This window comes from Lytechinus variegatus, chromosome 16, assembly GCF_018143015.1.
Source record: "Lytechinus variegatus isolate NC3 chromosome 16, Lvar_3.0, whole genome shotgun sequence".
NCBI classification, from domain to species: Eukaryota; Metazoa; Echinodermata; class Echinoidea; order Temnopleuroida; family Toxopneustidae; genus Lytechinus; species Lytechinus variegatus.
The window spans coordinates 31,079,365-31,151,453 of record NC_054755.1 but is presented as its reverse complement, the minus strand read 5'-3'; the positions used below and the strand labels follow the sequence as shown (position 1 = coordinate 31,151,453).

Genomic DNA, 72,089 nt, shown 5'->3' with positions numbered 1-72,089 from the left:
TAAGAGTCGAACAGGGGTAATAGATGTGAAGAAGAAGAAGTAGGGGGAGGAGGAGGAGGAGAAGAAGAAGGAGGAGGAAGAGGAGGAAAAGAAGAAGAAGAAGGAGGAGGAGAGGAAGGAGAAGAATGAGAAGGAGGAGGAGATTGAGGAAACAAACTTAAGAAGATGAAGGGGAACGGTAAGGAGTAAGTCAATCTAAAAAGTGTGGGGATATACATGAAGATTAAGATTAAAAGGGGTATGAAATAAGTGGACCAAGAAAGCAGTGGGTAAACAGAGATGAAGATGAAGATGAGGAGGTAAGGGTTAGTTGGATCTAGGAATCAAGCAGGGGTAATAGAGGAAGGTAATCCAGTGAGGAGGCGAAGAGGAGGAGGGATAAGAAGTAAGTAGATCTAGTGAGCAAGGGGTAGTCGCGAAAAAGGGGGAAGAGGAGGAGGGGTAAGTGGTAAGGGGTAATTAGTGGATATAATGAGCATGGGTTATAGAGATGAGGGTGTGGCTATAGAGAGAGAAGAGGGGAGGTGAGGGAAGCAGAGTGGAGTTTTGGCAATGGCAAGACAGGGAGGAAATGCGAGGGAGAGAAGAGAGAGAGAGATAACGTGGCATAAATGGTAAATCAATTAGATGCAACTGGTTAAACGAGGATCAACAGATATTATTGAATGATATATGAACACTAGAATTATTCGAAAACATTGCGTTAACCACATTCAGTTTTGCGAAAGGGGCATGACGATGTTTTAAAAAATGTGCAATGTAAAAATCAGGCAAAATGGAAAGGGCAACTTTTAAAATATAACATATTTATTGTTCATTACATCGGTTAGGGAGATTTTAATGTGTTATCATTATTATTAGAGTACAAATAGTGTGGGCGATCTCCCGGTGCGATACAGGGATCCTCCCCCGAAGCAGCAGAGAAGTACAAAGCCTCCTCGTAACTTTGCAGTGACATTTCAATCGGGTTAAAAAAAAAGAGCCTCTAAAAATACGTCATGATTTGCTATGCGCGGAGCACAAGTGAGGATGCTCGAGATGAGGTATCGCCGCGTTCAACTCTCCTCGGGCTAGTCTCGATGTGCAAGTTCGTTCGTTTGGTCAGAAGTTCTTGGGGGTTTTGAGGGCAACATATTTTTTCTTAACCTTGTATATGATTGTATTTGGTGCTTGTTACGACCAGAGAAGCATGGCTTTGAGAGGTACGCCGAGTCCCTCATGGGAGACTGCCACTTCATGAATTAAACACAAGGGGAACATAAGACAGTGATGGGGTATTCATAGGGCGAGAAACCACGTGTGATATTATGCATTCGCATATCCAGAGAAATGGATCAGGCAAAAGGAAATCTAGGTCCTGAGTCCGAGTAATTCAAGGAGCTGAGTTAAAACCCTGAAAAAAGGGAGAAAAGGGACTTCTTGTCGATTCGATTAAACATAAAATCTTGATGATATTTTATGAATATTATTCAGACTGCCCCCCTGCACGAGTTGTGACTCGTCAGGGGACGTATCCCTGCCCCCCCCCGACGAGTCACAGCTGATCCAGGGGACGCCCCCCCCCCTTGAGAAGCCAAAACAGACGTATTATGCCCCCTCTTTTGAACCTGATGACTTTTTTTTTGCTTGTCAAATTTGTTTCTGGTGAGAAATCTTTGATTTTTGGTAGAATACCCTTTTTTTCTGACAAGAAATTTTTTTTTTTTTTTTTTTGGGGGGGTTGGAGACCTCTTTTTAAATGTTCCCCCTTTTGAAAAACCCTAGGTACGCCAGTGATTGGGATTAAATTATAATTGGTCTGTTATTGTGTATTCTCAGTTGGTTTTGTCAGAGTAAAACCGGAACTGCAGATGCAGATCCTGGTTGGAAATCATTTCATTTCTTCGTTAACAATAAACGCAAGCCTATATCGCCCTTTTAGACAGAGGTATGGCCCCTGTGGTATGGACGAGCAGTCCTGCGATGAATTTCCATTTACCATGTTCACCAGCATCCACTTCTGTGAAACAGCCGATGTTTGCCATGTAATATCGCGAAGCTGACATGACGAGTCAAGTTTTGCTTATAATAATAATAATAATAATAATGTTTTATTTACCCAGGGTAGCCACTTCAGTTAGGAAACTGCTCTACCAGCGGACCCTGCATAATAATGTTATTATTCCCCTTCTCCATCTAAATGCTGAGCGTCTAGCAAGAAGGCAGAAGGTCACTTTTTTTTATAAGTCTTTGGTATGACTCGGCCGAGGATCGAACCCACGACCTCCCGTTCACGAGACGGACGCTCTACCACTGAGCCACCATGATATAGCACAACAACGAAACTATGAGTTCAAAACTTATTATGAACAGATTGTGTCTTTAAAGGGTGTAAATAGAGCATTCCTCCAAAATATTGTTTATTCCTTCATTTTGTGTTTCTTGTTAAACATTTTAAGATGATATTTCAATCCAACACGGACATGGGCGGATGGGGGGGAGGTCCGCCTTGGGGGCATATAAGTCCCCTCCCCTATTCTTGTTTATATAGAAGGGCCTATAATATACACGAAATAAAATTTCGCAAACTAATTTATAACGGAAATTTGACATTGATCACTTCCATGACTGATTGCACGGATTAGGAAGCATAATCAGAGAATTTTCAACTTTGCAAAGAATTTCTATTGGCAATACTCCTTGACATGTATAATTTTATGGAAATAAAATAAGACGTCGTGCCCTCCGTGGAATTCTGGGTCGTATTGCAGTTAGCTATCTCTAGGATTACCTCGAATCTAAGAATAACAAAACCTCAAAATGCTCAATTCAAGAAATGGAGGGACGATACAGAAGGGGATTTGCATTTACTTCACACATTTGGCATAAATAAATATAAAAGAAATCTTTTATACCAAAAGTGAAAATGAGAGTGGTATGTTTTCCATTTTTTATTCTTGCTCCACATCCTCCTTATTTTTTCTCCTTGTTTGAATTTATTTTCATTTCCACGTACTAATACCTCTCCTCCCTTTTTCCTTCTTATTTCGCTTAAAAAGTCATTCATCATGTATATGCCTTGCTAATAATCTATTACTTACATATTGATTTATTTACATATTTGTTGTAATTATCATGATTACAGGCCTATATGTTTTACATATCCAACCATGTTATAATTTTTCATTTAATTTTCTTGCGCAAACCTTCGTCATCTTATTTTCTGGAACGTTTTTATTAGGTTCACTGTTCGCTGTTGGCATATTATCTTGTCTTTTTCTCTGATGATGTGATGATGGTGAAAAGTAGATGAAGTGAAAATGAGAGACAAATACAGCCGGTTGCTTACATAGGTTCAGGGGCTTTCCCAGGATTTTCCAAAGGAGGACGACCTTATACTCCCAGTTTCTAATCCTCCCCACAAAAAAAAGTTCTTGATTTCAGGGGGGGGGGGCACACATGGGTAAAAATGACACATTTACAAAATTTTGATTATGACTCTCAAAAGGGAGGGGGGCATGAGCCGTATGTGCCTCCTCCCCTGGATCCGCCAGTGCTTAGGTTACACTTTCTACTTCTCTTCTTCGCTTACATCTCTTATTCTTATGACATTTCCATCTATTAACTCTTGTCTTCATTTTCGTCATCGAAGAGGAAGGTATGAACGGTCGATTTATGTACTACATTCCCTCCATTTTCCTCTTCCCTGTTTTTCCATTCCCTTCTTCTATTCATCCTCAACTTCTCCTTCCTCCTCTTGTTTTTTCTTTGGCTTGTCATTTTGAAGACGGGAAGGTATGAACGATATACGCTACAGCTCTACGTTTCCATATTTTCCTTTTTCTGTTTTCCCATCTCCTCCTCTTTCATCGTCACCTCCTTCCTCCTCGCGATTTTGTTGTGCTGGTCATTTTGAAGAACGGGGAAGAATAATGAGAGGAATGTTTGAGTGGCAATGAGAGGAACGAATTACAGTTCAAGAGCTAGATCTCAGGCATCGGCAGACAAAATATTCATGAAGTATAGATGATGCTTGGGGGCATGAGAGCAAGAAGGAGGAATAGATTGATCTAGCATTCACCCAAGACGGACGGCCACGGGTTCTACGAAAAGCGATATGTCAAAACTCGGACGATCACCACATTCATTTATGAATTTATAATCAAATGAACCTTTTGAATTAGTTAACAAATGGATTGAAATGGTCAAGATAGAGTCGAGATGTGATTTGTTTTCATTCGAGCGTAAGATGCATCGCTCATAAATGTTCATGTCCGATAATGTCTGTATTAGAAAGTGCACTGTTCGACTTAATTTCTTCGTATTTTAACAATATTCTGTTTTGAATAAAACATTACATGTACAGCGTTTACACAATAACATTAGAGTGCATTTGTTATATGAGTTTTAGCTTGTTATTAAGCACTGCCCGAAGCAATCATGACAAGGCAGCTTACCATATGACACATCTGATATATACTGAAAAATTCTTGAGAATTCGTTAAAAGATTAATCTTTTAAATAAATGTCTCATCTTGTTATGGATTGCGTTTATGCCCTCAACATTATTTTATTTTAATCATTTTTTATTGTATTTTTTAAAACAAGTGCACCCATAGTTACCAATAATGAACATACATGTAGCATTTCCATATATTTGAAACTAGGAAAAAAGAGCACAGGTGCCGCGGCTGGGGATCGAACCCCAGACTTTACATTATAGCCATGCGCCTTAGACCACTCTGCCACGGCACCTCCATATTCATTGACAGAGTGAAACGATCTTAATTCATCATCAAAAATTAATATTAATAGCTGTTTATAGTGTTTGTGGAGACGCCCGAAAACCGAATATCGGGATAGTATGTGGTTGTGGAGGGGGGGGGGGACAACCTTATACTCCCAGTTTCCAATCCAAATTACTATTTAAGACGCCGGTGCACTCCGAAAGACCTATCCCAATCCATTTCCCGATATAGCGATTTCCCGATATAGCATCATTTCGGAATGATCCACAATGTTCATAATGAATAGTGTTTCTCTTACACATGATAGAACATATCAGGGGCCCGTTTCATATAAAGGCCTTGCAACTGTTGTAACTTTGACATTATGGCAACTACCATGGTAACCTCGATTTTGATTGGCTGCTGAGCGCTGTTTCCATGGTAGTTACCAACATGGCAAAGTTACAACAGTTGCAGGACCTTTATGAAACGGGGCCCCAGGTCTGTGAGTGTCATTTCTGTTCCTCCATGAGTGTGGGTACATAATCCAATCCATCTTTAAAATCTCATTTGAATCCCGGATATTCTCCCGTGCTATGAATAACCTTTCAAGTTTGAAGAATATATACGCCTTCGGCATTCAATTTTCTCGATACAGGGGTTCGTGTCTGCTCGTTCACTGTGCGGAAGGTATTAACTCCTAACATGTTGGATAGATTACTTTGTATGTGTTGACGGCTTCGGCATGTTATAGTCTAAATAAACAGAAAGGACATGGGGCGCCAACCCAATGAAATATCGTGCGAGATAGAGAAAAAGAGGGGGGGGGGGATAAGAGAGGGTATATAGGGGGAGAGGGTGTGGGGTCCCTATACCAACTTCATATTTACTCTCGTCCTTTAAACAACCTGAAGAATTCTTCTAGTCCATTTCCATGTTTACCCCAAGATAATAAATACCTTAAGAACTGAATGAACATTAGATAAATACAAACATACATAAACGAATAAATAAATATACATGCATTTATAAATAAATGTATACCAAAATAAATTTAAAAAAATGGATAAATAAATATATACAAATAGTGAATAGATAAATAACTAGATAAATAAATATATAAATGAAAGAAGTAAAGAAGTAACTAAATAAATAAATATACACAAATAGTAACCAAATAAATAAACAAATGCTCAAGAAATAAAAATACAAATGAAAATAAGTTTCCCGTGCACTCATGCGCACCAAACATTATAAATTGATATGCCGAATATTGATAAAACGTCGCTCAAAAAGGAATTTCGTGCATAAATCAAAGAAGATTCAAGATCTCACCCACTTGTTACCAATTAGCTGGCACCGAGTGTATCATCAAACGTGCCAAAATACAAGTCTAACATTTTGACTAAAGTTGATTTGCTTCTTTTATTTTGCCAGTTAGTGATGTTAAACAGTGATGTTGCACAGGTTGACGTTTTCATTGCCTCATCCAAGAGAACCGAGTCATTATTGTACAAATTAAAGTCATCAATTGGTTTTGGAGAACCCCCCCCCCCCCTATCTCCCCAGAGTATTAGATGTAAGCAGTCCTATCTCTGCTCGTGGTGGAACAATCACGTAATACATTCTCATTGGGGCACACATGAGTAATACAGACCCCCATTCACTCACGTGTTATATCATAGCTCATCAAAAAATCATTAAAAATCAATCCCTCGATAGATTTTGCTTTAATTCACTGACATTAGTCACAATTAACAGTGCATTAAGACTTGATATGTTAATCAGGTACTTGACCAGCTCAATCAAAAGTTAAATGGCCTGAAATAAGACTAACCATAATTTCGGCCAGTTCATCGCCAGAAAAACCAGAACTGCATTGTGGGTAATAATGATTAAAATGAAATACAAAAATGCAGTCTAGCCTTCCCAAACGCCTTGATTATGAAAGAGTATGAACATAGCATTATGTCTATTGTTTTTCTTTTGATATACAAACATTTGATCTATTTTTAATGAATTATTTTAATCAACAAAGTCATGTGATCTTTACTTACGCCTGTCCGGCATGCATTGCGCGCAGATAAATTACACTCGTGTGCCCTATACTGTGGGTCAAATGACGAAAAGTTGAAAATTTTGGTCTCAAAAGAAAGAGTGAGTTCTCCTGAAGAGATTGATACCTTGCATTCAATACCTAATCTGACTAAACGCGTAAAAGAAAAGAAAACGTCTCATTAGACACCCCTCAATTTAATGTAAAAATGCAGTGTTCCATTCATATATTTTGTGTGCGCTTCCTATGGTATTGCAGCTACAAGTTCTACTTGCTTGATGTCCATCAATTGGCTAAATATGTGTTGTGTGGATTTACAACTTCTTGTTTACATGTTTAATTTCGTTCGAGGTGATTTATTACCTATGTATTCGCATAAGAATAAACAAAGTAAATAAAAGAAAATTGATAACAAACAAAGATTGTAAGCATTTCTTTTGCTCATTCGCCACTCTTCCCTATTATAACCGTTAATTTGGAGGAAGAAGGGGGGGGTGTTATAGGCATCAACCCCGCCCTGCTTTCAAGCCAGGAGGATGGGGGTATGTACCCCGACTCAGCACCCCCCCCCCCCTCTCCTGTAGCTTTCAACGAAGTGAATAGTATTCAAGTGCGCAATCTATGATGTATCTGACTGAGACAAGTTTATGTATTTTAATGTTTTGTTCATCTTTCTTTCTCTGCGTGCTCTAAATATTGAAAATAGGAATCCTGATGATAATTAGAAGTTATTCATCATTTTGAAGTTCCTACTAGTACTTGTTTCATTTCACACTCTCAAACCAACCAGATCTCCTATTGGCAGTAGAAACTCGCATTTCTGCATGATAAATGATAAGCATTGAATATACATTTGAAAGCGTCATTCCAGCATAGTAAGCGATAAATGCACTAAATGCCGAGTAATATACTTATCATCTGTTGTTAAACATAACCTATATCACTTTACATAAAACTGTTTGAAGCATTCTCACCACCGATTTCTAGCAGACGACGCCCAGCCATAGCAACGACAGTGTAGAAGTGTAGTCGCGATATAGGGCACACATGAGTAATACAGACCCCCATTCACTCACGTGTTATATCATAGCTCATCAAAAAATCATTAAAAATCAATCCCTCGATAGATTTTGCTTTAATTCACTGACATTAGTCACAATTAACAGTGCATTAAGACTTGATATGTTAATCAGGTACTTGACCAGCTCAATCAAAAGTTAAATGGCCTGAAATAAGACTAACCATAATTTCGGCCAGTTCATCGCCAGAAAAACCAGAACTGCATTGTGGGTAATAATGATTAAAATGAAATACAAAAATGCAGTCTAGCCTTCCCAAACGCATTGATTATGAAAGAGTATGAACATAGCATTATGTCTATCGTTTTTCTTTTGATATACAAACATTTGATCTATTTTTAATGAATTATTTTAATCAACAAAGTCATGTGATCTTTACTTACGCCTGTCCGGCATGCATTGCGCGCAGATGAATTACACTCGTGTGCCCATTGTCGATGCCTGTAAAGTTGGATGGCGCCCTCCTAAAATTATAGTTTTGCGAGCTCTTTGAATTTGAGATTTACGTTATTCATTCCATAAGTATTTAGGGGTTATGGGGTTACGAAACTATATCATAATACCTACGAGCGAGGGAGCGAAGCAGCCGAGCTGGTTAAAACAGAAATATTTATTTGAATTGAAATTGAAGGATATGATGCACATATTGTTTATGAGTTAATCCAAAGATTTCCATAGGCTTTAAATCGTGTTTTTTTAAGGGGGGGGGGGTGACCCTTGTCACGAACGCTTATAGTTTAAACATATATTTGCTAATCTTTTTTTATTTTAAAAGCAATCTTACCATTCCTAATGTTTTTCCCAAAACAATCACGAGTTCTGCTCGTTACTGCAGTCAAAATATCCAATAATAGCATCACACATATCATAGGTCAATCCTAAATAGCTGAAGAGTTCTCAAACAATCTAAAACATATTTAAGGTAGGAAGGAAAATTACCCCAGAACATCTTGATTGTTCTGTGATGCAAAATCATTTGTAGATCATGTAGATATAATGCTTTATACAATCATGTACAAAATTTAACCAGTTAATCATATAAACGACTCATAATATAATACAAGTGGTTGATTACAAGAGCAGGTGCCGTCCTTCCCGACTTGTTCCCTCAGATCGAATTATCAAAAATTAACCTAATTCCATTTTATTTTACCTTCAGGCATCCCCGACTATTCAGTTTAATTGAGTTAGATACGGAATATTGACGGAGCGGATGATATGTTGTCTACAACATGTAGATCCCCTTCACCTGCATTGAATAAAGGCGTACGGTTGACTGAGCAACTGAAGATTTGACGAGAAAAAAGAATTAGGTGAAAATATGAAAGTGAGAACTTGAAGAAAAATTATTGAGCAACATATAATAACCCCCCCCCCACAAAAAAAAATCTGTGATTGTGATTAACAACCCGACTTGTTTAATTTTGTTCTTCTCACAAATCTAATCGATATTAAATACTATATATTAGATAACCCTGTTCTATTTATGCCCCAACTGGATTTATTTTCTCTTAATGGCATAAATAGGGGATTTCTCCAACATCCCCCCCCCCACAAAAAAAGGGCCGGTCAAACACGGAAAAAAAAGAAAGAAAAAAACCTATATGAAGTACGACAAAATGGAATAGTATGTCAAACTCAATAGTTTTAAAAAATGCTTCTTACGTTTGGTTCGCTCGTTCGGTCAACAGCAACTTTTAAGGTAGCTTGTCACATATAGGCCATATTCCCGGGGGGGGGGGCACTTACATTGGCGAGTGGATACCATGCGCGACCAAAAAAACACGTAAAAAGGATGTCTTTTTCACGATAGGGCACGTTACGTACGTAACGTGATAAGGGTGTCTAAAACACGAAAATAATGAAAAAAGGGTATCTATTTCGCTAGGAAAATTACGTGTTTAGGGTCGAATTTGCGGGGATGATAAAACAAAATTAAAATGTTTTAAAAAGGATGTCCTTTTTGCCCCAAAACTTCGTGTTTAGAGGTGGGGGTGGGGTGGGGTCGTATACTAAACCAAATAAGGTTAAGCCGACGACCGAAGGACCCGTAACAATAAAACATTCCTGTACTTGTTTAGGGGTTCATTTCGGGGAATATTTGCCAAGAGTATCGTTTTGTTTCCAATACTTGTTAAGGGTAGGGTTTCACACGCCAATACTTGTTAAGGGGTGCATTTTCAGAATATGGAAATTACGTGTTTAGGGTGCTTTTCGAGACCCCATGGTCGCGCATGGTATCCACTCGTGAATGGAAGTGCCCCCCCCCCGGGGCCATATTGTGGCACCAGTAATTTGGAGGCCATTGGATGTAATGATATTCAGTCATGTTTTTATTTTTATTGTCAGGATTTACGGAAGTTTTAGGTATTGTTGAATGTGTCGAAACTCAGAAGCAAGAGTTAAATCATCTCTTTAAGATTCGGAAAGACAAATGAATGTGATTCGTTTCATGGATGGAAGCGTTCGTTCGACATCTAATATCCCAGAGGTATCGGAGGAACACGACATGGAAATTAGTTGACGGGACTGAAGGCGAGATGGGCAGACACTTGAAAGCGCTTGTCGTTCCTTTTGAGTGATGATAGATCTGTACGGAGAGATCGATCGAAATGATTAATGGGGAAACATTCGGGGGAACGATCGGGAGAGGAGAATGCATTTCGGAGGGCTCAAGCCCAAGTTTTTATTTCATCGCAATGCGCTTTCTCCCGTGATAGCAATTTGATTAATAATTGGCGGGAGCTGGGATTATCAAAAGTCGTCTGACAGACGGATGCTCCGGTGGAGGCTGGCCTTGATGTTGGAAGAAAAGAAGTAAATGCACGAGACAATTTAAGAGAGGATAAAGTAATTTGGTGCAGTCACACCAATGGATCCGATTCTACCGATCAAAGCTATTCGTATTGTTTCGAATATTAACAGTGTCGCCGGTCTGTTAGTTCCTTCCATGTGACAGAACATTACTGGGCGTGATGTGCGAAAAGTGGGGACAAAAAAGGGTGGAGTTAAGGAGGAGAAACGAGGAGAACGAAGGATGTAGGTTTCACGGGCCTAATTACAACTGGCAGGCAAAAGATATTCATTCGAGCCAACCCATTCTCAATTTTTAAATTTGATATTGCTGCGTTGACAAAAATGAATGAATATGACTGACGATCTAACACTGATTCTAGGGAGGGTACCTACTGAACTTTTCTTTTCCCACATTGGAAAGATATATCACTACTATGGAACTATTCCTTTTTTACTGGCGGAAGAATTAGGGCCATTTTACTCTCTGAAGTGACGAATTTGATCCCGTCAGGTGTAGTCTTCATAAATGCCGATTAATCTTTTATATCTTATGAGCCGGTCGAGATACCCTTTTCTGGTCATATATGGAATGTCAGACCTGTATCCTATCCACTGGTAGTTAACATTCAACCCTCGAATTTCCTCCTTATTTTTTATGAATTTGTTTAAAGTGCCACTTTAACACACAATATAGGAAATGAATCAGGCCTGTGAAACCTGTGGGAAAGAAAGTGGGAAGTAGACATGGTAGAGAAAGAGAGTAATATATCCAGGAAGGGTACGTCAATGGAAAGATCATACGCTGTAAAAACTGTGGTGTTAAAACTGACACCAATCGGTGTTAATAGAGGACCACACCCTGATGTGTTAAAATCACACCCTAGAGATTGAACATAACACCAAAGAGTGTAAATGTAACAACCAAATGTGTTGTAATAACACCTATAGGTGTAAAGCTAACACCACCAATTTAACACCGGTGTAAAATATCTGGTGCGGTCCTCTATGTACACCGGTTAACACCACAGGTTTTGCTGTGTAATAAAAACAGAATATTTTTAGAATGCAGAACGAATTGCAGCATTAGCATCAAGAGCTAAAAATGATACTCTATTTTGGGGAAGTAAATCCATTTAACATGCATTTTGAAGGGCTCGGGTGTGGTTTCGGTTCTAGACTTTTGTCAACACTTGAATGCAACAGTCTTAATTTGCCTATATATCCTAAAGGACTTGTAACACTAATCCATCGATAAAACAACGTATACGGCAAAATCTGTCTTTGCCACAATGAGTCGAATTAGCTGATATTCATTCAAAAGAGGTCAAGTGCAATAAAAAAAACTGCACAATTTTATCATAACAGGTACTCTTATAAGTGATACTTAGCCATTTTTTTTTAGATATATGGAATAAAAGAAAATGAGTAAAAGGCGGCTTTCAATAAAAAGTAAAATCTGCGTCATTGCAAGACACTGTAATATGTGACGTCAGAGTGTGGAAGCAACCTTGACCTGGGACGTCGTAAGGTTCGGTCTTTATCTGGAGCAAACATACTTGTTACAAAGGTCAAAAATACAGTCGGTGATCGCGTACACAGTCCAGACATATAACAGGTAGCTAGACACCATCGCTTTCGATCTACACAAACAATAATCATTCAGCAATAACGACCACTGGCGAACATTATGAGGAGAGGGGGAGGGGGCGGTGCTTGGAACCCAGAGTCACCGGAACCCCCCCCCCCCCTCCCCCGCCCATGGGTGGCGGGGCAGAGGGTTATCTTTTGTATTTGGGGGAGGGTACAACAATAGATGACCCCACATGAATAAAGAATAATCCTCGGCTCTGCCACCAATGCCCCCCCCCGAAGAAAAAAATATCCGTGACCTGATACATGGGGGGGGGGTAATTTTCGGATAGATGAAAAGACATGCTCACTGATGGTACTGGCTTTGAGGCCGACGATATCCACATTGCATTAACAGTTATTGTACGCATTTTACTTACGGTGGGGGGGGGGTAGACTTGTACTTTGAGGAATAGGCGGGGGCAGTTATCCTTTGACCCCCCCCCCCTCCTGTAGATCTGATACTTTTCTGCTTGCGAAACCCTATTCAGCAGGAAAAGGGGTTTTGATACCCACTTCCTTTATAGGGAGATCGACCAGTGTGGTAGAAATCAAATCATTTCTCAAAGCGGAGAAAACATTCGATCAATGGAAAAGTAGGGCATGTTGTGAAATCCAGAACTAAAGAAAGGACTTTCAGTGACAATTTCGGACTGCAAGTAGGGCATGTTGTGAAATCCAGAACTAAAGAAAGGACTTTCATTGACAAATTCGGACTGCACATAATACAATTACGTAATACTCACGTGTAGGGGCTATTGTGTTTCACTGATAAACACACCTTTCCGCACGCACATACCGTGCGCAAAATTCCCGCACATATTTCTCCGAGCAACAAAAAGGGGTTGCAAACAACTTCTGTGGAGAATTCCACTGCACTCCGCACGGATCGCAGACGGCAAAGGAAAGCATTTGCATGCATTTTAAATACGTTGGTGCTACTGCAGTTAACAAAAACTGATAGGCCAGGGGAATCGAAAATGCTAAATGTTATATGGACCCTAATTTGTGCTGGAAATCAAAAAGATTATGGTATAGTTTTACCTCGCGACAACTACCAAATGTATTTCAGCATAGGTAAGTTTGCAAAGCAAAGTAATGTTTTTTTAATTGATCACGAGTTGACCTCGGATGTATTATTGATATGGGGGAGTTCAGCTGCTCTCCTTTTTTCACAATAGATTTATACAAACATCGGGTGATGTACATGTATTAACGTACAATTCAGGAAATATGTGTACAATGAATTAATGGTTAATGCTAACGACTTATTGCTTATAATGTTAGCGTAAAGGCACCGGTGGGGAAAGGGATTTAAACTCCTTTGCATTTTGAAGCTAACCCCAAAATTGCATGCCTTCAATGTATAGTGCTTTTTTTTTCTTGTCAAATTTCTCGGTACCAAAGGACCTTATTTTTTTTGTCGTTTGTAGTGAAGCCCTTTTTGGGGGAGCTTAATTGTCAAATCGACTGGAATAAACTCCCCGCAGACATAGTTAACTCTGAAAACTTAGTTTCCCGGACGATATATATATATATATATATATATATATATATATATATATATATATATATATATATATATATATAAATATCTTAAAGTTTCACGTATTGGCTTCTCTAATAGTAACAAAATATGCTGAAGATAAATGGTAATGCTTTCAAAGCCAATATAGTTATATATATATATAGTTTTATATATATATAGTTTTATATATATATATAAATATATATATATATACAAAGATTTACTTTAGAGGAAATTAGTAAGTATCATCAATTACTTTACGAAATATTATATATATTATAAATATTATAAATATATTATAAATATATATATTATAAATATTATAAATATTATTATATATATAGTTTTATATATATATATATATAGTTTTATATATATGAATATATATATATATACAAATATTTACTATAGAGGAAATTAGAACGTATCATCAATTACTTTACGAAATATTTTTATATATATTTGTCGTTAAGTTTTGGATTTTTCTCGTAAAGTAATTGATGATACTTATTTTATCTACAGTGACGGGTCGTGTGGTCCAGTGGTTAGAGCATTGGACTCATAATCGCAAGGTTGTGAGTTCGAATCCCAACTCTGCCATTGTCTCCACTTTGATAAAAAGGCCCAAGAGTGATATCTGTCGTCTATTACGTCAGCCACTATGACTGATTAACCTAGACGTAAAATGTTTCCAAAGGTAATTGGTTATTTACCAGCAAAAAATGCTGTCCTGCCGAGTTCCTACGGGAGTTAAATCTTTGTATTTCTATTTTATATTCTATGATTCTTCGCGGATAATGTTTTTTTAAGCGAAAGCCATGTCGCAATCGCTTGTTTAATTTTTTCCCCCTGAAGCCGACCTGATTCATTGTCTTTATCGTTGTTCTTTCTCTTCTCTAGTTTGACAACGAAATTGAAGAGCCATATTCATTGCTCATAAATATTTAATGGCCTATTTCATTTGATCTCGCGGCGAGTGACTTTATTTCCTTCGGTCAAGTCCATTCGGGGTGTATGACTTGACGAGGTTAAATGTAGGATTCCCGATAAGTTTTGTCCAGTCATTTGAACAAGAAAAAAGAAAGTAGGGCGGAAAGTCATCTCGCAAGTTCAGCCGACCATTTACAAACAAACGCATGCTGGTACAACATCTAATTCCCAAACACAATGCCATAGCCAATTATTTTTGACTTTCAAAGCTATAATTACGAGAATAACCTCCCACAACGGTCAATTAAATCTACTTCGATTTGAATTCTCTTGATTGAACATAAATAGGTGTGCAACCTACATTCTCTCGCCGAGGTTAAGTGATGTGTGGAAACACCTGGTGTTCTATGACATTTCGACTGAACATTAAACTATTTTAGAAATTGAGTCCTTCAGAGCATTCATGAAAGGACTTGTCAGACGTTTTATCCAACAAGTCCTGTTTTATCGGACAGTCACCTTCGTAAAACTGCTTCTAACCCAATCTGAATCAAGGAAAGTTGTCAGATCTGAAAACTTGTCGGATGAAAATTTTGATGTAACACTTTCCTGGTATAAATATAAGACCATGCCATATTCGAGGTCGTGTGGACGGTTTATTTCCAATGGTCTAATGCCAATTCGTCCAATTATCAACTCGTCTGTTATTATTTGGTCTAACATCAAATCGTCTACTATTCACTTGATCTAAATGCCATATTGCCCAGTTGCCATTTCGTCTAATAACCAGTTGGTCCACTGAAAGCCATGTAGTTGGTAAATCATTATTGGACAAAGTGTTAATTAGGCGAAATGAATGAAAAGAAAATGGGTATTAGACCAACTGGTTATGAGACGAAATGGTCATAGACGAACTGGTGATTCGACGAATGGATTATTGGACCAAATGGTCGTTAGACGAACTGTTTATGGACGGAATGGCATTAGGCTAAATGAAGGTAGGCCATGTGATGAGTGGACCGTACGAGTAGGCAATACTAATGATACATCGACAGTTTATCGTATGGACTCTTCACCTAACATGCCTAATTTGCGTCTGAAGTTTTAGCGATTATTTATTAATAACGTCGCAAACGGGCATAAAGTTCGTTACGTTTATAAGGTTCCCTACGTTCACATCACTCATTTCAACATTTCAAAAACATACATTAATTCTCTTAATATACAGGCACACTGTAGTGTATAACCTTTCACACACAAAACGCCCACGTACACACCCATACGCAACGTGCGTCTACTCACACACACACACCCACACACACGGGCATTTTCTCATACCTAGCATTGCACAAACGACTCGAAACGGTTATGGCAGTGCAAAGTGCCCCTATGTATTTTTTCAAGTCAATGAAAATAATGATCCTTTTTCTTTTCATGAGAATATCCGAATATTCGTCCGTTTTAATAATTCGTTCTTTTTTTCAACAGTCATGACAGTGCTCTTTCTCTTCTACCAATTCATTTCCCTCTTTGAAATATTTTCCCTTCAAAAAACACCCTGGCTTGAAGTTTTGCCGTACGATTTTGTCCATGATTGTAGTACTTATCCTCATGCCGTTCAATGATGCCCAGTTAACCTATATGCGTACTACCTCACTGTTACATCTTTTTATTGATGGTCTATGCTATAGAATATTTTTTCTTTTTTTTAGGAGGGGTGCGTTTCAGTGTCAAACACCTCAATTATAACGTATTAAAAGTATTTCTTTCGATGTTTTTGTTGGATTCAGAGTTTTTCGGTTGATAGAAAGGCATTCATGTACATATTTGATCTCTCCTTTGATTTTTTTTTAAATTGCATGTTTACAACGTTAGCATATATGCCTTTAAGACATTTCAAAGTGTATGCAGCGGTCCTTTTGTTTCTAAAGTTTTGTTATACCAGATTTTAATGTGGGTCTACCTATAACATGTATAACGTTTTGTGAAACATGCTCTCTCCTATCTCTGAAATAGAATACAGTTATGCCCGTGATGACCCTACTTAATTTTTTTGTAAGTGCTTAATAATATTTGCATTATTTCAAACACAATATGCCTTTATCACCGTATCATTTACCTGGGACATTACTCTGTTAGCTTTGCTTTCCAGGTGCCTACGTGTTCAAAGGTTAGGGTCGTTTTCCTTGTCATTCGATTCGAATGTCCAGAACTCATTTCAATCTAAATAACACAACGTAGACAATGAACTCATTATACTAACGCAGACCAAAGAAAGATAACTCTAAAGTTTAAACTTATCTGAGGGATGTTTAAATTTTAAAATTGGCAATAAATCTAATGAACCTGTCACAATTATTCGTTAATCACCTCAGCACACATGATCCAAAAACAAAGTTACGAGAGAGCGAAACACTTTTTAAGCATGAAAATCTGATTTTGTAATAGATTCTGACATTGTTTAAAAATGATATCATTGTCACGTTTTTCCCGTTTTGCTTTCTTTGTTCTATTTTTCTTAGTCGTAGAAGGGGGGGGGGTCCAGTGCCCCAACCCCATTTGTATACGCCACCGAATCACATATCTGGACCATGGTCCGTTGTAGAACGATGCAGACCTTTGGACATTTGTCGTTTGACCATAATGCATTCGAACTTTTGGTTCGAAATTGTTTAGTTTTAAGGTAGCAGCCCTTCACGAGCTTAAATATGTTTTTTTCCTTTAAATCAGGCCTATCAATTCCCCATGCATTCAGATGCAGGAGGGGGGGGGGGCGAAAACTGATATTTTTTAATCAATTTTCATGTTGATACTCTCATGCCACGTGAGTACACATTTTTTCTCTCCACATGAATTAGCGAAGCAATAATGTTCACGACTATATGACTATAACATGATGATGGTTACGTCATATTTCTCCTTGATATGATTTTCCATTTCAACTTATGATATACAGTGCGCCTGCATATTGTTTCCAGCTGCTTTTTATCGGATTTACAGCTTGTAAAGAGGAATAACACTTTTCCTTGATATAGCACGACACCAAGTGTGTGTGTATATGTTACGGGTGTGAATGCAATAATGAGTGATATATATATATATTTTTTTTTTGTGGGGGGGGGGGCTCAGATTTGGAAAGGTTAGGAGCGTGTGGCCTTAAAATCTGCCTAAGAATTCGATGGCCCTTTGCAAATGGGGGTGCTTGGGAAATATAATTTAACGTGGAATGGAGGTCTTCGAGAACTTACGCATGAATTGAGGGATTTAGAAGGGGGCGGGTTGGTCAATATGGTTAATGAAAAAGGGTAAAAATTATACCCTTCGGATCTTCAAGGCATAAAAAGGGATCGGAAGGGCCACACGTACCCCGAACTTCTATTGTACGTAAGTGCCCCCCCCCCCCTTGGGCTCAAACCTTCCTGAGGAACACGTCTTACTGATGGACAACGCATAGAAAGTGTTAAGCTTATAGATGAAAATGGGTCAATACCAAAGTAGCTTTGAAACGTAATGGACTAAATGGTTTAAATAAAGAAGACAATTAATCTTGTTTTGACTTTGGATATAAAGAACTTAACGAAAGTGACATATAAATCATAAAAAGAGTGCATTGACTTTCAATGACAGACTATGGGGCATTGATTGATCCGACGGTATGATCTTTAATATCGATCGATTGGTCACACAATCGCGCGCGGGATCGTATTGATTTTAGGCGCGAATGGCGATGCCACTATCTCGCCTGAAGATTGCGTGGAAATCGTAGATGTGTTTTATTGATTGGCCTGATTTCAGCCTTGGCGGCGCAAATTCCTTGTGCACACGCTGATATACTGTAATTTACCGGTAACGTTTACGTGATACATATAATTAAGCATTATGGTCACGTCCTTGCTTGGAATTATGGAGAGAGATTTTGCGACACAGCCTGTGTAATGACACTTCATTACCATAATTGCGTCGTAAGCTATCGCTTTTCTTATGGAATAATGCCACTAAATGCTAAGCAATTAAATGTATATAACAGGGATGTTACAAATACTGTAATTTGCCATCAATTGCAAATTACAGTTTTAATTTCACAAATGATTAACTAAAAAGGAAATTTGTTTATATTTTGTTGATACCAGAAACGGACCAGCTGTCAATAATTTCATTGCAAATTTGAATTGAGTTTCATGACTTGATTTGGGGACCTGAAAATTGCAGGCAATTGATTGCAACAAGGTAATTTGATTATTGAGTGATCATGAACGACAGTGCCCTGAGAAAGGAATGGCGAGACAGAGCACCAAAACATTGTATCCTTTCAGAAACCTATTTTGATAATACATTGTTTGGAACCGACCTGATCACCCATAATACACTCGTTCAGGCCTCAAGACACCAAAGTTGTGTACAATTATGAAACTACAAATCTAGTAACGATGGCAGAAAACTATTTAGGCCCACTCGACGATTATTCCGATTTCTAGTCGCAGCTCTTTAATTGAATTAATTATTAATATAATGATCATAACGGTAATCAAATGTTTTAACACTAACCTACCAACTACATGATTTACCTTATGTCGCATATAGTCAAATCTTTATATAGCTATTTCAAAGAATTGCTCACGTCCGGGAATGAATATTCTTTTATTTCGATACATTCTCTTGAAAATGTCATAAAATATTACAATGACACATTCTTTGATTTCATAGCAATTTTACTAATACAATGTAAAAAGAATCAACTATTGTCTGGGATAGGCTTTAAGACAATACATGCAGCATTGGACAAATTGTTTTATTAGTTTGTTCTTGTGATTGACCTTATCATCAGGTCGGTGGATCGATAATATCGACGAGTGGTATCGGAAATATAGTTTGTCATCCGTGCAATGCACCTGGCGCCTTTTTACAAAGTAGCAGGAAACACACTGGCTTTTCCGTGGCTTGTTAGTGACTATGTGAATACTTTGTTCGATGATCGACCGAACTATTATCAACGCAAACTAGATCATGATGAATATGATTTTTGATATATCAAATGAGCATGCATAAGGGTGGCCAAAGGTTTGTCTGAGAACGGCAAAACGTAACGTATGTAGGCCCAGACCACTAGATTCCAAGTGTTGTAGTTTGAGGTGTCAATAAAAGAAATGCCCGTAAATTTGAATTTCCTATTTATAGCTCAGTCGGTAGAGCTTGGACTTCGGATTCCGGTGACCCGGGTTCGATTTCCATTTGGTGTGCTAGTGCCCTTTGGTATGGCATCTATCCTCATTAGGTCCCTCGGATAAGAATTTAAACCGTCGGTCATGTGGTTGCTTGCTTACAAGGCCGCCATCAATTCAAGTGAGGCCGCCATCAATTCAAGCCTAACCGCTCACGATGGCGGTCTCCTGCGTTCATTTTTTACATTATATGTATATGTTTACATTTATAAAAGATTAATTTATACTCACACCCTTATTTGTATTTATTATGTAATATGACCACATTGTTTATATTATGAATTATTTTGTATTTTGTAATTATAAATAATTTTGTATTGTGTTTTTGAACGCAGAAATAAATGCAAACAAACAAACAAGGATTCATGCTTTCTTAGCAATCAGGTAAAAAAATAAACACAATTTCACAGAATTCCACAAAGTTCCTCATGGAAGAAACTAGTGTTTTACACACTTAAAATGTTAGGCAACATACTATCCACCACGTCCACTATGTTAGGTGAGGTATAATAATGTTCTTGGGAATTGTTTTCCAATTGAGCAAATCCATTACCCAATTAGATTTTATTACCCAATTTTGACAGATGTTAAGCATTAGTTGTGTGGACAGTATGTTGCCCAGGGTTGGTTAAAAGTTTGCCATTTTTTGCCCGACTATTTCAAGAGTGTACCACGTTGTTACAAAAGAGGACTATAGGATGGGGGAGGGGTGAGGAGAGACAGGTAGACGGATGGAAGAGGAAATGAAATGGAAAAGGTGGCCCCATGCGCATGTGGAATTTGGCCTTCTAGTTTCTTCAGTTTTACAATTAAAAGCTTTATATTATTTCCCCAAAGAGAGTATGCCAGACACAATTGGGACAGTGCAGTGAATATATTGCTTAATGATCCTATGCTGACTTATATGACTTACCACGTTCATGCAGGTGTTATGGCCAGGTGTGTATCATTTTAACCTCATGTTGTTTAAAGGAATGATTATTTGCACCCAGATAACGACACAAGTGTGAAATTGCTCTACGTGCCTTTATTTCTCGTCTTCAAGTGGCGAACTCCGAGGCAATTATTGAGATAAGACATTTTGATTTTGGACCAGCAAACAATAAATGGGGTCGTGTGTAATTGATAATTGTGATAACCGTCGAGTTTTGTATGCGCTTCCCCTTCTAGGTCTTATTTGTGTAGTAATAATTCGAAATTATTCACGTACGGCAAATGATACAATAAATAAAATAATACAAATAAAACAGATGACATCTTTTATATTTTGTATTATAGATATTTTTGTTTGCATGTTCAAACTTTTTTTCATTATTTTGTTTATCGAATTAATGCATGCGACTTTTTATCACGAAATGTTTCATTAAAAAGCTTATTATTCGATTTGTTGTATTTAGTTCATCTGATCAAATAATAAAATCTAATTTGGATGACCATGATAACATTCGTATTTGAACAGAGCATAGCAAACTTTTTGCATTCACCTTTTAAGAGAGTTATTCCGTTTAAATAATCAAAATCTTTTGTTATAAAAACGCATATTTACATTTGTTTTTTGAAATATGATTATCATGAAGTAAAGCGGTACATCCTTTTAATGAAGCACAAGCCCAGTGGATGCTGCTATTACTGAACCCTAACAAAACGTTATTATTCACAATCATTCTGTGAATGCATTTTTCGTTGAAATCATTTTATTGAGGGGAACTAACCAAAATAAAAGAAAATCTGATTAAATGTCTAGTGACGGGTAGTTATCAGCCTAAAGGCCGAACAAATATTAACAAGAATTTGTAAAGGTTTCTATATGCGGCGTATGAACTGGGTGAAAAAGGTAAATTGACCAATTCGTCTGGAGGTATTCAAAACTTTGTTTGATTTGTTCTTTGTGATAAGTAAAGAATCTGAGCAAAGGCTGTAGCCAGGAATCTAGCGTTTAAAGGATCACCGATGAGAACAACGTCAAATACACCAAGATGATATTATTCTTCATGAAAATGGACTTTGGTAAATCAAATAACAAGAATTAAAAAAATCATTTAAAAAGCCCAATCCATCTAGACCAAGTCGATTTACAACAAATATTATTTTCGAGAATATGTATCGAGTTCATGTTTCTTGTAAACGCCGATGACAGATTTTGTCTTAACATGGACAACAATTATCACGCAAACAATATGGTTCGTTAATAACAAACACCAATATAAGACAACATAGGGAATAACACGTGATCCCATGAAAGACAACCGAGTCCAATTATGACCAAAGTCCTCCAGATAAGGATCATTGTCAGCTCAAACATGTCTGGATGACTGGACTTCATATTGGTATCGTTCATGTGAAGAATCTACATTTTAACTCATTGTGTTCTGAATTCTGTCATTCATATAGGTTTATGCATATCGGGACAATCAAGTTATAGAAGAGAATGGGTTAAGTTTAGCATGGTTATGTGAATGCTTCATGTAGTCCCCAGTGACAGATAAAACCAATTTCCAAGGCACAACTGACTTTATTGTGACATCAGAAAGGACCAACACAATGTCATCAGCCATTGCTCAGCGAAATACTCCGCAATTAAATACTCAACCATGAGGATAGATCATCCCTTTAGGAATTAATGTTTGTGATGAGGGCGTCACTTTTTTTTACACTTTTCTCTCAGTTGTAAAGGTAATCTTTTCTGTCATTTGCAAAGATAATCACTTTCCTACAACCTTAAATGAATTGAACCACTTGTATATTCGTGATTTAAGGCTTCCTTCAATGTTAATTCAGAAATATTTGTTCCACTTTACATCACGTCAACTTTGTTTATCCCCGTGTTGAAAGGCAGTATTCTTGGACGCAAACAGACATGGCTTCTGAAACATTGGACCTTCATATCTTAACCTTGTTTTTTTAAACGGCCTTTTTTATTATGTGCATGTAAATTATGGCTTCTCATTTGAACAATGAACGGATTCCAGAAAGAAGCATCAATCCATTCATAAATATAATTATAGGTGGCCAAAATAATACCCTTCAATTGCATGCAAGCATGGTTTAAAAAGGAGCATTTGGCATTCCAAATTCCTTAAACATTTGGTAATTTTCCCTCTAAATTAGCGTGGATTTAGTATAAATCAAGATCGACTGTGGTTAAGGACCGATCGAATTCTGGATTTGATTGGAATCCTAAAGATTTACTTTTGAAATACATGTATCAAAAGGCTTGCATTGAAATCATTCGAGTATGAAAATAAGACATTTGAAAATGTATGTCGGTTTGGGAGCTGGTGATGTTTTTTTTGCAGACGCGTACCAATCATATATGATTATTACGTCTGGATCAACAGTAAACGTCATCATCCATTTCTGACAGGGGCAAAATAGAAATGAGGGAGAAGAAACTTTCCAAAAAAATTCAAGAGGACGAAGAAAGCCCAAATGCAAAACAAAAGACACGACCGTTTCAACAACAGCAACAACAGAAATCTAATTTGGTGATAGATTTTGACATACTGTATATTTCACGCTTCCCCCTTTTCTCCTTGTTTTCCTTGGTCGTGATTTTTTTTCTGGGTGGGGGTGGCCCCAAGCACCCTCCTCCATCAGTGTCACCATCTGACAGACGTAAACGAGCAACTGCTTGTCGTGCCGTAGTTGGGTTCCGAACCCAGGACTTTCACGTGTAATGTCGGTGCTGTAGTCCACTCGGTTATAGCGCCTTAAAGAGAAATGCCAGTAGTTGCAGTAAACACTGATTTCATGAGAAAGTCTGTAAAACCAGGCTTAATTGTCAGTATATCATCGAGGATCTAGATCTGGTACAGTTACATAAACTGAACTTTGTGAAATCTTGAAATCTACGCTGAAAAATGTTCACACTGAAGATCACCAACACAGATGGGAACACGTGGGACAGTGTATCATTATCATGATTATTGTTGGAATAAAGACCCGACGGAAGTGACCGAATCCGCGCTTATTTTGCTTATTTCTCAGCAATTACACAATTTCTTCCAGAATCCTTCGGCACATATTTTTTATTCATACAACCAGACACTTGGGTGGTCATTATATTAGATTCGGTAAAAAGTCATTTTGAGATCGTTACCAATACTCGAATTTATCTTTAAATTCGATGAATTCTTGGTTCCATGACGTATGCTCCGGTGACAATTGCTCCGCTGCAAATTCCACACATGACCAACTTCAACTCTGGATTTATCATTATACCCTAGACTAAACCTAACATAAACCCTTTTGCAACCATAACCCTATAAAGAAAGTCCGGAGCAATGATCGCCGGAGCAAATGTCGTGTCGCCGAATCCTTAGATGTTCGTGAGGGTGTGCGCTAATATAGACATGATAATAATAATATAGGATAATATAGGATATTTATATTGCGCACATATCCACCTTGTTAGGTGCTCAAGGCGCTCCTATATTACCCGGCTAAGCTCGGCGTTCATAGCGCAAACAGCTTCTTAAGGAATTACTTCCTACCGGTACCCATTTACCTCACCTGGGTCGAGTGCAGCACATCGTGGATCAGTTTCTTGCCGAAGGAAATTACGCCATGGCTGGGATTCGAACCCACGACCCTCTGTTTCAAAGTCCGAAGACTAATCCACTGGGCCACAACGCTCCACTTAGCACTTTGATAGGGGATTCACTACTCTATTGTAATGAAAGTCATCATTCGCATGAGCTCAGAAAAAAAAATCAGCCCATTGTCGTGATTGCTACCTGTATAATCTTATCTCTTCACATGTTTGGCCTCATCCCGTCTTTGTGGATTTTTGACGCTTTCACACCTTTCCAATCGGATGCAATAAGATAAAATTATTACCTGTAGAAACATTTACGTCTAGGTCATAATGGCTGACCTTATAGACGACAGATATTACTATCGGACCCTTTTTTATTAAATCAAAGTGGAGACAATGGCAGAGTGGGGATTCGAAGTCACAACCTTACGATTATGAGTCCAATGCTCTGACCACGACCCGTGTTTTTCTATTAAAAGAACGGCATGATACTTGACAAATATATTGACAAGAACCACACATCCTCAGCCTGAAATTTAAAAACAGGATCATTGGTAGTTTAGCACTTTGATATAGTCGAGTGAATTTGTAATTATTATTTTCTATCCGAACACGTAAAACAATATTTTTTTAAATTTAATTGTGAAATGTTTGGGCATGTTTAAATGGAAGAAATTAAGGTGATTCTTAAAATACGAGCAAAAAATAAGAAATGTCTGTTTTTTATAGCATGGACTGGGTAGAAGAGAAAGGCAACCAATAAAAAAAATCAGATTATTTACAATTATAATTATTTCAGATATTTTATAGTGTACTAATTAATAATGTCAGTATTAATCTTGAGTGGTTTGAGATATCTCCTTTCCATTCTTAGTCTATCCTAAGGAATATAATCCCGTTTTGTTGTCTCTTCACCTTGTAGCAGGATTGTAATGACGGTGTTTACCGATTGAATAATCAGTCGGATAAACGGGAAGGTCGCTTCGCTCACTCATGGGAAACGTTAGCTTAAATTGATCGAAACTCAATTCGTTATTGATTGGTTTGAAATCCCCAGTGCATTATTCACGGCTTTGATAAAATGTTTTCAAGGATCCAGTGAGACTTCATACATCGTAGGTGCTTCAGCAAGTGAAATTAGTTCATTTGATTGCCAGTTAAAATATTGTTATTGAAGGCCTTTGATGAGACCATAATGATCCGGTGTTCAATCATAACAAGATTCCACGATGTTTGTAACATCAAGGAGCTTCCAACACTTGGTAACATCCACTATTCTAATATTCTCGGGGTTAAAGCGGAAGTGCATCCTGACAAAGTTAATTGTAAAAAGAGCAGAAACATAATAACTATGGGTGAAAGTTTGAACAAATCCTTCACATTTGTTTAAGTTATAAAAATCGTATTTTCTTATTTATGACGTCGCATGGGAGCAGCTTTCCATATATCGCGAATTAAAATAATCAAGGAAATGTCACTATCTAACCCCCCCAAAAAAGAAAGAAAATTGGTGATATTGTACCTTTAGGATATCAATAGAAAAATTATTTCACACCCTCCCGAAGGAAGAATATTTGTGGAAATCATGAACCATTAAAACATTTAAATTAATGCATTCATGGGGGAAGGTGATCGTACATTACGTCACAAATGAAAAAAAGCTTCACATTTTAATTTGATAACTTTCTAATTTTTTATCGGATTTTCCTTAAAACTTTCATAATTATTTTTTTTAATTGTATTTTTTTACAACAAACTACTACCCGCCTTGGTGATTTTTCCCTTTAAGAGAGCACATTCGAATTTAATTTTCTTGCAGGGTATTAACTGAAAGTTTGGTTCAACAATGTGACAGTGAAATTTAATTAATTCTGATTCTCAGGACAACCTTAAAACCGCCAGACCAGATGATTTCCCATGGGACATTGCGAACCGGAAATAATGCGTGACATACCCAGATTCATCTTATAAAATAGAGTTTGGCCAATCTAGTTCGAGTATATGAGTATTGGATCCTGCCAAGGGATGTTTGTTGATACCGAACTAAATTGTGACATATGGGGAAAGATACGAATTTTTTTTTATGAACACCCCCCCCCCCCCAAAAAAAAATGATTCCTGTTCTATGCATTTCGATTACGACATTGTGATTAAAGAACACACGATACTTAAACGGAATACTGTTATTGTTGGCCTTTCCCTTCTTGCCCTAGAAACGGGAAATGTATGTAAAGTTGATCACACCTATTGGAACACCGGGGGGGGGGGGGGCACTCGAACAAAAAAGTGGTAGAGGCGTCCCGCGGGCTAGACGAAAAACTGGGGCCTTGGAGGGCGGGTTTATTGTAAAAAGGAGAAATAATTTAACATGTTTAACTCTTCGAGTTGTCTCTCAAAACTCTTTTATCAGCAGATGGGTAGTAATTAGCTTAATAGGATGGGCCTGCGCCTAAATGTTTGTTAACATAAATATGGCGCAATATGAATGCTGTGGATCATCATCATAAACATTTCTTTATTACCACAAAAATTTAAAAAAAATGTCGGTTCACGTTGCCATTATTAATTCAAGAAAAAAAGATTTGCATGGGTGGTCATCAGCTGACGGGGAAAATGGATCAAACTTGAAAACGTTTAATCGAGACGGCATGTGCAGTACCAACAAAAGTACATGTTTTCTTGTCTGTGGGTTTAAACTTGATAACAGTGAGTCGACAGCCTTTGGTGTGGCCGTCATCGTGGTTGGTCGTTGCTCGGTCTTGGTTAACTGATTTTGGCCCGAAAGATGCCAATGACCGCTATTCATCTATTTAAACAACACGCTACTAATTATTATTCCTTCAAAGGCTCATTTTATTTAATAGAAATGAAATTTGATAAATTATTCTTCATTTCAAGATAATATGTTTTTATTTTTTCTCGGTAGGGGGTCTACGACCCGGAATATTTTGGACTTGGCTACCCCAACACTGACAAAGTCCCCATAAAACACCGAAAGGACCAATTGGTGTTAGTCCCAATTCATGTCCAAAGTTATCATTGATTTTATATGCATTTATTTCTATTTATTACGTCGATTAACGGGTCTGGGCCCGGCCTCGGGGAAATCTCCCCGATATGACCGGAACTTAAAAGTAATGTTGACAATGCGCGGCCTGGGCCCTAGTTTCAAGTTTAGTGTAAAGATACTATAGTTGGACACACCATGTGCCTACTATAGAAGGTCCATGGGCACACCAAGTTTTAAGTCATAATAACTGATAAAACGGACTAATAACCCCATCTACGAGCATTCACATCTATCAAAGGGATTATTATACTGTTCGGGGGAGGGGTGGATGGTAGCACGTGATCTGAAGTGCTTAATGCGCGTGACGTTATGATCTCATAGCGCCCTCCCTCAGTGGATATACGAATACGCGTACACGGAGTTGTCAGAGATGCGCCAGCTGTAGATCACCAACGCATGCAAGGCAGTATGTTCAGCCTCTGAGATGGCGGCGCGATGGCGTCAATGCACAAGGTCTATTCATTTTATGAGGAATGTTCCTGTATATTTTGTTCTTAAAATCACTTTACTACTTATGATTTGTGAAGAAAAAAAATATTTGGAGGAGTAAGCTGTCGATCGAGTGATTTCAAGAACATTTTTGTTTGTTTCTTATTTTTTCTCTTTAGAATTGAATTTTTTTAAGGTCAAAGAAGTGCCTATCAACATGCAACAGTTACTTTTGCTTTCAAGTTTTTTAGATAAAGGCTTTCCTCGTCAGGACATGTTTTATCATACATTCCATTATTTTTGTTTATCAGACATCTTTGTTTCTATTCATAAACATGTTTACCTTGTTGAAATGATTTTTTTTTGTTTATTATTAAAATAACTGGACGGAAATTGAGAGAACAAACATCTCTCCTACAGTACTCCTTCAATTTCTAATATCGAGGAAGTGCATGTATGAAACCACTAGTTTTTGTTTTCATGCATATTATCCTTTTTCCTTTGTTAGTTTATGCATATCAGCGTGTGTTCTAGTGAGCGATGTTGAAACATGAAACTATTTACCTGTTGTATTCCTTGAGATAACTGGATTATTAACTATTTTTAACACGCTTAAGTGAAAACAATGGATCGCTTTTCTTGACCACTATTTGATAAATACATGTATAGACTATATATCTGAAATCTAATCTGCATGAGGCTATTTCAAGCTTTAGGTTCATTATCGAAATACCGAAATATCAGAGTTACCGTATGAAAAAAAAACATTTAAAATACTTTCCTTCTATTTGTAAAGTAAAGATGTGATAGAGGTCACCCTCTAACATTGGCCAGTTCGTATTTCAGTCATTGGGTCTCCTTCACGCTATCCAACCACCTTCCCGATACAACTTGCATCACGAAACATGCTCAAAATCATGAATGAAGTATAGCCTTGAGAATGGGTTTTTGTATTGATTCCTTCCGACAATACTTTCGATTTTAGTTGATTTCTCGCCCCACAGTCATGACCTCTGATATTTTCTGTATATATTTTCCGGGGGCCGCCCTAAAACGAAGAAGCCCCCGAATTACCTGAATAACGAGGGTCAGTGGTTCCCCCTCATTGACGATTTCAATAGAGAAAGGTAAACATGGTTACTGACTGGCCGATATACTGCCTTGGAAGATGTGTCACTTTGCCATGGCAGAAATGGCCTCATGTCACGTACGATGATGTCTACACCTAATAAGTTGAGGTCTTTTATATTTTCCTCAATGACATCACTTTCCGGAGGGGCAATACATACCAGGGGGGTGTTTCACAAAGAATTAAGTATGACTTAGAGTCCCACTTAAATGTCTAGTTGCTCGTAGTATAAAAGGCATGACAGCATTGGTCAGATCATGCCAAGAGGACGCGCACTACTGTGTATTGATCAATAAGATTGCGCGTTGCATATCATCTACGTCGAAATTTAAGTGCGACCTAAGTCATTGTAAGTCATACTTAAATCTTTGTGAAACACCCCCCAGATTTCATTGAATGATCGAGAGGAAAAGGATATCGTGGGTTAAAGTATTGTAATATGCTAATTAATCGCTCCCGACCTGTCAGATATTGCATCATTAAAAAGGAAGTTCACCCTGACAAAAAGTTTATTGTAAAAATAACAGAAAAAATAATAAAAAATATATAATATATAAATAAAAAAATAATTAAAAAGTTATTAGAATTTCGATTTGTGACGTCATATGCGAGCAGCATTCATACATAGTGAATGGTAAGAAATCAAAGAAATGTCATTTTCACAGAAAACTTGAAAATGGTTTTCACTGTACCTTTTGTATATAAACAGACAAATCATTTCACACCCGATCATGAATAGAAAATATATTAAGCCATACACCATTTGAAATTTATTTTACATAACACATGGGGCAGGGTCACAAATCCAAAACTTTGAACTCTAATCACTTTTTGTCTCACCTGCGAAGCAGAGTGAGACTATAGGCGCCGCTTTTCCGACGGCGGCGGCGTCAACATCAAATCTTAACCTGAGGTTAAGTTTTTGAAATGACATCATAACTTAGAAAGTATATGGACCTAGTTCATGAAACTTTGCCATAAGGTTAATCAAGTATTACTGAACATCCTATTAGAGTTTCATGTCACATGACCAAGGTCAAAGGTCATTTAGGGTCAATGAACTTTGGCCGAATTGGGGATATCTGTTGAATTCCCATCATAACTTTGAAAGTTTATGGATCTGATTCATGAAACTTGGACATAATAGTAATCAAGCATCACTGAATATTTTGTGCAAGTTTCAGGTCTCATGATTAAGGTCAAAGGTCATTTAGGGTCAATGAACTTTGGCAGTCGTGGAAGATATGATCGACTTGAAAAGGATACGTTTAAAATGCTTCTTTCTTTTCACTCAAATCAAAGACTTTATCAATCACAATTCACATGTCGCATGCCGCAAAAACATTCGAAGAACGACGGGGCTGGGGAGGGGATAGCACGCACTATATGACGTAATTTGACAGCTGGCGAACGGACCGAGATAGGTTCGAAAGCTTGTGTGCGTTTACATCTACCAATCGGTGGACCGGGCCGGCCCGATACCTACCCGAGACTACCTCTGGATGTGGTCTCGGGTAGGTTCGCTAAAAGGTGGCCCGAGGTAGGTTTGGGATGTTTACATCTGATTTCTTTCCGACCCGAGGTAGGCCCCGGGCCGGCCCGAGGTAGGAATCTCTCAGATGTAACAGGGGTCTTTAAGACGAAAATAATCTGCTGTATGATTCTATGTGCAATGTCAGATACACTTGTATGGTGAAGACTAAAGAGTATATTTCCTCTTCGGAATTTCCTGATGAATTCGGGTTCATTTACACGTGTACTCAACACGGTCGCATTGTATTTTCAAACCGTCTCAAAGACTGTATTTCCAGTTGGTCTAATGCCAATTCGTCTAATTGCCAACTCCTCTATTATTTGGTCTACCATAAGTTCGTCCACTATACACATAGCCTAATTGCCATTTGGTCCACTCATCATTTCGTCTAATAAATAGTTGGTCCAATAGCCGTTTAGTTCAACATTTGTTCTAATTGGACTTGGTGTTAATTGGGCAAAATCAATGAAAAGAAAATAGGTATTAGACCAAATGATTATTAGACGAAATGGTCATAGGCGAGCAACTCAGAAAGAGTTGCGTTTAAACGCAAGCCAAAAAATCAAGCGCAAGTCCCAAATGCATGCTGTTGATTGGTTTAAAATCAAGTTGCGCATGATTTTTAGTGTTGCGATTGATTGCAACTCTTTCTGCAACGGGACCCTGGTGATTGGACGAAGTAATTTTAGATGAAATGTTGATGGACGGCCGACGGAATGGCATTGGAATAAATGAAAGTAAACTATGTGATGAGTGGACGAGTTGGCAATAGAATAATTGACAGTTTGCCTCTCAATCCAAGCTGATACCGATGTGTTTTTTTTTTTTTATATTTCCTTATCTAAATTCACCAGTGTTTGGTCGCCGGAAGTACTCAATCTCCGTTTTCACAAAAGCATTTGAAAAGTGCACTAAAAATAGCCAATAACATGCACGAACGCAGAATGCCAACATAAAATTATGTGAAAAGGTGTTTTTAAAATTCCCCAAATAGATAAATAAATGAATGAATAGATGAATCAATCAATCCATTCATCCGTACGTACATACATACACATACGTGTATACCCTAACATTATTGAATAGATAATAACATGACAAATAGAAATGAAATTAAATAAATTTATAATTTAATGAAATGGTGAAAATATAAAGGTGAATAAACCAAATGAAATGGGGTTGTAATAATATCAATAATAATCGTAATGATGATAATCAAATGAAATGAATTTGAACAAATTTTACTGAATGGCTGAAGAAGGCGTCTATATCGAAAAAATGCCATCATTTTTCTCTAATAATCCAAGTAATTATAGAAATATGCCAATATTTCCTCACTACTAGAGAAAGCATGACTGATGTTGGGAAAACAGAGTACATGTAAGTGAGTGAGTGAGGCCTCAGTTTTACATTTATCTTGTCTTGTTGATCTAAACGTCAACGATAATACCAGAAACTTATGTCTTTTCGAAGTAAACAAATTGTTACCTTCACCCTTTTATAGCTTTGATTGTCGCTTTTTTGGCTTTTAATCTATTTTTATCTTTCACATGGATCCGCTGCTTATTGTTTTACCAAATGTCTCGTGACTTTGGTCATGCACTCTTTGAAAGAAAAAAGAAAATGACATTGAGCAATGATGAATGTATTGTTGAAATTGAGAGTTTTTCAATACGATGACGGATGGTCTTTATATATATATATATAATATTTCACACCACGATCGCGTTATCATTTTTGGTTTTGTGATTGTCTTTTATCCATTTCGTCCACCCCCCCCCCCACTTCGTTTCATAAATTATGCTAAAAAGAGGGCCATCATTTGTTGACTTTATTGTAAAGTATGATTCCAAGTAGTACGTGCATGCATGGGCCGTAAGCATGGTAACCGAAAGTAACATCGAAGTATGGACATTGAATGACAAGAAATTATCTATAATTGATTAATTATTCATAAATGCTGTTGCAACTTCAGCTGTTTTTTAAGAAGAAAAATCCACGGTGACGAGAATCGCGCCTTCGTGGACGTTCACCCTTTCATATATTCAAAATAACAGTACATGTAATACAATCTTCCTGTATGTTAACATTGTAAACCAAAGTTGGCTTATTTTTTAAGCATATACTCATGCATCACGAATGAGGACTCTAATACTTCACGTTCAATAATATATATAAACTTTTTCATATATTTTATGTATATGTATTTATAGCAAACTCACCCAGGTCTGCGTTAAAACCTGAATAACTTATGATGTTCCGTTCAAATATTATTGCTTTAATGTATCTTCCGTACTGTTTGAAATATATAATCATGATGATTATCCTCTTAAAATATAGTAACAATCATTATAATTATTAACAATCTGTTCTTAAATAAACACCAAAGCAGTATTCAATAGAGTCTCTATGAGTTTGAAAGGAGCATAATTATCTAAAATGGACAGACAGAACACCAGGTTCATATTTGTTTACTGCTCATGGGCAGCAATAGTCAAAAATCGATTTTACTTGAAAAAAACACCTGTAGAAAACCCGAGTAGAAGATCATATTTCATCGATGGACTATAACTTATAATTACTCTCTGGGATTTCAGCATTCGATCAATAATAATTCATTTGTAAGAAGTACAAAGAAAAATGATGATACTGTATTTTTTCAGGCAATGTATATGATCCGCTTGGGTTCATAGAGATATCATTTTGTAAACCAACCGCCTGAGGGGGAAAAGAAAATTTTCGAAATTCCCTCACGTGGGGTATTGTAGAGAGGAACAAACCATTGATTTGTCTCGCTAACAAAACGTTAAGCAAAGGGTCTTTTTGGTATTCAATGCGGGTTCATGATATAAATGGTGGGGTTGAAAAAAATATAAGGTTATTAAACTGGGATGATTATTCCCCTATACGCATTTAGCCTTGTGACGAAGTAGATCGATCGTCATTCAAATTTAACATTAAAAAAATATACATAATAATGAACTCTACTTGGAGGTACCTAGCTTTCCCTCTTTGGTGCACCTGATCTAATCCAAGTGGGGAAATTGAGATTCGAGCCCTGTATGGTCACATCTTTCTAATGTTAAAGGTCTGTCCCATACCGAAATAATCAATGACAGATGTCTGAAGAAGCACAATCACACACGCACCCCGCCCCCACACACCCGTCCACACACTCTTGATTTCTTTCGATGCAATGATTTTTAAATTTTCACTTTCTACTTTTTTTAAACAAATCAATATCTTTTTTATTGACAGTAATTAATTTACCCAATCAATTTTCATATTTTATTCTTATAATACATGGAAGGTTATCTTCAGAGGAAGATTTTTAAATTCAATATACTGTGTTTATAAGACGAGACACAAATGAAAGAAAATGCAACAGTTGACCTTCGTTTCATTTTTTAAAATCTTTAACCTTTTCTACACCGTTGCACCAGTCATGACTGTGTTTATTAATCTCCGGGGAATCAAATACAGGACTGGTGTACAGACTCAAATTTGAGCAATAATCATATTGCTTAGAAAACATAATGCACACCTTTTCTGTACTTAGGACAAGATTGTTTGTCTTCTATTTATCGGGACATTTTTGTTTGGAGGTCGTTGGTTATCTTCGAATAAGAAAAATACCCATTCGACTTTGTACTTCAGCCCGTCGATGAGAAGTGTATTGCTTTTTTTTCATGTAGCTGTGGTATTGTCTAGGAATTCACGACAGTCTAGGTCAGTCGCTCAATTTTGACACGGAATAGAGCCAGGTTTTTTAATGAAAACATAAATTAATGATTTGTTTTGTTCAATTTGTAGTTAAATGTTAAGGTTTATTCACGATCTTGACTTTCTTTTGTTTTAATGAAGTCTCATCCAGGTCTGATTTAAATGTTAGGAGAACTAAGTGCCATTTAATGCAACCCAAACCATTTGTCAAATTGATGACGATGTATCGATTTATCATCTACACCATATTAAGTAAGTTTACATTACTTCAGATCTAAAATAATATAATAATATAAACAGTCAATATTATTTTGATAATTTTGTTACAAGTTGAATAGTTTGCGTTTTATCTCTCAACTCAAACTAATTTCATCTGTGGAGTCCCTCAAGGAGCTATACTCTGACCAAAACTCTTTCACTTTGTCAGCTAAAATAAAGTATTGGTGGCTATAAATCAAATTGGGAATTCGTGAGATGAGAAAGAATAGGAAATTCAAACCAGCATCTACAAATGAGAGTCACATTGACCGGAGTGGTGTCATGTTTGTTATTGTTGTATGATAACAGATTTCATGATTCATAGTGAAATTTCAGATCTGAATACGTCAAACGTCACCATGGTCATAAAGCAGTTTGAAAACGGAAATACAGGCTTGTACAATAAGAAAGAAAACAATTTCTGTACATGGAAATCGATTGTAAAAAAATGAATAACCACTATAAAAATAAATCAAACATTCAAATCTTTGTTGCTGCTCTAAGAATGGACCTATATGGTTTGATACACTATATTATAGTGTCATAAAATACATTTTCTCTTATCAACAGGAATTATATAAGCCATATTGATACAGATACAACGTTATTTCCCTCTTTGATTCCTGTATAGAGATCATGTTTTGATTGTTATTGAGCCAGTTCAAATATCAAAACAGAACCAAATTCCTGTCTTTTGGTTGTGAACGCTCACACAAAATACTGCCAAGTTGCATATTTCTTTATGTTTGTTCACGGTTTTGTTCAGGAGTTCAGGGAACCGGAAAGAGAGAAACATGGGGAAAGAAAGTATAATTTTGTTTTGAGCTACAGACTAAGTTCTGGAACTCACCTCGTATCAGGAAACGTATGTTTTTTATTTTTTTTTTTAGAATATATATTTTTATAGTATGACCAATATAGGTATTAATATTATGTAGAACTATTTGCATTATTAGTAAAATATAGCGGTAGCATGTAGCCTGAATAAACTACGATAAGTTTGCGATTACCCTTTCTTCATATTCCACCTATCACTTTTTTTTTTCCGGCGACCAAGTGACCACATGTAGAATTAATATCAGTATTCTTCTATTCATAAATCTTTTTTTTCTTTCATACCCCTTCCCCTGGAGGCCTTTGTTCTGTGAGTGTCTGACCCAACCAGAAAGCAGGTCAACCTGCCAACAAATGCCCCATTCGCTTCACAATGTAAATCCAGCGAAATCGCCAGCTAACAAGGTGGCAGAGTTCAAAGTTCTGAAGAGACACACTGTAATTATGAATTCCGGTTGGGAAAGGGGGACCACAAGTGTATACAGGGGTTGAGTGGGGGTAACATCAAGTACAGGAGAGTGCAGGACACAATCATGACAAAGAGGGGGAGGGGGGGTTATGAGAGATACTGAGGGAAAATGAGAGGCAGACAAAATACGAAGAATAGGAATAGCGTAGATAGAACTGGAGAGGGGTAAGGGAGAGAGAATGGAAAAAAAATTGGAGCGGATTAACAGCAATTGAGAAAGCATACATGCAGTACTGCGTACATGCATCATTTGCGTGTGCGTGCAGCACACGGGAAATTTGTCAGCCGTGTGCGTGTGCGTTTATGAGGGAGTGTGTTTTCAAGGGCGCCTCAGATCAGAGCGAAGTTTCCTCAATCCGCATTGTGTCAATTCAACTTTTGTTCTAACCCGGTGAAGTCATGCTGTGCTCGTTCTCTCTCAGACTTTTGTACAACTTGTCATTTTCACGCTGCACTTCATGTTCTTGCACCATGATGGCTTGAAATCCGAACTGACTCGATGTTTTATATTTTGTTTCTCCCATTTCCAGCTAGACCGTATCCTATATGAACAGTGAGGACGGGAGGCAGCCTGTGATAGTCAGAATGGGGGACACAGCGGCGGGAACTGTAGCCTCGAGTGTTAGCCTGACTTACGCCGCCGTGGGCGAGGCGGGGAACGGCAGCACGACTGGGTACACAAATCTCAGCGGATTTGACCTGAACTCCACAGCACCAGCGCCACTCGAACCCCCGTATACCCTCAGTCTCGCCGCTACCATCGGACTTGGGATCGTCTTTGGAATCATAATTCTCACCACTCTTATTGGAAACATTTTAGTGTGTTTATCACCCCTTGTGTGTCACAGACTACGTACAGCGACCTATACTTTTCTTGTTTCTCTCGCCATAGCGGATTTATTGCTTGGAATAACCGTACTACCCTTTAGTGCTTATAATACTTTGAAACCCATGCAATGGATCTTTACTCCCATCTACTGTAACATTTATGTGTCCTGCGATGTTATGTTTTGTACGTCTTCCATACTCCATTTGCTTGTAATAAGTTTAGACCGTTATGTAGCCATCACGCGCCCTTATGCCTATCAGCGCAATATGAACAGAAAGAAAGCATACGCAGCGTTGGCTGTTGTGTGGACCATTTCATTACTAATTTCCTTTCTGCCATTACATCTGGGATGGAACACTGAAGACGGTAAAGTCCAAAATTATGAGAACCCCAGAATATGTGGACTAGACAGCAACAGATACTACGCCTTATTTGATGGCATCGTCTTATTTTTTATTCCACTCATTGTGATGTCCCTGGTATATATTCGCTTGGTCTACATCGCCAATAGACAGGCACGTGCAATCCAAAAACTCATGATCAGCAGCAAAAACGAGACCAGCGAGGAGCGCGCCAACCGCAGACGATCGGTCGATGAACACCGCGCGCTCAAGATTATCGCGATAGTGATGGGGGCGTTTGTCGTCTGCTGGGTACCGTACTTTACACAGTTTACGTTCAGAGACGTGGGACAGTGGAATATTGATCCAGTGCTATTTGAAGTGCTTCTCTGGTTGGGCTACCTTAATAGTCTCATAAACCCTGTGGTCTATGCCTGCATGAATCGGGAATTCCGACGCGCTTTCAAGCGGCTCCTGTCATGTATGCGCTGGAACCCGCCCGACGATACTATGGACTCGCGATACTACACCACGCAGTACTCAAGTCGTAGTGATCGCAGAAGCGTGGGATCGGGCTCCAAAAATGGAGTTGTCCGATATAGTGCCTCGAATCACCAGACAACAGGGAATGGTTCTAATAACTACACACTTCAGCTGCCCATTAAAAAGAACGGGATTTACATGAAGCTATTCAGGTCTTCCAGCCGGGACAGTGGTACACGACCCCAGCCCACATGACATAAGGAGACACGTGTGTAGTTTAGGTGGTAATTATTTAGTTTTTCAATAAACTCGCTTACAATTATTATGGTTGCTAGAGTTGGTGATTCTTACGAATTAAGCTTGGTACAAATCAATCCTATGGTGTTGTTTTACCAGAAGCAGCTTGTCCTATTATTTAAAAAGGGTGAACCCTGACGAACAATGATATTTTTATTGATGCCGATGTGTTGTAATGCAATGTAATTTCCGGCCTGGTACGATAAGGGGATCAAAGCTGTCATCGGAGGTATGCACATTTTTATAAGTTAATGGAAAGGCAAATATTCATCATGATATGATTATTGTTAATTGTTACCATTGCTGTATATTGGGAAACACCAACAAGTTGGGGGTCAATTGCTCTTGATAAATTTGCCATGACAATTTGCAATATTCCTGATAACAGCAGAAATAAAATAGAATGTGTGTTAAATTTGCAAAACAAGACAGCGAACTGGAGTTTAACTGCCACAATTCTTTGGAGCGGGAAAGCGTGAGATGACCGGGAAATTTCCGGAACGGAATTGAAGATCATTCATTTCCTTTCAGTTTTACTAATTGTGTAATGTTATAGAGCTCATGTGTGCCTATGAAGTGATTAGCTGAAAAGGATATCAGTGGAACCAGTTGGCTTTTCTCCTTTTTTTCTTCCATTGATTTAGAATTAAATGAATCTGAATAAATTTTTGCTAAAACTATCTTAATGTGAAATTCGTAGCATCTGTGTCGAAATGCTATAATTTCAAAACATGTTTCTTTAAAAATTGGCACCCATTTCGAATGCCGAACGCGAGCTTCCCTTTTAGATTTTGTCGACATGGCCGTAAGATCGTATTAGAAAATGCTTACCATGCTTATAGAGCGAAGTGTATTCCTAACATGCCTAATGTAATTGGATAATTTTGTACCGCAAAGTTCTGATTGTGCTCCAAAACATATTTGTGTCGTTGATAAGAAAATATATTTGCCATTACTGTAAAGGAAGTTGACAAATATTTAAATATGGTATATACAGCTTCACATAAATTGTGTTAACTAAGCTTCCATTGAAAGATAAATACCTAAGCATTCATGTTATATGCACAAAAGATCTTGTACAAAGGGTATACTATGAAATTTCATTTCATTCTCACGTTTTCGGTTTAGCAAAATAGCAATTATCATTTAAACATGTTTGAACATGATGTTTTTTCTTCTCGTCATTTTCGCTTAAAATACTGTGCTTTGAGAAACAAATAATATATATGAATTAGTTTATTATTTAAGATGAAAGATTAACAAGGTTTATTTAATGCGTTTCTCTGTGTCTCCTGTTGAGTAGGCCTATGCTTTTGCTATCCATGGAAAAGAATCATTGTACTACTGTTGAAACGAAGAAAAAACCCGGGTTTTTCTTGCCTATCCCTACAAATTTTGAGTGCAGTCAAGTACAACATGCATGCGTTCTGGAGGTTATTTGTGAAATAAGATTTAAGTAGGAGTTTACCCACACAGCCCCGCCCCTCAAGTTCAGATCTTATATTTACTGATATTGCGGTTATAATTCGTACTATCTCCGTCAACTGTCGACCGTCCGTTTGCTTTCTTTATTTTTGCTTTGCCATCACCAAGTTTAAATCATTTTTATTTTCATTCTCAAAACAACTTAACTTGTACTCAGAATTCTACCTCTATTTCAAATTGCTCATTTTCATAGTTATCTAGTAGTGTTTTCATAAACATAATGGAAGAAATTGCACGTATGCTTTCTTCTAAGAGCAAGAAGGAAACTATTCAGACATTGGAGATATTTGTCCGAATCATGTTTGTGACGATCAATTACTATTTAACGTAGCACAGGTCAAGGTAGAAGTCGATTTTTTTTCATCGTAAGGACATTTGTAACTTCCGTCAACCCTGTTTTCAACATTTATCGGTGATTGATTCTCTATCTGACAAATTCAAAGAGAGCAACAGTTGTGTTCTACCCCCCAAAAAACGTGTTTCTCGCTAAAATGGCTGTGGTATAGCAAGGGAGTATTTGCGCTTGATTGGAGTGAGTGAGTGGGAGACTGTGTGGGTGTGTGTGTGTATCTAGGATGGTTCGCCATAATCCATCGGCATTTTTAGACACTATAGTGTTAGTGTGTGTAAGTCTTGAATCAAATATGACAGAATTTCTTTCATTCAACATCAATACAATAAGTACATTTTACCCACGACATTTTCGACGTCCCGCCGGTTTTTTTTAAGGTGGACGGCGTTCCCGTTTAAGCTCGTTTTCCACAATACTATTTGGGTAATGGTATTTTGTTTTGATATATTGATGTATCTGTCAGAGCGGTTGTATCAGGGAATGTTAGTACCCTGGTTGTATGAAGCATGACATATTAAATGAAGCAGTATCATTTACATGTCAACCAATTGTGTCTGCTAAATGATCATCTTTGTAATTCAATTTTTGCTAAATAATCAATGTTGGAAAGGTTGGGTTCGACGCACTTAATTTATCTCTGGCCACGTTGCAACTCAGTTGTACATGGGGAGCAACGGTGTAAAAGGTGGCGGCACCAGGCATTTGTCACCTGAACTGCAACTTCAGATAAAGCTGCAAAGTAAGAAATATGAATTAATGGCAATTAACCATTAGACGGGTCTCCTGCATGTTTTACCCGCAGTCATGAAAAGGATGACCTGTATATTTGGCGATATTAACGTTAGAGGATGTGCGTTCCACGATCCTTAGGCGAAAAGTCGCATTTACTATACCGATATCAGGACAAAATGTGGACGTAAAATTTGACGTTTCCTCGTGTGGCATGGTCCTATTGCTGATGGAAAGGTTGAGAAATTAATGGGGAAAGGGCAATCATGGAGAAAAGTAAATGATATTACGTTGATCATATTAACCGTGTTAGGGTGGCATTTACGAAGGGACCGAGCTTTTCCGAACGTGTTCTGTGTGGAAGAAAATCTTTCGAACCAGCAGTGTGGGTACAAACCTGGCTATAACCTTCAAAGTGATGGGTTCATTCAATTACATAGCATTGAGAAAACATAAGTAGTATAGATTACCAACAAATATTTAAAAATCGCATCTTTTTGTGCAGATTTATAGACAGCAACAATGGTAGACTTTGCAATAAACCCACCTTCCTTGCGAGTACGGTTCGCAAAAGGACTCGAACAACATTGCCCTATCTGTAATAATCCCTTTTTCATGCAGCATCATAAACGAGTTGTGATTTGAGATGGATATTATTATCATTGCGGACTATGATCATTTATGCATCGATATGAAAATCCGTTTCAACGAATTATTATTGCATTTGCATTCCCCTTTGATGTTGGAGCTTCCCCCTTTCACGGCTTAAGCCCTAATTCATGATCGTGTCCTCCACAATATTCATGTTGCGATATTGTCCCATTCGACATGGCGTATCTGGTTTTCACGCATGCCCGGGTGTTCATGACGCTGGTGAAAAGAGAAATAAATGTGGGGAATTCTTTCTCTCGAAAATAACGGGCACATTTTCGCTGGTTGACTGCCTTCGAATGTTACGGATCGATTCGCCAATAAAGGACAAATTTAATGATCTGAAGAGGCTTTAGAGCGTGACAGAATGATGTGCAGGTGACGGGGTAAAGGAAGAAATATGATAAGGCCAAAACACTCCCTCTTCCCAAAGTGGCATGAATGGGATACTTTGTTTTGCATGGAAAAAAATTATATGATTGTATTTTCCTCACCATATATCGGTAGCTATCTAGACCTATTAATGTATTGGTATAGCGTCACTGTCGATTAACTCTTTGCACGCTGATTTAATATTGGGGGTTAATAATGACAATTGTTTCCATGGTATGTTTTTTAATTCAAGATATCCACATTGCAGCATTGATGCTTATTATTCTATAGATGTCATCCAAGAACTATTGCCTTTCATTTGCTTACCGAATTTGAAGCTAGGAAAGATTGTTGAATTGAATTGTTCGAATGTGCCAAATTGCAACATAAGCGCGCGAAGGGTTGAAGTGAGATAACACAAGATACACATCTCGTTTTGTGGTTTGAAAGGATGTACAAATTCTGAGTACATTGTCGACATTTTTTTTGAACAAATCCAGGCAATTCCATTGTAACAACGTGCATCTGGTAATTGAAAGGTGGCATTGATGGCAAATACAATAGGGGAGATGGGGCATGGAAAAGGGACCATTGCCTAAACAATGGTGAATTTCCATGATTACCAAGGGTAAATTATCTGAGAACATAGTCTTCAAACACAAATGGCGAGCAATAATGGTTGAGGAAATGTGAGAAAGGGCCGGGAAGCGATTGACCACTTCCACCGTTTCATATTGAAGAGTACATCTTTCCCATTTCAAATGATGTAATAGATTATAAAAAAGGATTCTCCCCTAGATTATGCAGCACCCCCCCCCCCGTATCGCCTGTTTATTGTACTTTGTGACTAAAGGCTGAATGTGAAGGTGAATCCTAGAGACAGTGCGTGCCATCCGCTTGGCTATTTTTCTAATGGTACCCTCAAATTATTGAAAGTTAATGAACGGAATCGACCGCATATTTTTCCCCAAGTAAAACCCCAAACCAATAAGTTGATAAAAATAGAATAAATGGTGATGTGATATTATGGTGTGGAATTTGGTGTCTGCTTGAGGCGTGTGGTTTGTAGTATGAACTTGGATGAAATGTCTGTTCTATTCTTGATGATGACAGTGGCTCGGAATGACCTGATTTGCTCTGAGATCGCTTTAGTTACTACCAAATTTACTTCAAATTATTGAAAATTAATGAACGGATTCAACCGCATATTTTACCCAAGTAAAACCCCAAACCAATAAGTTGATAAAAATAGAATAAATGGTGATGTGATATTATGGTGTGGAATTTGGTGTCTGCTTGAGGCGTGTGGTTTGTAGTATGAACTTGGATGAAATGTCTGTTCTATTCTTGATGATGACAATGGCTCGGAATGACCTGATTTGCTCTGAGATTGCTTTAGTTACTACCCTTTTCGAAAATATGTTTCCAAACAATATGTGATACATGAGAGAACGTCTGTTCAACTACCATGACTATGTAATAACTATAGTTAAAAACAAAATTTCTAACATTTCAAGAGAAGTCGGGACGGAATTTTGTAACCGTCTTTTTAACTATTCTTTTTAGGGTACATGGCGAGATATCAAGAGGTTTAAATTCAATTATTATATCATCTTGTAACGCAGGGCTTTTATCATTTAAACGATAGGCCAATTTGATTTTGGACTCGGAACCTCCGCCCACCCCCCCCCCCCCCCACACACACACAAACCCCAAACTCTTGAAACAATCAGGAAAATGCTGTGGAAGAAGTGTGCACTGGATAGATTTCATAAAGCTGTTCATGACGTTATCCATAACATGTGTCGGGAGAGAGACCCAGGTGTTTGTTCAACGTGAGTCTTAATTTCCAATACCCTAATTAATATCGTCGAAAATGAACAGAGCAAAGAAATGAGTTTTTTTACGAAGATCACATGCCAATCTATCGTTGATGAGAACTTTAATAATTGTGAATCTTAATTAACACCTGAGAACATGCCCCATCAGCTTGTAAGGCCACGCGCAATATACGAAATGCAATATCATTGTTTGTGAAATTGTCTCCAGGTGTAGTACTGCAAAGGTATGTAAGACTCTGTTGATTATTGATGAATGTGTGGTTGTGAGTGAGAATGTGGGCGAGTGTGCATGGGTGTTTGTTCACACTTACCCTGCTGGCAACCGAGGACCTACACACGACGTTCACGTTCAAAACCCGAACACACTCGGAACCGAGGACAGTTTTGAAATCCGAAGTTGGTCATGTAAATTGCAATTAGTCCGAAATCATAATGCTTCTGCAATTTGCATTACATGTTACAGATACCAAGTTCTGGATTAACAATGATGAGAGATATTATCGGTCCTCGGTTATGTATTAGAATGCTATTCTGAAGAAAAAAAACATAACATCCTCGATTACTTTGTATGTGCGTTCGTGTGGGTGCGAGGGTGTGTTGGTTGTGAAGCATGAACTATACCAGTCCACAGGATATTATATTACAATCCAGTACAACAAACTTAGACCCTACTTCGTGGTAAAAACCTAATCAAGTTCATGCTCCGTAATCCATTATTTATATTTTCAAGATACATGCCGATTGTGATGCTACTTCGAATGTCGATATGTTATCGGGGAATGTCAAAAGTGTGATATGTTGATTAGTGGAATGAGTAGTATTGTGAATGTAAAATGAGAAAGGCAGGTCTTTCAACTGAATGGAATTGTTTATAAGAGTGACATTGACACCTTTTGTGTAAAGCGTGTCTTGGTGTGTGTGTGTGTGAGAGGCTAAACGTTCATTATGATTTTTTACGCTGCCATATTAACCGAGAAACACGGAGTCAAAATTTCCAATCTTTATGGATGAATAATATAGGCCTAAACAAGAATAGACAGGCCAGAGGCTGTGTACTTGATAATTTTCCTGCTAGGAATGCATGTACACATACAAAGTAATTTGTCTTTACCTGTGACGGAACCTGTATGAACAGTGAACTAGTGTAACAACCCTCCCACTGGCACATAAATACAAACGAAACAAATTAACTCTTGATATAATCGAAGATGTTCCACAAGGAGGGAAGTGGTTTGCGCGAGAAATGTAGGCAAAGATTTAATTGAGCGACATTATTTCAGACCAGACGTGCACTTTATATAGGTGGAATGGATCATATTTGATTACCAGTAATGTTGTGTTCTTAATTTGTAAATGCATCGTATGATGAATGCCCATTTAAACGAATGGTAAACCAACCGTGGCCATTGAAATGATATTTCTTCTATATCCATGAAAACATGGCCGTAACGTTCGCAAGTACTTTCTACATTTGGATGTTGAAAACTCCATGATGAGGACAATTAGTTTGATCAAGACTGTTTTTATCCATATTGTCTCTACATTAAGCCATTTAGGGTTTCCTTTGAAGACCAGGAAAACATATTTGAACATGATATGGTAAAGGTTACAAGCTAGTACTGAAATATTTGTGATTTTTTTAAATTAAAGCCCCACTCTCCACCCGTCACACTCCCTCTTACAGTATTCATATGACGCAAAAGATATGTAAAGAGAACTTCCAAACGTTATTCGCTGGAATTGTATTAAATGCCTGCATATCTCTGATGCCAACCAAAACGTAATTGCATATCCTACTTTTATGATATATCGAAATAACACATTAACATTTTGTCTTTCTCTATAGTAATGAATAAATATGAAGAATTTTGAATAATATTCAACTATAGATATTATTTGTTGTATTATTATATGAAATACGAAATTAGCTTGGCTCCCATATGGCGTACCATAAGGCACAGCGCCATAAATCTGCCTTGGCGTTCGCTAATTGGCAACTCAAAATTCACTTTAATATGTGTAATCATTTCTGTCAGTTTTTAGTTGATATAAATGTGTGGGATTGTTTATCGTATAAAATCATATGCAGTTGATATATGTAATTTATGTGTAGCAATCGGGTGAAAATGTGAAATAGAATATAATTTCATAACAATCCATGTCCAAGTTTGGTAACTTATTATTATTCCATTGGCATGAATTTTCGCATCCCTGTTAATCACTATAATACATACATGTATTTATTTAAATTGTGCTTGCTACAACATAAATTTAATTATTGTATATGTTATATTCACTGACCAGGTTAAGAATAATTCAGTTTGACGTCGGTATATAGGCCCTTTGGATCTTGTTCAAATGGCATGCCAATAATTTTTGATGTAACCACAAATAAATGTAAATATCACTAAGATACTGAAGATTTGAAAATAGAATACGAATTATTGTGATAAATATCCTTGTCTCGAATAGGACCTGTTTATATATTTAAATGTAGTCATTATGCTGCATCCAACCAATTTATGTTTCCTTTAATTGTGCCCCCCCCCCCCATTCCTACACTACCAGGTCAATTCTAAGATGTAATAGGCTCGGTAATATCCGCCATTTTGAAATCCAAGATGGCGACGATTAACGGTATATGAATGTAAACTGTGTATCTACACGATATGTTATTGAAATGCTGGAATATGTTGTGTGTGTATTTTTTTTTCGCTCCGTGTCACTGTCTGCATAAAATGTTATATGTTGGTGTAAATATATAAAAGGAAGATAATTTTGTGTGTATATCTTTACAATAAAATTTATAAATAAACTCTATTAAAGTTGTATACAACCAGGAACAAATTATTAAATCTTGTTTGTCATGTTCTTATTTGATATGTGCCTGACCAATTATGTTCGGAATGTGTGGGAGTGGGTGGAAGGGCGTAAGCTGTGCGTGAGGGTGGGAGTGTGTCAGAATATTCTGATGTGGGGGAGAGAGGCAGGGATTGACAAAAGGTTTACCCAAGTGCATAAGTGCGTATGCATGGTATGTGAAAGGGGAAGAAATGTAGAGAAAAGTTTCGCAACAAATTGGAAGAAAAGTACATAAAATGCAAGAATTTTTAGAAATTAAAACTACGGAAATTAAAAACGTAGTTTTTTCGAAAAAAAATCGTAAAAGAAACGGTTTGATTGAGGAGAATATAACTCGATAACCAGGGCAAAAGACCAAGAAAATAAGAATAAAGAGAAAAGAAATAGTATTTGAGATGCATATCTGCTGAGAAAGGGCGGAAGTAGGTCCGCTTTTAGATGGATTGGCCCCTAGACACACAGACTCTAAATCCTTTAAGTGATGAATCCTGGGGATTGAAATATCGAAAATTATGGAAATGTCTGGTCCCCTGGGAAGATCGAAGATGACGGACATGCGATCAGTGGCATGTCGAGACCCTGCCCTTCGGACCACGAACGTTCATATAAGATTTTAATTATCACGATGAGGATGATATCGCAATGATAGGCCTACTGGTGGTAGAGGTAGTGATGACGATGATGATGATGCTGCTGATGATGATGATGCTGATGGTGGTGGTGGTGGTGGTGGTGACGAACTGACGACGACAACAACGATGATGAGGATGATGATAATGATGGTGGTGGTGATGGTGGTGATGATGGTGGTGGTGGTGATGATGACGATGGGGCTGGTGATGGTGGTGGTAATGATGATGATGATGATGATAATGCTGATGATGATGATGATGCTGGTGGTGGTGGTGGTGACGAACTGACGACGACGACAACGATGATGATGATGATGATAATGATGGTGGTGGTGATGGTGGTGGTGGTGGTGGTGGTGATGATGACGATGGGGCTGGTGATGGTGGTGGTGGTGATGATGATGATGATGATAATGGTGGTGGTGACGATGATGCTGATGATTGCGAGGATGATTATGGTGATCCTGCTGCTGCTGAATATGATGATGATAATGGTGGTGGTGGTGGTGACGAACTGACGACGACGATGATGATGATGAAAATGGTGGTGGTGACGCTGATGCTGATGGATGATGATAATGATTTTGATGATGTTGATGGTGGTGGTGATGATGCTGTTGCTGATGATAATGATGGTTGGGGTGGTGGTGACGAACTGACGACGACGATGATGATGTCGATGATGATGACGATGAGGAGGAAGATGAACAAAGGTTATGATTATCACACTTGATGCAACATTTAATCCCTTGGAAAAAGCATTTCCAGGAAATGATATACATGTATAACCCTCATCACGCTCATAAAGGAAATATTTTTGCTTCTACAAAGGGACGACACGTACCGAAGAAATCCGTAATGAATTAACGATAATAAACAATGACCATGGGCATGATGGGACTCTTTCACAAGGCTTTAAAACATAAATCAATTTCAACCGTTAAGATCGATGATACCAACCTTTCCGGATATATCTCAACCATTCGGAAGCAGTCATTTAGGGGTTGGTTGGCATGTTTTACTTCCGTTGAAAATTGTAAACAAATTTGCATCACAGATAAGTGGTAGAATATACAAAAAATGCAGGTAGTTGACCGGCTGTTTTAGTTCATACTACGCTGCAAATATTGTTTTTTGTTGCTCCTGCTCCATCGTCCACTGGTTTAAATAGATTTTTGTTAACAACATTCCCCTTATCACGTTTGTAGTATGGCAAGAAATTGTTATAATCAGAAGTTTAGCCAGATGGACTTAACCTGCGACATTATCCAGCTAACCGACTTGACTTCCGAATTCCAACTCTTCTTTTATTCTCTTCATTGGCATGGCCAATATCAATAGAAAAATGATAATGATTCTAATAATAAGAATAATTAGAATAAATGTAAAAACTCGTATTTGTTTTGTTTTGTCCATTCTAATATAGATATTTATATAATTATGTGAATATGTAATTGTTCTATTGATGTAAAAAATTCTGATTCAGTTATATTTATCATAACACATTGTACACTCTAAAAACAGTGAGTAAAATTTTTACCCAATATTGGGTGGGAAGGGAACATGCATGTTTCATGGGTACAATTTTACCCCGTATTGGGCTATTTAAACACAACATTGTGTAAAATTTACAACATATTGGGTATCTTTTTACCCAACCAACATGCATGTTCCCATTTTACCCTATATTGTGTCAATCTTTTTTTAGAGTGTATGTAACGTGGACTGGGCCGTTGTGGAAAAAAAATGTTCTGAAACTGACAATGTTACCCTGTTTGAACAAAACTACAAATAAACAAAATAAATGAATAAATTTGATGAGATGGTGACCAATTCATATAAGTAATTGATAAAGGCATGAAAGTACTTGATAAAAAAAATGCAATCAAAATCACACGTATCGTGTGATAATGATGTGTGCATCGAACCATGAAAAAGTTTTGAAAGAGGAAGTTAAATATTCGAAATTCTACCACTCTATAATTTGTTGATGGTTTAAGTTAAGACATTAAAACATGAACAGAAAATCTGGCTCAAATGAATAATGATTAATTTTTCATTTGGGCAGGGATCAACCATGCATTGCCCAAAGGAATTTACAAAATGATTAATGTAACCAATGATTTAACAAAACCTTTTTTACGAGTTAACTCCCCATATTATGCCTATCAGTAATTTCCCAAAATAGTTTTTACTTACCAATGGAATTGTTAGGAGTAAACAAATTTACCAATGAAAGTTTTACCGATCACATGAATCCCCGTATCCATTCAGGGGGGGGGGAGGGCGGAACGCTTTTCAAAGTTGGGGAGGCTGAGCCAAAAAAGGGGGGTGGACTGACCATGCAAAATATCACAATCCTATGGTCGTTTTTACGTTTTTTTTCAGGGTTTTGGACAAAAAAGTGGGGGGAGGGGCTGAAGCACCCCACCCCCCCGCTTCCGCGGCCGCTGCCGCGGAAGCGTGTTTTCAAATAGGGGGTTCGATCGGAGCACCCTACCCCCCCCTCCCCCGGTTAGGGGCTTTCACCTGTACATAATAAGACAAATATTAATACATAATGATAATAATAACATTAATATTAATAACAATAATAATAAGGATGATAACGATAATAATTATGAAGATAATGATGATAATCACAATGAAGATGATGATAACAATAAAAGTAATAATATAATAATATTTCTTTAATACCAGACATTACAATATTACCCCGGCTACAACTGAGCCGCCATATAGATGCTAAAGCAGTCGGAATAAATCTTATTGGGTACCCATTCACCTCACCTGGGTCGAGTGCAACATACCTTGGACGAATTTCTTCTTGCTGAAGGACAATACACTATGGCTAATTGATAATTCAATTTTGATTTTATTTTCTAGAGTATTAAAATACAAAAGAAAGTAGGGAAGGGGGAGCTCCCATAAACCTCATTTACCCCTTACCCAACGCGGTGAGTGCATGTGAATAGTTTCCCCACAAGATTGATGGTTGATAACTGTCAGTGGAGAGAGAGGTCTCATCAGTGATGCATTAGCCGAAGATTTCTTGAGCCAGAGTCCCCCATCAATTAGCATATTTATCATATCATTCAACCTAAATGAAAACTTGACCCTCTGTGGACGTAAAGCCATTTTTCATCACCCCCCCCCCCCCTCCCCCCCCCCCCTCCTCTCCCCCCTCCCTTCTTTCAATGGGGGAAGACCTACCTAAGAAGAAAGTGACTTATTTCAACAATTCCGATAAACAAAAGTTTGTTAGGCTTTATTTTGAAAAAGTCCTGAACTTTGATGTGCGTTCTATTTCCGATTAAAAATTAAAATAAAAAAACATGCAGGGGAGAAAAAAAATCAAATTCGCTTAGACACTTTCAATACATATGTGAATCTTTTGGGAAGATTGTATATGATATGGAATAACATATTTTGAGCACTAAATAATAATTTGGGGATGTAGTTTGTAGTTTTGAGTGATGTAGATCTGATCTTGCAGCTCTGCTTAGATTCGTGTTAAAACATGTAAAATTGGCGGAGATAGGCAAAGAAGATCGTTATAGAATGAATAAATTGACAGTAAACGTGTTTAATTAAATCCTAGCAAAACAGCTGACACGTCTTATATGGTCGACTGTTTTTTAGTCCTTTTCAGAATTTCTTGAATAGAAAAGTGCGGGTAAAAGCAATCATTGAAATGGGAACTGTTAAAAATGTTCTCTATGTTTGACTGAGTTTAAACATTTGACTTTGGTTGGGCCCTACAGGGGAAAATCCATTCGTGAATGTTGAGGAAGTGAATTCGTTATTAAAACAAATATGTACATGAAACAAGATTCAATGTGAGAAAACATATTTTGATTAATCCCCCCCCCCTTAGATTAAGAACTTATAGCTCTTTAGCAGTGTTTAAGGTTATGAGTACATTTTTCATTTAGGTGGAGAAAATCGGGGACAGGAGTGAGCAGTATTGAACCGATTATAAGCTTCATTTCGAGATGTTTTTCAGGTTATTTTCCATGTCTGTCTGTATTCGCAATGAATTGTCAGGGACCAGGTTTGAAGTTGATTAAGTAGAGACATTCTCTTTCGGGTTTTTTATTGAAAGAAGGGGAAAAGGGAGAAATATCACTTCAAACGGGCATGCTCTAAAATACGATGATTCAATGTAAAAACAAATAAAGAAAACGTGAAATAAGTGAATGTTTCAAAACATTATATCACCAACACTAAAGTTTAAATTGACAATAAATTTTGTCCCTTGTGATAACTTACAATGATAACTCTTGGTTCATTGGGCATATAAAAAGTAGCCTCTTGTCGGTAAAGACAAACAGGACCTCGACAAGAGAGATACATTGTAAAAACGTTGTTTAAAATTGTAGGCATATTAGTATGTTGTTTAAGCCTATCACTCAAACAACTAATACTTAAACATTTTCAATAACTTGTTTAAAAAGTCTAAGCTATTACAACACAAGTCTAAACAACTTGCTAGAGTTACAGACTTAATCAATGTGCTATTTTTTTATACTAAAGTATCCGTATCTTTAACTCATATAGGTATTATTCAAAGTATATAAATATATAACTATAAAGATAAAGTTCAACAGTGCTCACTACATAGAACACTTAAAGGACATTTTTTTTTCAATCTTGCCCCCTTATTGAGAAAGGTGCATGCAAAAACTCATGTTTTTGTTCCTGTTTGCAACCCAGGGAATTTAAAGTTCAACTTTGCACCCTGTGCGTGCCGTAGGCTGTAGTAATTTCTCATCAACAATGTGATATCTTTGGGTCTTTTGAACATGGTTCCATTACTCTTGGTAAAGTAAAATGGTGCGAAATGAGACTAACTGCACCATTCAAATGTTAACGGGGCATAAATAGTGTTTACTGTGCAAAGTTGCACCCCCAAACAGGTTTCGCATTAATGGCATTTTGCATGATTAAGGGGTTAAAATTTCACCCTTCATCTTAGTGTGTGTGAAAGAACTTATAAAACAATAGTCTGTTTTTTATCGGAGCCCCCCCCCTTCAATGAATTCATGGAATTCATGTATAAATATAATAGTTAATGGTTAAAATGAAATAACCAGAATCCCAAATCCTTTGTGGCACCAACGGTGTAAAGATGGTGCCTTTAGGCGCTAAACCTGACTCGTTTGGAAAGAAAACACGACATAAATCATAACTGCAGAACACGACATGAACGGCATTGAAATAGATTGTTACAAAGCACTTCTCTTTTCACCTTCTCTTTACTCAAATATCTGCATAACAATGGAAAAGTGGAATAAAAAACATTCCTGAAATGACGATTTATTTACTTTGACAAATGACTCCGTCCTTGCAGTCAATAGCCCGTGAAAGCGAACAAAAGTCCCAAAATAGCTGGGAAATCATGAAAACGAGATTTTTGATAATATTTTCGGAGAGTCATCAGTTTTATTGTTCCTTTTTCATGTTTGAAATACGCCTCCATTGTGAAGGGATATGATACAGTTTCAGGAAAGGCGGAGATTCTTCACGTGAAAGCAACGAACATAATCAGTATAAAACATCCTGGCAGGCATGCCTAGAAAAACAGAAAAACGAGGTAGAAGCAGTTCCTTCTAAATAATAATAAAGTCAGAATTATCAGCTGATGGTCGCATGATTCTGATAGGCTCATCTTTGTGTCATTTCTTCTGTAAAGTTAAACATGACTAAAACCAATGTGACCCTTTCCCGAAACTACTAGGGTATGTATCCCATATAGGGCTGAGTACATTAATCATTATTTTCATAATGACATCTGGCCATGTTGTCAATGATAATAATTGAAAAATTGTATTTATAAATCTTTTAGAACAAACGTGCAAAATGTAATGTTATGTCGTGAAATACAAACACTCGATTGATTTTCGTCGAGTTAATTAGCTAAAATAAACACACATGTCACCGGCATTAAACGGAACAACAGTTAAGGAATGGCCTAGATTCGCTCTTCTCTGGAAAGTCACGCCAACGAAACCGACTTCAGACAGATCAAAGCCACTACGTTATTTTGAGTGGTATATCGCCAGTCGGTTCGGATTCGGTTTCGTTGGTGTGACGACAGAATAGTGCAACAGGCAAACCGACGAAACCGACTCCAGACCGATCAAAGCAACAACTTAATATTGAGTGGTATATCGCCAGTCGGTTAGGAGTCGGTTTCATTGATGTGACCGTAAACGTGTCACACATCGGGGAAACCGATTCTAAACCGTTCAAAGCTACTTCGTTGTTTTCAGTGGTATATCAACGGTCGGTTCGGATTCGGTTTCGATGGTATGACTCTAGCCTTCCAATGGCATACCATCAGTTCGGTTTGGAATCGGTTTCAGTGATCCGGCAATGCATTTAACCAGTCAAACTACAATGCATGATGGTTGAAATGGCCAACTTTAATCTTCTTTGCCAGAATAGCATAAATATACATCGACACGCCCTTACGGATGGGCCAAGATTAATTGAATAGGGCCTAATACGTCAATGTAATTCTTTAATCAGTCCACGAATGACGCCAATAACCTAAAATGTTTTATGTGCCAATAACAGCTGACGTGGTAGCCAAATTATCTTTAGATTCCAAGTATACGCTTTTTTCAAAATTGATTTTCATATCACAGTTTTCCTTTGAATGCACATAATACCTAAAAATCCAGTCAATTTCAAAGCCAAAATTTCAATATGTAGATTTTGTTCTTTTAACATTTTGTAAATACTTCATATGACTGGGCGCATGCGTGCATCAATGCACTATTATCCAATTGCAATGCTTATCAAGTCTAAAATAAAATAGCAAGCACTATCACTGAACTGCCATTGTGATGTACAAACGTTTCGCCCAAAGAATGTTGTCTAAAAAGGGGGACATTACCGTTTTCATTGTGCGCGGGGGAGGGGATCGAGGGTGGTTGACTGACACCTTGCAAAAATCAGAGGGTTCGTCATGTTTTGGTTTACGTTTATGGAAACAAGAAGGGACCCCCTCCTCTCCGCCCCCTCCCCCCCCCCCCCCATCACTGCCGGTTCTGCGCCCCTGTGAGTATACACTTTTCTGATTTTGGAGCAACAGGTGAAAATAATAAGTGTTATCTCTTCCTGTATCTAGGTCTACCCATTTACCCTCAAGTAACATGACTTCTCTGAAAAAATACCCCTTAATACTACGCTCAGAGAGACCAATGTTTAAACTGAATGTCGGTTTAAATCATCCACGTGAAAATTAAACATGTGGCAAAAATTTCCTGTCAATATCTTTATTGTCATGATTGTTAAAATGTTAATTGTATGATTTGTTTTTGTTCGGTTATGTTCGAGGTCAACCACAAAGATATAATGGAAATGCCAAGTTTGGACATAATTATGCATAATCTATGGCTTAAGCATGTTGCTATATTTCGAAGGGGTTTCTGACTATAAGGTTGTTCTACACCTCTCCAACCTGATATTGCAACAGGTTGGAAGACTGGTAGCCAGTCACAATCAAATGATGTGCTTCATCAAATACCTTTAGTTTCAATTCGCATATAATCATAAAGAAAGGGTGGCAGTCTACGCTCTTACAATGCAGATTTGTGGAAAAGCCCATGATGATTTCTTCCCCTCCTCCCTTTCCCACTTGTATGTTGACATTGACTCATTATTATAAATCAAATTGTTACCCTTGGCCTGGGCAAAAGTGAGTCAGTTTTTATTCCACCTTTGATCGAGCAAAAAAAAATCGATTGAATTTGACATTTTTATCAGCGGGTTTCTTCCATCAAACAGGCGGAGTGTAAAATGGGACACCGCGTCCATCCCACTCAGCCACTCTCGATGATCTGTTCGAAACAACTCTGCTATATTGTCACAATCTTCTGATCTTTCTTTTCCTTTTATCCTCTTTCATTCTCTCTCTCGCCTCCCCTTATCCCATCCCACTCACACGTACACAAACACTCACACAACCCCCCCCCTCTCATTCTTTAATATCATCTTGGAGGCGCCAATTATGTAGTTGCCTATTCAATGGCGCACTATATATTACCCCGGCTGCAGCTCCAGCTGCTAAAGGCGCTTGGTGCATTCAAGGAATTAATCCTGCCGTGTACCCATTCATCTAACCTGGGTCGGGTGCAGCGCAAAGTGGATAAACTTCTTGCTGATGGAAAACACGCCGTGGCTGCGATTCGAACCCACGTCCCGCTGATTGAAAGACGAGAGTCGTAACCACGAGACCACGACTATCCAACGCTACTTTGTTGTTTTTGTTTTCCTTGAGTCCCTCTGACACTCATTTCAATAATCTGCCCTTCTCTTCTTATTGCGCTCTTTGCATTTTCACAGACCTTATGGACATGTCAATCATTTCCATTACCTGTTACCATGGTTACTTGATACCATTATGGTGTATTCCTTAAACCCTTCAAAGAGTTTTCACCCTAAAAAAATAACAACATTAAATGAAAATAAAATTGAAAAATCCTTTAACCGCCCTTACACGGCCTCTGAGCCACAATTGATAATATTGAACATAATATTCACATTATTTTGAATTTGCCACATCAAAGGACAATGATGATACAATTTAAGTAAATCTTGAAAGAAGACATTGATTTAAATTATATGATGTATAATATGTAAGCTGCATGTACTAAACATACTAAAGTACAGTGACCCATGGTAAATGTATGAACCTACACAAATACAAATGCACTAGTTCCGTGTAAAATCGTGTATAGAAAAACTAAACATAAACATCACGGTATGATGATTTTACTCCCTCGCTTCAGTGAATAACATTAATTGCTTTCCGTATTTCTGATCATGCACAGTCATCGAAATTAAGTAAAATAATAGAAAATACAAACTACTAAAAATACATATGATAATCATAACGATAGTCATGGTATTACACGCAATTTCAGAAATAATGGTGACCTTGTTTTTTAAATAATGGTGAATTCGCAAGGCCATGGGACTACTAAGCACATTGATGTCATCTGCGTTTTACCAGGACAATATTCAATCATATCCTCTCTTCTGCAGAGAAGGCTTTTTCATCTTCAAACACTTGAAATAACCGATCGCAAACAATCTAGCCTCGTCTTCAGTATAGCTATCTCTCAATGACCAAGTAGCACGAGTTACACCCCAACCGATTCCGACCTGACGATTAATCGATAGCACTAAATGCTATTGATGCAACAATGGTTCAGTGCAGTATCGATCATTGGTTGGTGCCTGAGTGTGACAAGGTGCTTAAGAAGACCCATTACGGTTGCTCCCCTCCACACACACTTGTGTTTCATCCATTTAATTCTTAAGATGAATTCATGCTCGGCAGCATATTAACCCTTCGTCAGCGCGGGTATAGGGGCACTAAGTGGTTAAATCCATGGATATTATTGGAGGTGAGTTAGTGATTGAGTTAATGGATTTTAAGGACAGGTGCAACCATTTGTATTAAATTCAAGTCACATTTTTGACACCGTTTTCTGTCCATATTACCATCACTGGTCTATTTCCATCGACCTTTCATCAATTTCTTACAGACCCCCCCCCCCCCACCTTCCTGCTCTCTCAAGATTTCCCAACTATACATGAAATGAGATAGGAGGCTGCACCCTACTCGCTCCATTTTTTGGCAGCCTTCTCAATTTCGAACCCGTTTGTATGGTTACACGTATGTTCATTATATAACGACTATTTATCGATACGTATAAACCATTGTTAGTTCCAATGGAGCTAGGCCATGCAAAGTAAAACCCTTTTCATATGTCAACAAATACAAAATCAATTTTGTGAATACCCCCCCCCCCCTTGTACACCTTGCTGGAACCCCCAAAGTGCAATTTCAAAGTTTGACACCAACTGCACAGAGTTTCGAACCATCGACGTTTCGTACATGAGGTGGACTCTTGACCATCGAAACATGATTGAGGCAAGCCTTTTTACAGATCTATCAATCATACTATTCATATAGTGATTTTCAGGAAGTAATTAATTTGCTGGTACTAGCTCGATATTAAACTTCGGCCAGCATTCACATGCGTAAAGATAAGTGGTAGCCACGGTCGCAATGCAGTATGGCCAACGGGACAGTGCACTGTCCGATTCGCCTCGAATTGAAAGCGGAAAGACTATTCGATGAAATCGATGGCAAGCCCTTGAGACGAAAAGAAATGAACGCATTTTAACCTTGGTTTTAATCCCTCATGAATACAGCAGTTAAGTCTTCCCTATTATCATGTAACACACAAAAAGCTGTCATCTTTAATCAGGCGAACAGTAAGCACGTATTTAATGTTTGATTTAATGTCTTGTCATGTTACCTGTCGCTTTCATGAACTGTGGCACATTCAAGAAGCAAAAACGAAAGCATTAGCTGAAAGATTATTGACACGTTTTAATGTGCGTTATTTTTTCTACTTCAGTTGGCATTGTAATCTGTTTGTATCCTCTCCGTCTCCAAGCAGATGTTTAATTCTTAAATCTAACACCATTCATGGTCAGACCCGATTGGTCTACTATCAATTTGGTATAATTACAATTTTGTCCAACCATCATTTTGGTCTAACTGACATTTAGTCTAATGCCAGTCGGTCTAATTCCCGCTTCGTCTACTTACCATTTCGCACTTTGTCAAATACAAATTCGGTCCACAGAAAGTTGTAATTAGTTTAAGGGTTATTAATGTTAGACCAAGTGATTGTTATACCATACGAAATGGGAAGACCAATAGTCTTGGAATTAGACTAAACGGACACGAGGGAAAAACAGAGGGGGTAGACCAACTGGCAATTTGGTGCTTAAAGGTATTGTTTAACTTTGTGAGCAGCCGATTTAAAAAAAATTCAAACCAAGATGAAACATGTGTACCAGTGCATGTATTAGAACTAATAAACCCTGAAAACAACCATTATTGAGAATGAAAAGCTAAAACTACAAGGTAAACCCAGATTTTTTAAATAGGCGTCTTTTAGACACCTAAATAGTACACATAAGTGTATGGGATGAAATTAAGATGGTGTTTCCGGTCACTTTATATTTCAATTTTTAAGTACTAAATAATTATTTTCGAACGCAATTTTTTCTGTGCTTCATTTTTGTAACATATCCTAGACACAGGTGACATGCGTGACCTTCTAGCTCAGATTTTTTAAAAGTCAACCAATGTTAACCAATCACTTTAATAGTTTGCTAAAAATAAACATTCGTTACCAAAGGCAAAAGTAAGACATTTTTATTTGTTTATAAACTTGATCCTTCTGCCCTGGGTATTTCAGAATTAAAAGCCCTATCGATTCTTTACTGGCCTGCCCAATTACCCATTACACTTTTTTTCATCATGACCCCCCCCCCCCCTCCCCTCTACCTCCTCGCTCTTAACTCTGCGACAGTGCTTATCGTTGTATACAGTTTTCGATGTCACATGTTTATGATATGACACTGTCCATAGGTATCAGTTAACGACTTCACCTTTGACACAGGGCTCCACTATTCGAGATTCGGTTTAAGAGCATAAAGGTCTTTATAACTCGGTATTATTGGTTGGTCTTTGTGGAACCGACCTTCTCGTTCTAAACACACTTTTTTTCTTGAACCCAGGTCGAATTCCCTAAACACTGGGATGAAAGAGAGCGGCCAGTGTCATCAATTTGGAAGCGTTCACAAGACATGGTAATCCATCAACTGTTTCAACACGGTCAAAGTCGAAATAAATGCCAGGTTGGGGCGGCGCCCAAAGTGAAGGCGGGCAAGGGCACTATTCAAAGAGTGAGAAAAAATAGATTGAAAGAAAAGAAGACAGACAAAAGGGTATCAAACCGGTGTCTTGGTCACGTTACTCTATATCGAGCCCCCCCCCCCCCTTATTATTCAATCTATAAGATACATCCCATGTTGTCTAGCCACCCCCCCCCCCCCTTCAAGTTTTAAGCTTATTTCATTTGTCAAATAATTGATACATTAACATAGGAAATAATTACACAGATATAAATGATACCCATACAAATTAATAGAAATGAATATACATTGCAAGCAATATGACTATACAAGAAAAGTAAGCATTAGTGTTTATGGTATACTAAATAACGTGATAATCATATTAAACAATAACAATATATACGATGGAAGTAGAACAAAAAGTACAACATTCTCGATAAAGCAATTTGCAAGGCTATATACCTTTATAACTTTTTTTTCAAAATGAATTAAAAGTTGAGTAAATCTTCATCAATATATTCTGGCATTGCCCCTAGTGTCAAGTATGCGGATATGAAATATAAAGATATTTATGGTACAAGTTGGTAAACAATAAATTACCACGCACATATTTAGTGGATGTTTTGTAATTTTTATTCTATATCAGATAAAAGCAGTGGGGCGTTCATGAATGACAAGCTAGTTTGTCTGTATGCATGATATGTAGCTAAAAATACCTACCATTAATATTTCCTATTGTTTATTTTTCTCCGCAGCATCGCACAGGCATAAGGTTTGATCTGTGTTGACTGATGATGTCGTACAGTCATCACAGTGCCTGATACTTAATGATCTTTTAATCAACTTGATACATTTTCCAAAACTAATGTTAAAGTTTGTGCCAATAAACAAATATTTGAATTTGACATCAGCCGCTGTTAATAAATGAAATATAATGAACAATGTTGAAGATTAGTTTTGAAAAGCAATCAAAAGATTTTCATGTCTCTTGCGATTTACAGTAGCTAATTCAGAAAATGAAAATGCCAGTTTGTTCACTTAATGTAACGATTCGTCGAGTTTGAATAGAACTTTGACCCTCGTAAACTTTTTCATCAGCAAATATGACAACAAAATTGAAGTTTCCTGAAATGCATTTACTTTATTTTTGGGGTTTGTGCAATAGACTTGTGGTGGAAAAGATTTCGACAAATGTTTTATTCCTTCGTATGTTAATCATGTCGTTGTATTGAACAATGTGAGATTAAACCGACTTCATAGCTGGCGTCGGTAACTATCATTCAGTTCATTGCTTGTGCAATGTGGCGTCAAAACTTTTAAAAATTTATTCATATCCATGGACCTGGGTGCACGCAAATTAATACTCAAATATCATTACGTGTTACCCTTTGCCTGATTAGCCTCCCAAAATAGACAGAACACATGCACATTCAGCCATGTTCGATCCAGCATGAATGTAAATTTGCAAAATAAACTTCTCATAACATTGCAGGCTATTCAAGCCGATGCCAGACAAAAGGCAAAATAAATTCAGGGAACAATAGAGGTTGACATTGTGCCATGACACAGACTTTATTCTTGACAAAAGAGTGTGATTTTAACTAGGCTAAAGTGCACAAAGCATAAGTATTCTACCACCCCCCCCCCCACTCCCCTTACAGACCTTCACTTTCATTTTATTTGTTTTCCGATCGTGTTCATATTATATACAACAGTAACAAAATGTGGACCTCTGATATAAAAGACATAGCGTTGTGGCCCGAAGGTTAATTAGCCTCCGGACTTTGCCGGATGTGGGTTCGAATCTCAGCCATGCATGGCGTAATTCCCTTCAAGAAGAAAATTGATCCACAATGTGCCGCACTCTACTCTACCCAGGTGAGATGAATATATAACTTAAAAGATACTTTTAGAGTGCGGCAAATTAGGGACATGACACGTTTGAAAGTTGGGATGGGGCGCCGAGCCGAAAACCTTCCCAAAATCACAATCAGACGGTAATTTTCACTTTTTTTTTTACAGATTTGCAAAGAAAAGAACAAACAAACAGGACTTGCATACACCTGCAACTTGGGTTTACTATGAAATAAAAAAAAAATCAATAATTCTACCCTCTTGAGATAACATTGAAACAGGGCCTGCTTCTTTGGGACGTCCGGTCCGTGGATAAGAAAATAACCGAAGAAATATGCGTATTGTGCACCAGTAGGCCCACTACATGTCACGGTGTCCTCTTGGCTGTCATGGTCAAAGTCCGCTCAATAAAAACTATAATTGTTGAACAATAACTGGGCGGTGGAAGGGCGACTCTTTGCCCTTCTGTGTGTAAAGTTGGTGTTTCAGAAAGTTCTTGACATTGGCCTCCAGAGTAAATAATATTATTTGTCTGCTGTGCTTTGTAAACCTTCCCAGGTATAATACCCTTCGTGAGAAAGTCAAGAGCTTTATCAATTTGGAGTGTTTGGATATAGGAAAATATGAAATTGAAGAGGCCTTTATCGGAGAAGGGAACAGCGCACACATTTCCCAAGTTGTGTAAAGTTTATGTTACGTCTAATCATGATTTTTGTAACCGCTTGCGTTCTGATCTATACAGTATAAGCAACAAATCGGTTTTAAGATTCTAGTAGTCAGTGGATTAGTAAATGCGTAATAATTATGGGGGTCAGACTGTCAGACATATTATTTCTTCCAACTACTTTGTTGGTGATGTCTGGTGGTTTAGCGCCTTTGGTATATACATGTATGTAGAAGGTACGAACGTAGGTGTGTCTTTAGGCTTACTTTTCCCCTTTCCTAAGTCATGAAAATGAAAGGCTTCATTAATCAATACGATACCCATCTCTATCAATTATTCTTACCTGGTGTAAAAGGGTAAAAACTGGTGGCTGGAAAGAACGATATACGCAGAAATAATGTCTGCAAAGTGAGCCAAATACTGACCATTAATATGTTCATGAATCTGAAGCTACATACCCACGCGCTACTATTTACAAAATAATCATATAACATTTCTATAACGCTTTTCTTAAATAAGAGAAAGATACAAAGCGCATTTCATAGAGAGTGGAAAATAGCTACAATGAACCAAAACATAAACATGATATATACACTGTAAGTCAAATGAAAATTAATGAAAACTAATTGCTGACAAGCCGACGAACACCATGTTAACAGAAGAGATGTGTTTTAGATTAAAAAATAATAAAATCCATTGAGTCAAACCGCCTTCTTTAAGAGTTGGGGGAGATCTTGGGATATGGATAACTTTAATGTTATATTGATTGTTATGGTTATAAAAAATCACAAACAGAAGCTTTGCAGTTAGAGACTGGGGAATTTTTTCATGGATTTATTTATTTTATGATTTTTGATGTCATATTTATTATTACTGTTACTGGTAATGTTACTGTTCTTCTTGTTATCAGTTTTATGAAACACTAAAATTATTCTGCCAACATAATTGTCAGATCAGTAGGGCAAACATGACATCGGGAATAAAGTGTATTAATAACATGAATCATTACTCTTTATAACAAAATAAAATACTGCCACTGAAAGCCATGTTTATTGTTAAAATGGACTACCTGCATTTGCGTTGAGTGTTTTTGTTTGTTCCTGATGTAACGTTTCGTTTGCTCTGTGGAAAATTGCATTATACATGCTATGAATATTTTAAAATTGTGAGGGTAGTCGAGACTGATACCGTTTTGCATGGTGCATGGAATCAAAATAATTTATTCAGGCTACATATTCGTCAGTTAAAGATCAAGTCCACCCTAACAAAAAATTGATGTGAATATAAAAAGAAAAATCAAACAAGCATGACATTTTTAAGTTTCGCTTAATTTCACAAAATCGTTATAATGCACATCCTGGTCGGTAGACAAATGAGTGGAGTATTGACGTCACACATTCACTATTTCTTTTGTATTTTGTTATATGAAATATTCAATTTTTCCTTATCCTCCTGTGAAACAAAAATTTCTTCCTCCCTGAACATGTGGAAATACCATTGTTTGATCATTTAATGGTTAAATCAAGTTGGTTCTTATGGTTAAATCTGTAAAAAAAATGAAATATTGCATATAATTCAAACAATAAAAAAACAAAAGAAATAGTGAGTGAGGAACATCATCGACTCTCTGAGTCATGCATGTAACTGCTTTGTGAAAAATAAGCGAAACTTTGAAATGTCTAAAATTTCCAAACAGCTAAGAATATTTTCTCCTGAATAGGCTTGTTAGCAAACTTCTGCCCCCCCCCCCGTAAAAATAATTTTGTGGCATCGATCATTAACATTGTACACGGTTCGTAGGCATATCTCTGGTAATATCAGGCAAAATACAAGTTTCGCAAGCTATGTTTCCCCCCTGTGCATTGAGTATAGCAATATGTTATTTCCCACGCTCGCCCCCTTCCCAACTCCCTCACCCGCCAGAAACCCACTTCCGAGTTTTTATCAGGATCTTTTCCATGTTGAGCAACAAATCACCCCCTTTGCGCGATGGAGCAGCTTATCCTGTTTTCACACCCTGGTTCTAATTCCCGAATATGTGCGATGAATTATGGATGAGATTTTCATTCAGCGGTCCCCACCACATGTCGACAGGTCGCTGCCCCCGACGAGATGCGCTTGAAATATTGCAGGAGGCGATACATCCAAGCTGGGTAATTCTCTCTGAGAGCTTTCCCCCCGACGGGGGCACTATATGAACATATCAGTCAGGGAATTGCATTGAGCAGGATTTTAGAATTTGATGGGGTGGTGGGGGAAGGGGCAGAAGCATTTGGACAAGACTCTGAAAATATGACCAGTCAAGATTGGTACCTATTTCAGTGGGGGCGCTTTTATTGGGGGGCCTCTTTTCATCCTTAGGTTAAAATAGGGCGCCCGAGTGAGCACTATAGAGCCCCTGGTACTATCTGTGTAGATAGTTGGGTCGATCTGATGCATTTATGATCTAATGATCAATGTGCCCGCCCCCCCCCCCCTTGATCCGCTTGTGGAAGGATCAGTGTATTGGGGATCGAACCTGGTGTAGAATTATCAGTAGAACCATGGAGCTAGACAGCTCCATGGTAGAAAATATTCGAGCATTGTCTGTCCATGGAGCTAATAAATGGGCTGGGGGCAAGGGGAGGGTGTTCATTCTCGGCCCCATTGCAATTTAGATATTTTTTTTATTTCGTGTTTTTTTGCCTGTCAGAAAATTTTAAACGTAAAAATTAGGCTTTAAAATTCAAAACTACATTGTATTAAGATTTGTCCCCTTTAGTATGTGGAGGGGAGTAATACCTCTTCGGGGATAAGAAGTGCCGTCTGACATAATTACGAGTTTGCATATATCATTTTGCCGATTCGATGATCACGAGAATCGCCAAGGAGTATGGTTATGATAGAAGGAATTCCAATCAAGATTTCTATCCCCAGGTGCAATACATCGTATGTTTTTTTATTTACTTTAGATTAATAGAATCAAAATAACAAATTCGAGGTTCACCATCCATATGAAGCCATTTGAATGAAACAAAACATCCGAAAGGCATGATGCAATTCTGTAATTGTTCTTCAGCCTCTCATCTTTTGAATCCATTCAAAATACACTGACTTCGTGTTTCATCACAGAGGAAAGTTGGAAAGCCAATACGCCTGCACTGATACAACCCCGAGACGAGCGATAATGTGACGAGAACATGGCGAAAGCGATAGCAAAGGAAACATCTCGAGGCTTTATTCCCTCGAACGAAATCGGTCATTGTCGAGTTCATTCATGAGCTGGCATCGCTCTACTCGATTCCATCAATGAGTCACGTCAGCGATGAGGGATGAAGTAACCCAAGATGTAACTGGAGGAAAACGAAGCGGAGATTGTGATCACCAGACCGTGAGCATGGCGGGGGCGCGAAAAAGGCGGTTACTGCCTTTCTCTTAAGTAAATTAACCCTGAACATGCTTATAGAAAAAATAACGTATGGATAAATAGCGTACTCGGAGGCAATTTTTCATTCGGTCTTGAGTGACGAAGACTTCGATTTACAAGCTCACATACTTAGCTTGGTTCATAAGGTGTTGTTCACACTAAACAGTCTTGGATGCATTCGATACATGGAAAGTGATCACCCGAAATTAGAGTGTTGCTCAAGCAGATCGAGTTTGAAGTGAATTTGAATTTGCATTTATGGTTTATTTCAGTTATTTATCACTTTTTGGCTTACAAGTCAGAAATACATAACTACAAATCACTGGTCGACAAAAAATGATTAAGGAAAAAAGAGCTTACAGTTGAGTAATTTCAATACAAACGAAATTATCCAATAAACTCATAACCATCATGTCTCATTACGGTTCACAGACGTTCATAAAAGCATAGATGACTCGAAGGGGAGGGTGTATGAGGCTCTGATTTTTTTTTTACATTTTCAATTTTATCTTCTTTTTGTTCAAAACATCATGTCGAAAATCCTCAATAGACTGATGTGATTAATAGCGGTTTCAAACCGCCTCGATCATAACTGCTTTAACCATGGACCATACTCGAGAAAAAAAATCTTTATAATCCTCCATTTTATTGTTTGGGGGAGAGGCGCCAGATTTGTGTTTGAAAATCACATTCGGATGAATGTAGTTAGCCCGATAGTGTTCCTCAGTCAGAGGTATAATGAATCGTCAGGCTGTGCGCGTCTGTGTGTAGGCTTTGAACGATGAGTCTTTGGATCTGCAAAATCAATTTGCCATAAACATTTCTTTTGAAACGCGATTCCTGATCCGGGGTTATCTGAATTCGTCACATGGGTAGAATGGAAGACAAAACAAAATTTAATGAGGGAAAATCACTTACTTTCATGTTTGAAAAAAACATTTTGTTCAGCTGTATCAAATAACAATGGGGTAAATTAATAAATTATCCAGCGCAAATTACGTTGCAGGCGACGGGGAACTGTTTTTTTTCAAGGGGGGGGGGGGTGATCATGCAAACAATCACAATCCTATGGTCATTTTTATGTTTTTGTACACGGTTTTGGAAAAAAAAAGTGGGGGTTGAAGCCCCCCCCCCCCGCTTCCGTGGCCCCTGTGTTGTTGCCCGGGGGGAGGGGGCGTGGCCGGACTCTTTAAATTCAGTCGCACGGGAAGCAAAAGCAATACCAAATTGGGAAGACAGCATTTATCGAATGCTCACGAATATTTGCGTCCTTACAACAGGCAAAATATATAACAGATAACACTGGCGTATCGGGCACAATGAGGGGGAGGCAGAGCAATGGTGGTGATCATGTATATTGTGAATGCTAATACATATATCTCCATGATAAAATCAGATATCAAACTTGCACTTATTGCTATTACCCCTCGCTCCTCCCAAGTTCCCCAACCTATGAATACCATAGTCATCTACTGTTCAATCAAGTAAAACTAACACTTTCCATGTATTCCCAGGGCATTTTTGGACATTGGACATTCCGAGCAAATGGAATGATTGTGATCAGCATAATGTTAAACTAATGGTTTTACAAAGTGTCATTTACCTTTCCTTCAAACGTGCACTTGTTTTTTGTTACCCCTCGCTCCTCCCACGTTCCCCCAACTTATGAAGACCATAGTCATCTACTGTTCAATCAAGTAACACTTACACTTTCCATGTATTCCCAGAACGTTTTTGGACATTGGACATTCCGAGCAAATGGAATGATTGTGATCAGCATAATGTTAAACTAATGGTTTTACAAAGTGTCATTTACCTTTCCTTCAAACGTGCGCTTGTTTTTTGTTACCCCTCGCTCCTCCCACGTTCCCCCAAATTATGAATACCATAATCATCTACAACTGTTCAATCAAGTATCTCTTACACTTTCCATGTATTCCCAGAGCGTTTTGGACATTGGACATTCCGAGCAAATGAAATGATTGTGATCATCATAATGTTAAACTAATGGTTTAACAAAATGTCATTTACCTTTCCTTCTGGGAATGATTTCATCGGTGCAGTGAACCTGGAGCAAACGTTCCCCCCCCCCCCCCCGCCGGTTTGGTCGTTTTTGGAGCTCTCCGTACCACAGAAGAAACATTTTGAGAGAGTCGGTAAGTATTGGACTAGTTGTTTTCGCATCAATGTTAACCAAAAATGGATAGAAAACTGGCCAATTTGATTTTGTCAATACTGGGATTCGAACCCACAACCCTGCCATCATCCCATTATCCTGTTTTTTAACATGTTTAAGTCGGTTGCATGCATGGTGGGAATGTAGAGTATGAAGTTATTGTCTTCATGTAGTACCTAATCGTATTCTTATATTATACAGAGTGAAACAATGTTTGAAATGAAATACATCAAATCAAATCAAAATCTCGTCTGTGTTACTTTGAATTATTGCCCCTCCATTGCAATGAATATAACAATACAATACACAAATCAAATGTTTATATAATACTGCGAACTATCTTTCTTATAAATCATGAAAAGGATTGGTAATTTATTCAGTATATCAGTTCAATCTTACATCAAGATCACAGATAAACCCAACTACTTTGAATCAGCATGAAAATATTTCAAAAGACAAATTGTGACAGATGCGACACCCGTCGTCGAGTGAGGAGAAGAAAGAAAAAATAAATCAAATAGAAAGTGGAATTACAATCTGAGACTGGTAATACGCTAACAAATAATCAGAACATCATAAATTTCCATATTCCAGGATTTCGAATCGATCGTCAATAAACGTTGTCTCTAGTTGTGACACACGTCATTGCGTTAGACAAGGGGAATTTAAAAAAAACAGGTAAAATAAAAAGTGAATTGTATACTCAGGCCGAGGACTCGTTTCGGGGTAACATCTTTCCAATCAATGGAGTACGCATAAATGAATGAATAAAGGGAAGTCGAAACCCAACCAGGTTGAAATGCATTGGTCATTCTTCCTTGGAAATATTCTAGCTTGGCCCCTCTGTAACCTTCGAATAATGTGCTGTCATGGTCAAGGGATGTGTATAGGTGCCTGGGGAAGATAATTGCATCAGGGGCGCCTAGGAACCGGAATTTTCACCTTACTACAATCGCTCTTTTTCTCTTTCATTGTGATGTGGACACCAATTCATTAGGTCGTTGATATATCTTTACTTTATAAATATGAATTGAAAATTTAAAAAGGTAACATTGTTCTAACATAATCAATAGAGGGTTTTCGCACAACGACGCAGGGCGAATTTAAGAACACAGCAAATGTATTGAAAATGCAAGCCAAATCACAATGAGCAGTAAGGAGGTCTTTGTCGAAAATTGGTGAACCGGATCGGCGGATTCGTCCTAATTTTCGAAGCGGACGAAAACATTTTGCAAATTTTCCGTTTGTCCAGAGTCCAGGACGGAACTGCTGTTTTGATTCGCCAATTATCGATAAAGACTTCTTGGTTGCTTTTTGTCTTGAAGAGCATTTGACAATACATGTTATGTTCTTGAAAGCGTTCTGCTTCGCGATGCGAAAACTCTCTATTGAAGACAAAGGGGAACACAATGAAGCCCTGTGCTTGTCAAGGCAAGATGAGGGCCCGATTTTATTAAAGGACAAGTCCACCCCAACAGAAACTTGATTTGAATAAAAAGAGAAAAATTCAACAAGCATATAACACTTAATTTTCATCAAAATCGGATGTAAAATAAGAAAGTTATGGCATTTTAAAGTTTCGCTTCATTTCACAGAACTGTTATATGCACATCTCGGTCGGTATGCAAATGAGGAACAGATGACATCACTCACTCACTATTTCTTTTGTATTTCATTATATGAAATATGAAATGTTTTTATTATCTCGTCATTGTGATGTGAAATGAAGTTTCATTCTTCCCTGAACACGTGGAATTTTGTGCTTCAAACAAGTAGGTCCTAATCGTCAAATTGGTAAAAATTGAAATATTGTATAATTCAAAAAATAAAAAAACAAAAGAAATAGTGAGTGGGTGACATCATCGACTCTCTCATTTGGATGTTACTGGATCGTTCATATAACTATTTTGGTAAAAATAAGCGAAACTTTGAAATGTCATAACTTTCTTATTTTACATCCGATTTTGATGAATTTTCAGCATTGTGCTTGTCTGATTTTTCTCTATTGATTCAAATCAACATTTTTCTGAGGTGAACTTGACCTTTACGTTCAATTTTTACTTTAATGCACCAGTCACGTTGACCGGACGAGGCGCCAAAATCGCAGGGTGGGTGGTGAAAGGTAAGGTGTGGATGATCATGAAAGATACTGGCATGCTGTAGAACATTACATTCAACAGCGCCATTTTTACTATACCAGCAGTAGTTTACGATTATTTTAGCAAGGGATTTTTTTTTAACATCATGTTTGGTAACTTGATTATTTCCTTACTCTGTTTATAGGACTCGTTTTTAGGGCGGTTGGGTGTGCATGTGCTGTGCTTGAGTGAATGTGTCTATTTATTCTTATGGCAGTTATATACATTTGTAAGAGTGGTGAAAATCATGGAGTAATCAGAATTAATTCATCATATGAAAATATAATTATACTAAATAATTTTGTGACGGTCCTTGATTTAATTATATGTATAGTTATATGGCATCGCGGTTTTTCTAAATCATTTTTGCGGTTTCGAACTATTGAAAACACAACTCTATTGAAGCTTTTTGAAATTGTCACGATAACCAAAAATCATAAGTAAGCTAATACTGAAATATTCATCTTCGAACATGAAGAAGGTAAAAGTCAAACCGCGGAATTCATATTTTTCTTGATGCATAGGAATGCCAATGTATTGTAACAATGCTAAATATTCCAAAAGTTTTGATCAAATTACGGAAATGAAACCACAACAGAATTGTTCCAAATAAATTTTGTCATGCTTTGAAAATTGAGATATTTTCGATCACTTCCCCTTGGGTTATTTTTTTTTTACAAAAAACTATATTTGACACGGACAAACCATTCTAATTCAAGAGAGAGCAATTAATGTTATCATGCCCAGGGATATATCAAAGGAAAGCAATCAATCTTAAATGAATATTCATTACATTGTCTTGAATTTGATAAGGCGTGTACAGTATCCATTTCGTTCGTCAATGTAAGAGATTGTAAGTGATACATCAATAAAGTCATGCTGGTGGAAAAGGTGGGACCGAGGTCGTAAAAGGTGTTGTGTTTCTCGAACTGCACAAGGAATGGGCAACGAGTGGTGCTTATTTGATGTTATGAATTCTATATGTTGGATTCAGAGCCCTGGGAACGATTATTCAGTTGGAGGTGTTGGTTTGGAAGAAAAAAAAATGACAAGCAAAAAATTATCAATAATATCATAGAATAATAATAACACAATAGTTTTCACTCCAAAATGAAGGTGATTTTGATCTGGCTAAATACGACAAATAAGAAAGAGGGTTTCACTCCAAAATGAAGGTGATTTTGGTTAAATTTCACCGTTTAAACATTCCTACCGGATTTCCAGGGAATGCTGACTATGGTGAACAACATACGAAGCACCCCCAGGCAAATCTTGGGGGAGGGGGACTTCAGCATCCCAGCATCCCTGCTTCCCAGGATATCATAATGATGCAGTATGTAATATTTCTAATGAATTTTGTCACATCCACATGCATAATATAACAATTGTGCCGCGTCTGTAGAGTGCATCGTGAAGGGTAGAAATCTTTCAATCATTAAGCAGTACTCCTTGTTATAGTTGTCTCGATATCTTTCGCATAACCTCCACCATACACGCACATTATTTGTTATGAGACAAACATACAAGTTTACTTTTAAGAGACAATTCTTCTTAGAATTTTCTACCAGCGACTTTGTATACTGATGGTAATATAAGGAAGATCAATTTAAACATGTCAACCTTAATATATTTTATATATACCAGGGTATTTCCAAGGTTCGCTTGTGATTCCTTCGGTAGGTCCAAATTGGCCAATACGTTGAAATGTGTTTCCAGGTAAAGCGGGTCCCGCACAACGCCCTTCAGTCATGTCCATTTCTGGTTAAATGTCCTTTGGCCAAGTACATCTGAACAATAATTAACCCAGAACAATATTTCCAGGACATGCCTTAATCTGGACAAACTCCGGCATTCATGCCGATGACATTTACCATAGACAGATGGCTCTTGCTAGACAGTATTTACAAGGAAACAATGACGGGAAAGACATCTGGCAACATCCTTTGGTCAACCGGTCCTCCGTACTAGCTTCAGCATTCTGACAGGGATATCATATATATACATGTATATATATATATATATATATATATATATATATATACACACATGTATCCGCGTCATTCATATTGTTTAAACTATCCGTATGTCAATGACGTGTCTGGAGCTAATAATGATGATGGCGATGACGACGATAATGATGATAATAATAATGATAATTATAATAGCAATGATAATAATGGTGATAATAATAATAATAGTCACTCCAATTAAACATAATAATATATTTCACAAATATTAACATGATAATAATAATAATGGAATATCTAACCAGGGAAGCCACTTCAGTTCCGATAACTTGCTATCATGATTACACCTGCTTTTAATAGCTAGGCTGCCTAGGCGCTCAGGCGATCGAGAAATTTCTTCCTACCGGGTTCACCTCATCTGGGTTGAGCGCAGCATAATCTGGGTAAATTACTTGCTGAAAGAAAACAGACCATGACCATGATGATTGCCGTGGAATTCGAACTCACGTCCATCGGATTGAAAGACTAGAATCATAACCACTAGACCCTGACGCGTTTAATTGTGACATGAAAAGCTCTTTTGGGGAAACCTAGCCCCATACACAAAACCGATTACAACTTTCCTTATCAATTGACCCACTGGGGAAGGCATCCAAATGGTGGACATTAATGTTTGGACTGCTACTCATCCTTCCCTCTCCTTCCTTATAAGAACCCCTATAACCATGGAGCTATTAGAAGTTCCATGCTATAGCCATGCCTGGAAATCACCAAAACCAATTATCCCCAAACAATTTCCATTTAATTTTAAACTCTAGTGTTCTATGCAGCCTTTGTGGTTGCTTAAATGCTGTGGGTCGAAGGGTAAGAAACTCAACCCCGTTCTTCGCGATGGGCATCCATCTGGATTGGGGTGGGATGCGGCATTCTTGAGAGGTGATCGTCCTACGAGGGTCATTAAAATCATCTTGGCTCTTTCTTTCGATGAGGATACCAGACCCCAAGCTGTTGAGCTTGATGGTGAACTATCTCGAGAAATACAGACAGTGATCTCCTTCGGGGTTCTGTGCATCTGTAACTCCGTGGCTGTCTACGGTCCGGATAACCCGATTTTACAAGACGGTTTTGCTACAGTCACACCAACGAAACCGACCCCAAACCGACCGATGGTATCCGATTGGAAATAATGTAATAGCTTTGATCGGTCTGGAGCCGGTTTTGCTGGTGTGACCGTAACAATATATATTTCGCATGCTATCATTGTGGGACACCATTGTGTGACAACGTAATCAAAGATATTGGTTTACTTTGAGCATTGACCTGGTACTCGGACTGGTAGGTCCATGGT

General features: G+C 37.7%; 1 protein-coding gene across 2 annotated transcripts; it reads left to right on the top strand.

Annotated features, from left to right (window-relative positions):
• The first annotated feature begins 13,100 nt into the window (after positions 1-13,100).
• Positions 13,101-46,144, top strand: LOC121429465 (histamine H2 receptor-like). 2 transcript variants are annotated; one of them, XM_041626482.1, is made up of 2 exons: positions 13,101-13,343; positions 36,461-46,144. In XM_041626482.1, exon 2 carries the CDS (start codon positions 36,473-36,475, stop codon positions 37,832-37,834), a length of 1,362 nt encoding a protein of 453 aa, XP_041482416.1. In that variant the 5' UTR covers positions 13,101-13,343; positions 36,461-36,472; the 3' UTR covers positions 37,835-46,144. The 2 variants fall into 2 exon arrangements, with proteins under 2 accessions (XP_041482416.1, XP_041482415.1); XM_041626481.1 differs by having other exon boundaries at positions 36,457-46,144.
• The last annotated feature ends 25,945 nt before the right edge of the window (positions 46,145-72,089 follow it).

Excerpts from the sequence above, each read along its gene's own strand:
- LOC121429465 (XM_041626482.1), top strand. The coding sequence starts at position 36,473 with ATGAACAGTGAGGACGGGAGGCAGCCTGTGATAGTCAGAATGGGGGAC.